Source organism: Vicugna pacos, chromosome 9, assembly GCF_048564905.1.
Source record: "Vicugna pacos chromosome 9, VicPac4, whole genome shotgun sequence".
Classification (NCBI taxonomy): Eukaryota; Metazoa; Chordata; class Mammalia; order Artiodactyla; family Camelidae; genus Vicugna; species Vicugna pacos.
The window spans coordinates 47,331,365-47,403,453 of NC_132995.1; the positions used below are offsets into that span (position 1 = coordinate 47,331,365).

Below are 72,089 nucleotides of genomic sequence, written 5' to 3' on the forward strand. Positions count from 1 at the left end.
GGACACCGAAGGGAATTCACTTGCCCCTTCCAGTGACTTCATGTGAACCAGACTGCATCATGTATCTCTGTGTTTATCTTTCCCTGATTTTCCCACTTAAGTTTCTTATCATTTTAATTTCCTTATACCCTATATTTTGAAAGTTGCCCTACATATATTTTGAGAAGAAACTCAGACATTATTAACTTTTAAAATATCACGAAAGAAATATATGTGTATATAAATTATGTCAATGTTTTTAAAATATGTAAATGTGTACATTTATAATATGAATGTAGAATTCATCTTATAAATTTATATATATACTGATATATACATATCTTTAAAATAAAATATATACATATATTTTAGATATTTATTTTTTAAGCTTTGGACATAGCAGCTAAGATTTTTAGGAAGTGGTCCTAGAGACAAAGTTATAAAGAGTTCTAAACGAGGTATTTATACATGTCTTTCTGCTTCTACCCCTGTGTTTTCCTGTTAACTCTGAATACAACAAGGATAAATATTATTGAAGATAATTATTTGCCTTGGGAAATATTGTGGGTGCTTTTCCCCCTCAAATACAAACAATAGCCTGTTCTATTCATCACACGATTTCTAAAATCAGTCTTGTGAGGAGATAACACGTCTTCAGCAGCAAGTTTAGGATGCAGGACCCTGACTTTAAATTGAGCCTCAAGATACGTGAAAGAAAGGATTCCTGGGAGTGTAAACCTAGAAGGTCAATCCTCTGCAAACTCATAAAATAGAAAACTAGCTCCTAAAAGGGAAAAAAAAGAGACTCATTTCCTCAACGACAAAGAAAAATAGTAGATGGGATTTTCAGATAAACCTTTTCCTCCTGGATAAATGCATCTCTTGTAATCATGGTTGTTTCTATGATAACTTCCGTCACCTTTCAGAACAAGATACTGCCTAAATGCGAATTTTAAAAAGGAAAGCTGCAGCACTTTCCTGTGGACGAGAGAAACCAAATGCTTATAAATATTGTAATGCAAAGGTAAATTATTTTTTACCATGATGTTGCAGAATTATCTTTGTACTTTTCAAGCTAGTTCACATATGAATTGATCTGTGGTTTGCCTTTTCTGAAATGGAGGACACGGAGAATCAAGTCATTTGAGTTATGATCTGTAGACATGAGACCTTGTATAGGTGTGAATAACAATACTGTTGTAATGTGCAATATATACATATATATGTGCATTTCTTTAAAGTGGTATGAAATTTTAAAGACACCTGCGAAATCAACAGTGCAAAATTCTTGATACTTTAGATTTTTTTAATTATTTTTAGTTCATTGGTTTGTTTTGTAAAATAGATTTGATAATATAGACACATGAAACATGAAGAGATTCATGTGATCATTGGAGTTGTCCTTCATGCCAGGATTACAGCAGAGTATCCAATGGCATTTAGACACTTTGGATATTACTTTAGTCTTTGAGATACAAAGCTGAGAGAAAAGAGGAAAGGATTAGAGGATAGAGCCAGGTATCACCCATTCTCACTAAAGAATTACAACGTGGTCTTTTTTGTAATGCAGGAAAGAGGTGCTTGAATGACAGCCAAAAAAGAAAGAAAAGAAATTAAGCAATAAAAAGTATTTTGACCTCAGAATTTCCCAGTATCAGAAGTCAGCACTGTGAGATGGAGATGTGTAAAAGCTGAATTGTGTGGTTAAACTTTTAATATAATACCTGAATTTCATGACAAAAAGAAAACTTCTGAGAGCAAGAAGATTTTAATGAATTGAAATTAAGAATATTTTTTAATAAGAATGACTGCTTTCCTGAAGTCTCTTTAACAAATAGTGCTGGGAAAACTGGATATCCACGGGCAAAAGAGTAAAATCTGACCCTTATTTTATACTGTATAGGAGAATCAACTAAAAGTAGATGAAAGATTTTAAAACTCCTAGAAGGAAATGTAGGGGAAAAGCTTCACGACATTGGTTTTCGCAGTGATTTCGTAGGTGTGATACCAAAGGCCCAGGCAACAAAAGCAAAAATAGACAAGTAGGACTGTTAAACTAAAACACAAAACAAAACAAAACACAAACAAAAAACGTTTGCACATCAAAAGAAATAATCATCGGAGAAAAGGCAACCTCTGGAATGGGAGAAAATATTTGCAAACCATATATCTGACAAGGCGTTAATCTCCAAAACATACAAGAAACTTCTATAACTCAATAGGAAAAAAAGTTTAATTAAAACCCCTAAATAATCCACTTAAAAATGGGCAAAGGACTTGAGATAGTTCGTCAAGGAAGAAGAACAAATGGCCAATAGGAATATTTAAAGATGCTCAACATCACTAATCATCAGGAAAGTGCAGATGAAAACCACAACATGATTTCACCTCGCTCCTGCTGGGATGGCTAGTATCGAAAGAAAAAAAAAAAGTGTTGGCAAGGATGAGAAGAAAAGGGAAACCTTGTGCACTGTTGGTGGGAATGCAGAATGGTGCAATGCTATAGAAAACATTATGGAAGTTCCTCCAGAAATTAAAAATAGAACTTTCATATGATCTAGCAATTCCACCTGGGATATTTATCCAAAATAATTAAAATTACGATCTTGAAGAGATACACTCCGTTGTTAATAGTAGCATTACTCACAATAGCCAAGATGTGGAAACAACCTCAACATCCATCAACAGATGAATGGATAAAGGAAATGTGGTAATTGCATACAATGGAATACTACTCAGCCATAAAAAAGAGGGAAGCCGCATGCTCTGTGACAACATGGATAAACCTGGAGGACTAAGTGAAATAAGCAAGTCACAGAGGGGCAAATACTGCATGGTTTCACTTATGTGAGAAATCTAAAATAATAACACACAGAAACAGAGAATACACAGTCAACCCTGGTGGTTGCCAGGGGCTGGGAGCAGGGCCAAATGGGGAGTTGCCGTTCAATGGGTGTAACATTTCATACAAGATGAGTAAGTTCTAGAGCTCTGCTGTGCAATGTTAGTCTATATTTAACAGTACTGTATTGTGCACTTGAAAACTTGTCAGTAGGGTTGATCTCATGTTAAGAATTCTTACCTCAATTAAAAAGACATGTTTCTAGGGACTGATAAAATATAACATCGTTCTTATTCAAACAAAAATTCTGAGAGATTTTTGAGGAAGAATTCGTGTTTTTTGAGTAAATGAGAAATCACAAGTAAAGTGACTCAGAAAGTCAGTTAAAAATTAATTATTGCTAATGAGAGCTAACATGCATATTTGGAGCTGGACAAAATAATTAGCTATTCACTTGGAAGACAATGCGAAGAAGAAGAAAAAGATAATATGTTATCAGGAGGAAAGACTTCTACACTCTGACCTGTTAATTGCTTGTCAGTGAACTAGACCAATATCTTATCTGACTTAAAGGAAAGCTAAGGCTACATGAGCAGAATAACACCAAGGATGAAATTTCTTCAGACGTGTACTATTGTCAGAAGATGATTTATTCCATCTTATTTCACAAAATTGATCTGATTCCTTAGACTTGATCTGATCGACATTTAGTGATTCAAACAATATCCTGAAATAGCCAGGTGGCTAGATCTGCCATAGCCGTCATTTTAGGGATGTAGAGATAACATGACCCCTTTCCCTTATTAGTGGCACTCATGACACAGACGTCTGTGGCGCTGGCCTGTGCCCAGGCATGGTGTGGGATAAAAGCTTGAAGAACTGGTCCATTCACATACAGTGGTAACACATGAAGAGGCTGACCCTTCAGAATCACTTTATGATGCACTCTGGGGAGTGAAGGAATGTTGACATCATCTTTTGTGGTGGAGAGTCTCCAAAGATGACCACCTGCCACTTCCTCCCTCCCTATGCCCACATGCTGCTTCTCACATTGAGAGATGGCATACGGTGGCCAGCCTTCTTGACTTGGGACCGTCCTTAGTGACTTGTTGGACAAATAAAATGCAGTGGAATTGGTGTTGTGGGATTTGGGAGGCTAGTCACAAGAAGCTGGCAGATTCCATCTTAGTCTTGTGGTGGGAAAACCATACCACGTAAGGATTTCTGACCATCCCTCAAATGTCTCAAACGTCCTTATTGAGATACTTGACATGGGAATCTCCAGTTCCAGCCACCGTCTAATGGCAATTATGAGACCCCAAGTGTGAATTGTCTAGCTGAGCAGTGTCAACCTACATGACTCTAGCAAATAATAATAAATTGTGTTAAGCCCCTAAGCATTTGGAAGCAGTTTATGCAGCAATATGTAACCAAACATCTTGACTTCAAATGAGAAGTTTTAGCATTTGATTCTATCCGTTCAGCATTTTAAAAATCTCCCAAAGTACCTTCTTGGCACATTTCTTGTTGTTGTTCATCTAATTAGCATCCTGTTCAATGATACGCCAAGAGTGTCTTTACTCCAGGCTACATTTCTTGTGTAGGTGTGTGTTTTCTGCAGGGCTGTCAGCGCAATGATGCTACAAGCTTCTCAATTCCTTGAAGACTGCTGTACACATTATTTTCTGGCATGCTTTGATTATATCCCCTTTGCTGTCTGTCCCTGAACTATTTATAGTAAAAATTGCTGGAGTGAAGGAAGCCCCAAAAAGAGCTGCACATAATATCAAAGCAGAATATGTATTTCTTGCTCCCCTTGTCATATTAGCCATTAATAACACAATCTGGTAATTCTCTCCTAAGATCAATTTCCTCAGATTATACTACAATTTCTTCTGTGTTAAGGCTGAAATATTGGCTTCCATTTGCATTTTTCCTGATTACCAGTGAGACTGAACATTTTCTTTCGGTGTGTTTATTGCTTTTTAGGTGAATTGTGCATACATATTTTGTACATTATTGATTTTTAGGATTCCTTTATATTGGCTGCTTGAATAAGCTATAAAGACACTCCTCGTCTGTCTTGTGTTTTGAATCTGTTGGTAATTTATTTTATGCCACAGATGTAGCGGATTTCCTTTATGATTATGCTGCTTTGAGAAAATCATCCTTACCCCGCTATCTGAAGGATAATAATCTATATATTTTCTAGACATTTTAGATTAGATTTACTCATTGAGGTGTTTAGAATATTTGGGCTTGACTTTAGTACATGAGATGAACAATGGATATATTCTTTTCCTATAGGTGTTCAATTTTCCCATTAGCATTTAATAAAAAGCCATCATTTCCCAGTGATTTATCATATCGCCTCTTTCGTAAACCAGGTCACCACACACACCCCTGAGATGTCTGAGCACAGTGTTCTCTTACTTTGTCTCTTTGTCTATTAATACCATGCTCCTTAAAAAGGTAATATTTTAAAACTCTTTCTAGGTGCCTCACAGAATGTTTTCTTTTGCTATTGCAAATGGAAATCTTTGGGTTTTTTAATTACGTTTTATGGATGAGTGATTAATCATTGCTCTTGACTTGAGTGTATCAAAGGAAAGAGCACATATAACCGAAAGCAATGATACTGATGCCGGCTGGCCTGATTTTTTAACCCCAGCACTACCATTATTGAGTGACTTAGAATTCTGCCAATTTTTGCCTTATGCAGTCTGAGGCTACAATAATAAAAACAATAATGTTTAGGGTGACACTGCTCAGTGACTCTAAAAATCTCTTTTAATTGCATCATTTTCTAATTCTCTGTGTGGTAGACATGGCAAATTTGAGACAGCACATTTTTCAGTGAAATGAATGGAAAGTGTTATGATTAATCTTGATAGGTGAGAGGGAGTTTTGCTAGGTGACATAAGGTATTATTATATTTTGATTGCTTCAGCAGAGGGACTAGGAAAAATAGTATATCTAAATTGAAAGTGAAATATATTTTTCCAGTGTATTGTCACTTCAGTTTCAGCCCGTTCAGTATAACATTATTCTCACACTGTGTACACCTGCACACGTTTTTGCTTGACACTCTGCTTTAATACCAAAAAAAGCTTTTTCAGTTTAACCATTAATTCTGAAATCCTTTTGACATTTTATGGGTATAAATACCGCACCCTCATAAATTAATAAATTCCCCTTCAGTACTGGGTCTTGATCTTCAGAGCACATGTAAGGATTGCATTTCTAAAAACCCTTGTGGTTGACTGAAGTTTTGTGACTTGTGATGCCCTATAAGTGGAAGTGACCCACGTCTCTGAGTCAGAGAATTTAATTGTTGGTTTGAGACCCTCTAGAAATTCGTTACCCACTTTGGTAATATTTGAAAAGCTGGCTGTCACATTGGCCTACATCCCTGAGTGACCAAGACGTGCAGTCACCTGCTGCCTGTGATGGCAAAAGCCGAAACTAAGCCACTGAGATTTGGGGTTATTTATTGCCACACCTGGCCCATTCTGACTGTTATAAATAATGATATTTAAAAGAAAGTTCTGACTTAATGAAAACTAATGTACGTGGCATTGGTGTAAAAGTTAGTAGGCAGACTGGAAGTAAACTGGTATCGAAGGCTCAAATAATGGCTATTCATCTTATTCTGTGATGAAAATTTTCATAATTGTGGTCTGAATAATTTGGGACACAGAGAAGCACAGAGACCATTTAGGACAGGTTAAGTTGGAAGAGGCATCATCAAGTGGTGAAAGATAAATTTCAGAAGGTCTTTATTCAATAAAGGATGACTGAGCTTATGTAACAGGACCAAACCAAGGGTACAGCTCTTACCTGTTGTTAAAACTCATGTGTAATGACATGTATCCGTCATTATAGTATCAGATGGAGTATTTTCACCAGCCTGAAATCCCCAGTGCTTGCCTGCTCAGCTCCCCCGCCCCAAGTCCCTGGCAGCCACAGATCTTTTCATTGTCTGTGTGTTTTTGCCTTTTCTAGGATGTCACACAGTTGGAATCATACAGTATGTAGCCTTGTCAGATTGGTTTCTTTCACTTAGTAGGCATTCGAGCTGCTTCTATGTCTTTTCATGGCTTGATGGCTCATTTGTTTTTAGCCCTAAGTATTATTCTGTAGTCTAGCTGTACCACAGTTTGCTTATCCATTACCTGCTGAAGAGCATCTTGGTTGCATCCAAGATTTGGTTATTCTGGATAAAGCTGCTACAAACATCCACACTGTGGTTTTTGTGAGGATGTTTAAGTTTTCAACTCCTTTGGGTAAATGCCGAGGAGTGTAGCTGCTGGATCATACTGTGAGTGAGTGTTGAGTTTTTTAAGAAGCTGCCAAACTGTCTTCCCCAGTTGCCCTACCATCTTGCATCCCCATCAGCAGTGAATGAGAGGCACTATACAGCTCCACATGCTCACCAGGATTTGCGTTGTCAGTGTCCTGGATTGGGGGTGTTCTAATAGGTTTGTTTGCATTTCCCTGATGACAGCCGATGTGGAACGTCTTTTGATATGCTTATTTGCCATCTGTATATCTTCTTTGGTGAAATGTCTGTTAATGACTTTGGCCTATTTTTTAATCAGGTGTTTTTGTTGTACTGTTGAGTTTTAAGAGCTCTGTGTATATTGGGGGTAACAGTCCTTTATCAGATGTGTCTTTTGCAAATATTTTTTCCCAGTGTGAAGCTTCCTTCTCATTCTCTTGACATTAGCTTTTCTCTAGCGAATTTTAAAATTTCAGTTGTTATACTTTTTAACTCCAAAGTTTCCATTTCTTTTTTTAAAAATAAGTTCTGTCTTCTCATTGTTATTTTCTCAATGAGACATTCTCATATTTTCCTTTAAAATTTTAAACATGATTTTTTGGTTATTGTAACAGTTATAATGTCTAATATTATATCTATAATATCTAATGTCTGTGCTCAGATCTTAAAAAAATTATTTTAGTCTGAAAGGTACTGGATTTTGTCAAATGCTACCTAAGTGTTACCCCTGAATCAGCATAAGCTACATTTTGCTAAGGGGTCGTCCTTAAGTCCTCTTGGCTAGCTAGATTGTGGCCTCTACTGTGTTATGTGTGTAGAGCTCCCATCCTAAGTAGGAGAAGGGGAGCCTGGTCCTTTCAGCCACACCTTCCAGAAAAGAGCTTCTGCAACCAAGGGCTAAAAGAAATTAGAAATGCTGGTGACTCACCCTTTCTGCGATGAGCTATAGTTGTAGCCTGTGAGCTGGGGGGAGAGGGAACCCTGTATTTTCAGCTGCACAGAATAGTGTCCTCTGGGGGATGTGGTAGGGAGTGGGTTTTGGCTCAAATGCCATAGATTTTCACTGTTCTTATCAAGCACCCAGATATTGGTTTCTGTATACCAGGTCCCCCTAAAGATCAGGGATGCTTGTAGAAATGGCTGATTTCAGGGTTAGAGCAGGGAAAGTGCAAGATCAGCCTGGAACATCTTACTGCGCCAAAAAGTAAATCAGTGTTTAAAATATTATGGGGACATGTCAAGAGCCAGTTAAAGGGACTCCATGTGGCAAAATCGGGAACAATCTGAGCACTAAAATAATGATAGTAGCAGAATTCAGAGACCAAAATATGTAAATATGAGCCCACGTTGATAAATAAATGAGGGAAAAAAAGAAAGCTCTTGTGTCTAGAGGACTAACTCATACATACAGAAATGATGCTTTATTATAAAATCACCTTTCTGCCACCAACATACGAATAATTGATTCAGGCAAGATCATTAATAGGTGCTAAAAACAGTGAGTGAAATTTTAATGATGAACAGAATATTTAGATAATCTCAAAGTACCTCCTTTGAATCACTGATGAGTCACAAAGGAAAAAAGAGGAACTTTATAGGGAAGAAACCTGACAGACACCACCTAATGAAGTGATGAACTTAGCATCACTCACAAATGGACAGACTGGCATCTTGTGTGTTCTAAAATAACGCCTTGGGAAGAACACAGCATCACTGATGCCTGTCGTGCTCCTGCTAAGAACACACGACATGGATCTAGCCATGAGGAAACAGCAGGCCAACAGAAGTTGAAGGCCACTCTATAAAATAACTGCCCTGTGTTCTTCAAAAATCGTAAGATCATGAAAGAAAAGAAAGGCTGAAAATTGTTCCATACTAAAGGAGAACGAAGGTGCAAATCAAGTAAATGTGATTCTGGATTGCACTTGGACCAAGAAAAAACGATTAGGAAGGACATGATTAGGAGAGATGGTACGATTTGTATATGAACTGTGGCATACATAATAGTATCAAGTCAGTATTAAGTATCCTGATTTTGATAAATATACTGTGATTGCATAAGAGAAAATCCGTATCTTAGGAAGTAGTCACTGAATTTATTTGTGGAAAAAGAGACATGATGTCTGTAAATTATACTCAGATCATTCCGAAATAGAAATGCCCAGGAATGAGACTGCTGGATCACGTGGTGACTCTATTTGTAGTTTTTGAGGAATCTCCTTACAGTTTTCCATAATGGCTGCACCAACCAAATGATCCAGCAATCCCACTCCTGGGCATATATCCAGAGGGCACTCTAATTTGAAAAGATATATGCACCCCAGTGTTCATAGCAGCACTATTTACAATAGCCAAGACATGGAAGCAACCTAAATGTCCATCGACAGATGACTGGATAAAGAAGCTGTGGTATATTTATACAATGGAATACTACCCAGCCATAAACAAGACTAAAATAATACCATTTGCAGCAACATTTATAGACCTAGAGGTCATCATTCTAAGTGAAGTAAGCCAGAAAGAGAAAAATATACCATATAATATCACTTATATGTGGAATCTAAAAAAAGGAAAAAAAGAGGACACTAATAAACTCAACCACAAAAGAAACAGACTCACAGACATAGTAAACAATCTTATGGTTACCGGGGGGAGGGGTGGGAAGAGATAAATTTGGGCATTTGAAATTTGCAAATGTGAGCCACTATATATAAAAATTGATAAAAGATAAATTTCTTCTATATGGCACAGGGAACAATATTCAATATCTTGTAATAACCTTTAATGAAAAAGAATATGAAAACGAATATATGTATATAAATGCATGATGGGACATTGTGCTGTACACCAGAAATTAATACATTGTAAGACTGTACTTCAAATTTTTTAAGCAGTATATTCAATAAATAAAATTATTCCCAGAAAAAAATAGATATGTAACCAGAATATGTTCATAACATGAGTCATTAGAAAAGTAAATAGAATTTGACCCAGAAGTGACACCATATGACATTTATTTGTCCTAAAACAGATAGAGAAAAATCTATTTGCATCACTATTCAACTACAGGTTAAATTTAATAATTTGTTTTAAATAGGAACAACTTAAATCTGCACTTACCCAGAATGAAAGAATGGTTAGGAAACTGCTCCATTGACTCGATGTAATATTATGAGTTCATTCAATATCATTACAAAATATATGGTAATGGCAAAAATGCTTATGTTAACATAATCATATAAAAGCGATAAGGACAGCTGTATAAAATTAGTATGTAAGCCTGGAGTTGAAAGAAATTTGAAAATAATTTAATTTGTGATGGAATTCTGAACATCTTTCTTTACCTTCTTTATTCCTGTGTTAATGTCCTTTAATAAAATGTGAATTTAGAAAGTGAAGAGAGCCGTCTTACAGTCCAGCACAAATATACTGCAAATGTTCTGAGCCTACAGCCATTGAATTCAAGTGAATTCATTTTTATGGGCATTAAATGAAATGGAAACAATGATGGTTGTAGCGTGCAACCAATTCAGATGGAGGATGGATTACTGGTTTATTAAGAAAATACAACCACATTCTCACACAGCCCCACAGAGCTCACAGTAAGTCCATGAAAAGACTACTCCAATTTATTTCCTTTCTTGGAGAGACAGGTGTAGATTAAAAAAAAAAAGCACTTCCCAAGTTCTCTTGGCTTTGTTTAACATAACTGAGCTCAGCTGGATACATTCTTGATGGGCACACTCTGCAGCAGAGGACGAAACAAGGTTTGGTAAGGAATTTTTTAAGAAGCTCAGACTACAACAACCAACCAACCAGCAAACCACATCTGCAAACCACTAATGTGACAGTCCTGAGAACACAAAGCAAAAGGAGGAAAAATAAAAGGAAAAAAATGCAGTTTCTGCCTTTGTAGTGACACAAAAATATCAGAGATGGGACAGTTGTTCTAAGAAATTATAAAAAAAGATAATGTCTTCAGAAGAGTTAATATCGGGTAAAATACTGACTAAGCTTCAGCTTCGCTCTCACAAGCCTATTTTCAGATCATAAATTAAATCAGTATTCTGAACCTAGGTTTCAGAAAAGCTGCAAAAATCAGCTGGAGTCAGTAACAGCACAAGACAGTTTTGAAGTTGGGTTTGTGTGTTTGTCTGTCTCAAGAACAAACAAGGGGAAAGTCATGGGTTTCGAAGGTCTGGAAGCGGGTTTCATGGTGGGCGTCCGATTAAGGACTGAAATCGATCCCTCCAGATCGGCAGATGCGTCCATGGGTCTGTTCATGATTAGTTAAAGCAAATCGCAGTGCTTCTTGGTCAGGAAAGAGTTGCCAGTCAGGTCCGACGCCAGGCTAGCATGCCTGGGGTCACTCAAAGTTAACGATTCTTTAACAGTGCTAGTGGGTTTTCGTGGAAGAGTTTTCATTTTGCTATCTCCTAGGCAAGTGCTGCTGTAAGGGAAAAAAATCTTTCCTTTCACACAATTCTAATTTAAAGAAAGGTTTCTAGTAGATTGATCTTGGAGAAGTAGTATGATACAATATTGTCAAAAGTGTTTATTCCCAACTAAATGAGGCTGGAGAAAGTCTATTTCAAAAGCAATTAAATCCATGAGTTACACAAACAATGACTAAAAATGACTAAAGATAATCTCAAAAGAGAGTGGTAGCCCACGTGCAGCCTCAATCAGAAGTCCGCATCCCAAGTGGGTGTCCTTACAAATTTTATATATACAGAGAGGAGGTCATATGAATATACACATATATAAATCTACAAAACATACATATGTATAAATACGGCGAATGACTGGAAGTAGAACAGTAATAATAAAAGAAAAACCTAGGGACTTCTTACTCAGTTCAAAAAAAAAAAAGTCACACAGCATTGGTACCTTTGAGTCAACTGTCTCCACTGACCTCTATTTAGTAACATTTCAGGGAAAAAATATACTATTGATAGGGTTTTAGAATCTAGGAAATAATGGCAAACTAGGCATTTTTATAAACTCAAGAAATCAAGTATTTAGCATTCTAAGTGGGTGCAGGGAGAAGAACGTAATGTTTGTAACAGCGGGCTTTATTATTGCAGGGGAAGAAGACCTTTTTCCCCCTGCCCTCCTAGGTTCTCTGGCTGAGGCCTTGCAAAGACACATCAATGGGAGGAAAACACAATGTTATTAACATGTGTGTCTCCCATACGCAAGGGAACACTCAGTGATGGTAATTCAAAGGGGTGGTTAGAACTTGGGCTTACATGGCATCTTAACAAAAGAATGATAAATTTTTAGAGAAGAGACAAGAGAAAGGAGAAGGACTTTGAGTTTCCAGGGGAGCAAATTGTGGGATGGTAAATACGAGGGGCTGGTGCAAGACAAGGGTGATTGGTCACGTCTGTCGTGTAGATTTCTCTGGTCCCATCTCTGGGCTGAGTAGGGTGTAGAGGTTAGAGTTGTTACAGGTGATTAATTTCTGTGCTTCCTGGTGGAAGGGAGATGGGGCACCTTCACAAATTTATGTCCTGCTTTTAGGCAAATGGAGGGAACACAGAAAGCTTTTCTTGTATGTGCTTCTTCTCAGTTGCCTTCAGCTCAAAATCATTCATATGCCAACAGGCCAATTTCAGCTGGCATATTCTGCTACTCTTCAGTCTTAAATAAGAATTAAAACATAGGAAGGATGCAGAATAGGAAAAATGGGGTACGGACTCTGAAAACTAGAGTAATAATTCATAGTTATCATGCACATCTTTGATCTCTGACAAGTGAGTAAATAGCCAGCAAGTATGTTTCCACGAATCTGGGTCGTAGATCAGTTTAATTTCCTTTTTGTTAAAAGTCGCGCTGTTCATTATTAGAATCTTAAAAGCTGAATAGTAGAGGATGATAAAGACTCCAAGAGAAGGAGGAAGCTGTGGGAATAGATTAAAATAACTTTACCTTTACATAGAACTTTGGAAGTTGAAAAACAGGGCCCTGGGTAAAAAACCAATATTATCTTCAGTCCTCTGAAGGGAGAAAAAAGTTGCCAGTATCTAGAAAGGGGCAATTTGCATTTTAAGGTGTATCCAATGATCTGAGAGAGAGCAACACATCAGGTGAATAATAACTTCATCTGTTGCAAGCTCTTCTTTACATCTCTATTTAGTGCTTGAATGCATCTCCCCATTTGATTCTCCTATCTCCTCCTCTCCCAGAGTACCGAGCACTACACGGCATCTAAACTTACCATTTCTAAGGCTCACTTCATCTCATTCTTATCGTGGGTTGTAGGTGTGTAGACTAACTCTAAGAAAAGCTGTATTCCCACATCTCATTTTTTTTTGGCCATATCACAGTGAAAATGTAAAGTGCCAATCTCTTTACTTCTGAGATTGTGTGCTGGGTCCCCTGCAGCTGGAGAAATAATATAGTCTTATCAGCAGAAGGTCAGAGCCTTCTTACCTGTAAGGCCACGGAAAGCACAGTTCTTGCTTCCCAAATTGGATCCTTTCCTTACAAAGTGGTATCTTCTTTGCCTCAGGGCACTCCTCCCGATATTCATATATTTCAAAGGCAGCTTCATTATCCAGAAAAGAAAAAATTAGGATTGTCGCTGCTTCTTTGAAACTATAAAAATTCACAAAAACCTAGTTGATGTCAACTTATGTGAAATTTCCCCCATTAGGTAACTGATTTATTCAATAAAAGTAGTAGAGGAATGTTTCTCGGAGACACTTACTCTTCAGAAAGACATGATGAGAATTCCATGTAGCTAGCCCCTGAGAGGGTTTTTGTGTATACCAGGCTCACCGCCTCGCAGTGAGGATGGATGTTCTGTGCCAGCTTGGCTAGGTCATGGCACCCAGCTTAAACATCAGTTTGGATGCTGCTCTGAAGATCGTTTTCAGATGAGATTAACATTTAAATCAGTAGAATGGGAGTAAAGTAGGTTATTGTCCATGATGTGAGGGGGCCTCAACCAGTTAAAAGCCTTAAGAGGCAAAGGCTAAGGTCTTTACCCTTAAGCTCCCCATTTGTTCTTACCTGCGTCTCTAGCCTGCCTGGCAAGTTTCAGACTTGCTACCCTTCAAGAGCCAATTCCTTTAAATTAATTAGTCTCTCTCTCTGAACACACTCACACACACACATACACACAATCGATCCTGTTCATCTGCACAACTCTCACTAATACATTGCTCTCTCTATGACTGCTTTAGTACTTTTTAAGAAACTTAAAAATATGGACCAAGATGGCCTTAACGTCACCCTCTGTTTGTCCAAACTTTATACAAGATTCTTCTTGACTCTAGGCACCTGCCCTCACTTTTCTAGAACATGTATGTTAGAGAACTTGGGCGATTTTTTTTCTACCTCTTTGAGATAAAAAATCTCTTAGTGTCTTGACAGATTCACACCCCATCTCTTAGAGTGTAGACATCAAGGCAGAGAGCACCTCTACACTCCCCAGGTTTTGTGAAGCAGTAAGAGAGCCTGATTTTGATGTGCACTTTGTTATAAAACAACCTCCTGTCCCAAAGATATGAGCTTGCTTTTCCTTTGGGTAAATCCAACCAGCAAACACAGATCACCTATGTTCTTTCTCTCACTCCCTCCCTAACAACCCTCCTGCCCTTTGTTTCAGTGCAGTTGGGCTCAGACTCAGTTCTGGACTCTCTCTCCTGTTGCAATAGTCTGGAATAAAGTCATCCATGCCTGTCCAACTTTGGTGCAGGTTTTGCTTTGGCAATATGAAGAGGCTCCTCTTTATTTATTTATTTTCATTGAAGTATAGTCAGTTACAATGTGTCAATTTCTGGTGTACAGCACACCGTCCCAGTCATGCATATAGGTACATACATTCATTTTCATTAAAGGTTATTACAGGATATTCAATATAGCTCCTCGTGCTATACAGAAGAATCTTTTTTAAAATCTGTTTTTATGTATAGTAGCTAACATTTGTGAACCTCAAACTCCCAAATTTATCCCTTCTACCCACCTTCCCCCAGTAACCATAAGACGTACTTATTCTTTAGTAAAGAGCATTGGGATCTAACATCAGAATCACATTCTATAGTATTTATAATTTTTGGAATAAATTTGTTGTATATATTTTATGTGTAAATTAATTGATTAGTCACCTAAAAAAACCAAACCAAAAAAAAGGGAAAGTGGTGGAAAAGTGTGACATTTCCAAGAACAAAGAAAAGCTAGAGTAGAGGAAAAAAGCAAGGAGGAAAATAGTGGACATTAAGGAAGGATCTTCACTAAGATCATAAATTGCGTAAGACCCCTGCCCCATTTCCTCCTAGTAATCAGACCCTCCTCTCATTGGCTTCTGTGATCCCAAGTTTTTCTTTTAATAAGTTTATTGAGATATATAATTCAGTGTCACACAATTCACTTATTTAAAATATACAGTGCAAGGACTTTTTTGTTGTTGCTATTCAGATTTGTGCAACCACCACCACTATCAATTTTAGAACATTTTTTATTTTCCCAGAAGGAAACCCCATCCTCGTGAGCAGTCAAGCCCTATTCTCCCCCAGGACCCCTAGGCAACAGCTAACTATGGGATCCAGATTTTTAAAGTTGCTGGTTTGAATTCCCTGCTGCCTTCTGCTTCACACCATTTGATTGATCACACAGGTGCAATCAAAAAACTGTATTCTCTTCATTGATACAAGTCTTGTAAATCAAAGAGAGTCACATATAGCTGCATTCTTAGATATATCTAATTACAGATAGCTTCTTCAACATGATTCTCAAGTGGCTGTTTTTATCAGAGATACAACCCCTCTGATTCTGATCCTTAACTTAAAGATTGAGAAAATTGATTTTGTCTGAGTCCCAGAATTTTTGGACTAAGAGACCCTGGCTCATTCTGTTAGCACTCACAAGATACTCATGTATAAATCAGGAAACAAATGATTGAATATAATGTAAAATGTGTTGGCACAGGGCACGGGACATGGTTTCCCCTGAACAGCCTACTCTCTTTCTGTAAGCAAGCTTTAGGGCAAGCTAAAGTGTTGTGAGTTACGTGGTTCAAACATTGCACCACCCTCTCATAGGCAGACAGTGGTAGGCAGAATAATATCCCCCCAACCCCCATAGGTCCTTCTGTCCTAATCCTCACAACCTATTACCTTACATAGCAAAGAGGACTTTGCAGATGTGATTAACTTAAGTTGAATTCCTTGAGATGGGGAGATTATGGTGGATTATCTCAGTGTGTACAGCCTCACTGCATGTTTATCATTGAAGAACCTTTCTGAGGTGAACAGGTGATGAGATTATGGAAGAACAATAGAGACAGCAGTATGGGAAGAGCTCAACCCATCATTGCTGGCTTTGAAGATGGTGGCAAGAGACCATGTGCCAAGGAATGCTGGTGGCCTCTAGCAGCTGGAAAAGGCAAAGGAAGTAGGTTCTTCTGTAGAGTTTTCAGAGGAATACAGCCCTGCTGACACCTTGATCTTAGACCAGTGAGACTCTTAATCAGACTTCTGACCTATAAACCTGTCCAGTAATAAATTTGTGCTGTTTAAAGCCACTAAATTTGTGGCAATGGGTTACTGCAGCATTAAAAAACTAATACACAGACCTCTAGACTTCTTACACTATGGATCTAGTCAGTGAGCCTTGGGCAAGGACAGCCTCTCCCGGAACAGTGCGTAGGTGGGCCTTGCCCGTGTTTGCCTCAGTGGCTCTTCTTTCTTTGTACCTGAGATGCCTTCCTCAGAGCCCTTTCTTGAGTGACTTACTTATTAAAATGCATTTAATAAGGACTTAGACTTGAGAGTTAGATGGACCTGGGTTGATTTCTGGCTCTGCCATTTTACTGGCTGGGTAACCTTGGGCAGGTGACTTAATATTCTAAGCCTTGCCTTTTATGAACAAAGTGGGGATAATAATGACTACCCTTCTGGGATGTTTGGAGGATAAAATGAGATAGTATTTATAATATGGCACAAGGCTTGATACATAGTGAGCCTCTAGTAAATAACAGGTGTTGTTATCATCTCTTAAAGACTAGGAGGAATTTGTCAATAGTGTGCATTCTAACACTTGCTCAGATACAAATTTTGGTCTTTATTTTCTGTGCCTTGCCAATTACAGTAGTTTTTGAATGGCTCTTTCTGCTCCGTGTCTTGACTTGGTCTTCCACAGTAACATCAAACTAGGCAACAACCATTGTACAGTGTATCTGATTTTTTTTTTCATTTTTTGGTTTTTCCCAATTTTGCCTTTATTATTTTTATTGAAGTATATTTGATTTACAATGTTGTATCTTTTAAAAATTTATATTCTTATTGAAGTACAGTCCGTTTACAACGTGGTGTCAGCTTCTGGTGTACAGCACAATGCTTCAGTCACATAGGAGCCTATGTACATTCGTTCGCATATTCTTCTTCACCATAGGTTACAAGATACTGAATATGGTTCCCTGTGCTGCACAGTATAAACTTGTTTTTCTGTTTTATGCATAGAAGTTAGTATCTGCAAATCTCAAACTCCCAATTTATCCCTTCCCACCCACTTCCCGCCCTGGTAACCATAAGTTTTTCTATGACTGTGCGTCTGTTTCTGTTTTGTAAATAAGTGCGTTTTTTATTTTTTAAGATTCCACATTTAAGTGATATGTGGCATTTTTCTTTCTCTTTCTGGCTTACTTCACTTAGAATGACATTCCCCAGGTTCATCAAAGTTGCTGCAAATGGCATTTTATTCTTTTTTATGGCTTAGTATTCCATTGTATAAATACACCACAACTTCTTTATCATGTGTTGATGGACATTTAGGTTATTTCTGCGTCCTGGCTATTGTAAATAGTGCTGCTATGAACATTGGAGTGCAGGTATCTTTTCAAATTAAGGTTCCTTCCGTACATATGTCCAGGAGTGGGACTGCTGGATCATTTGGTAAGTCTATTTTTAGTTTTTTGCAGAATCTCCATACTGTTTTCCATAATGGCTACAGAATGTTGTGTTAATTTCTGGTGTACAGCATAGTGATTCATTTCTACATGTATATATTTATTTTCATATTCTTTTTCATTATCGGCCATTACAAGGTATTGAATATAGTTCCCTGTGCTACAGTACGACCCTGTTGTTTATTTTATCTATAGTAGCTAGTATCTACAAATCCCGGATCTACAATCTCCTCTTTTATTTAGTCTTCTTTATCTCTGTCTCATTACCTGTGGCGTAATAGCCATTTTTTTAATTCATTGTTTCCTAACTTTTTATGGCATGGTCCACTTAGAAAATGATGACATTTGTATGATACACCGGGGTAGTAAGCAATCCATCTTACGGCCAGAGGTTTTGGATTCTAAGGGCTGAATCACCCTCTCAGTACAGCTGACACCTATTTGGGGAACAACAGTGTGTGCCCTGGTACACTTATGGGAAGCTCTGCTTAATCTAGCATTTTAGACTGGCTGCGCTTGGAATTCATTCTGTCTTTTACATAGATATTTAATGAGCACCTTTAGTGAGCATGCTGAGCTCTGGGGGAAAGGAAATGAGAGCATCGTGTCACATGTTCTCCTACACGAACCCTCAGTTCCAGGCAGACTCACATCTGGTTACTGGCCTCCAAACGGGCCGTTGCTATTCCTCTCATACCTTTGCTCACGTCTTTTACTGTTTCAAATAGCTTGTATTTCTTTCGTCATCGCTCTGAATCTTCCCACTGTCTTCTCCGCGATGCTGTCCCTCATACAGTTAAAATATGGCAGTTTTATGTGTTGTGTTCTTTTCCATTTCATTCCATCGTTAACTCATTCCAGTTTGGTGCTCTCTGTAAAGGCTGGATTCTTTCTTTATAGTGATTCTTATTCACTTACTTTCTTGTATTGGTCAGTATTTTTCCTTTATACATGTTCCTGTTGGCCTTATCATGATATTTATCCCACTCCCTCTCTCCATAACTTTATATCCTATAAATTCTGAGAAATATTTACTACTATTACCATAAATATAAAATAATATTCATTGTGCATATGCATTTATCAGGTAATAGCAAATGTTTTTTGAGCTCATCTTGGACCAGGCATTATTCTAATAGCTCTACGTATATTTAACATATTTAATTTTACAGCAACCATATATATATATATGTATATTTCTATATCTCCATTTTATAAATGAGAAACTTGAAAACACAGGTAAGTTAAGTAACGTGCCAAAAGTTGTATGCTATGAAACAGTACCAACACCAGGACTGAAATGTAACCAGTGAGAGCAGGCAGCGTGGACACCAGGGCCCCCACTGACAACCGTTCTGTAATACTGTGCTGCGGGGAAACCGACCAAGTTCTGTATGCCTGAGAGAGCTGTAGAGACTTTTGATACTGAACATTCCCACTGAGCTGAGTTAGCCTTTATTACAGATGAAAAAAATACACAATCTAGAGAGTATGATGACATACAAGATCAGCAAGTGGTCAGTGTTACAAAGATCAAAAGTTCGTGTTGTTTACGGACAGCCAAATGTATGCGCCGACAAATGAAATGGGCACTTAAGGTACATTGTCTCACTGAGGCCTGAGGCCTTACCATAACCCTGCTGAGGAGTTGCTCTCATCCCTATTTTAGAGATGAGGAAAAAGAGCCTCAAGTAGGTAACTCGTCCAAAAGTTACTGAGCTTGGAAGTGGCGGAGCTGAGGCTGAACAGGGGCACATCTGCCCTCTTTCTCATCACTGTGCTGCCCCGCCGCTCTGACGGCAGGGCCGTGGCAGAAGGGCCGGGGACAGGTAAGCAGGCTATTGCTGGAAGGTAGCCAGAGCTGTGCTTAATACTGGAAAACAGTGCTGTGATAATGGGGCACTTTCTCCTTCAAATTAGAATTTGAGGAAGGTATGTAACCAATGTTCTGGAATCAACCCAGGAAAGCACTGTTTGCTTTTGCTGGACCCTCACCTGTGCGCCTGGCCAAGCAAGCTGCTTTCCCTTTATGTGCTTCTGCTCTAACTTGAAAAACATGTGTGTGGTTAAAGGCGTCTCTTTATATCCAAAGAGTTTTTTTGTTGTTGTTGTTTTTGCTTTGGTAGAACAAAGATGTTTTATGATGTTAGGAGTAGTGTTCAGACTCTGGAAGTAAGTACTAAAGAAAAACTGTTTTTCAGTTCTTAGTGTGAATATTGACGTTTGATACCACGATGTTTTTCCTTGATAGCATCACACTTTTACTTCACTGTTTCTTTTTCTTCTCCTCCTGGCCCTGACATAGAGATTTGTTCACAGAGAACTGACACTGACGATGACAACTCTTCACTGTACCTCAGTGACTTAGGCTCCACATGCTGTTTCTTCTCTGTCTTTAATTAAACTTGTTTTTTTCAGTGCTGTAGCTGGGAGCACTGTGTTGACACAACTCATTCTTGTACAGAACAGGTCGGAAGGCCAGTGCTCTAATGTTCTCATCTGTAGGAAAAAGAAAATATTTCGGGTGTTTTATTTATAATTTTTAAAAGACTCCCCTGTGGAGAACGATTACTTGTAGGCTGGAAAGCCACTTGACAGTTAAAGGGACAGAACTCTATTTAATATTAGACTAACACAAAGGAGGGGAAAAGTGTAAAAGCTTACTGAAACTCTTTTCTGGGGATTAGAACACATCTTTCGATTTCCTTTTTTTTTTCACATTTTTTTCTCTGTGATTTATCATAACATTTTGTGTATATTTCCCTGTGCTATACAGTGTAATCTTGTTTATCTATTCTACAATTTTGAAACCCCCGTCTACCCCTTCCCACCCTCTACCCTGCCCCCCACCCCCGTTACCACAAATCTGTATTCTCTGTCCATGAGTCTATTTCTGTCCTGTATTTATGCTTTGTTTAATTTTCACGTAATTGTATCTTTTAATTCCCTAGTGTTCTGCTTAATCCTTCCAGATGCTGCATGTGCAGAGTATTGACAGCTTCCGCAAAAGGCAGACAGTCAGTCATTGCAGTAGACACATACGTGATGTTGAAGAGGGCTGCTAAGCAAGGGAAACGGAGTGGGTGTACTGAGCCTGGAACCTTCACATCGTAAGCCTGAATGTATCTATTTTTACGATGGAGTCATTGATATTTGCTAGCTATTGACTGGTGAGTAGGCCGGCAAATCCACCACGCCACAGCTTGAGACTTGCTGCCTCTCAGGCATTCCCAGGGTATAAGCTGCATCAGTTAGCACTGGGTGCCATGCAGAGGTTAGGAATCATAGTAAAGAGATAGGCTTGCTGCAGATTGATAAGGTAAGGACTTAGTACGTCGATGCATATATTTATACATAGTCCAGATACATGCAAGTGTTCGAGGAGTCCTAGCACCTCTTACTGACTGTCTAATCCGCACAGCTCAACGAATAGGTGATATTATCTCCACTTTACAGATGGGAAACGGAGGCCTGTAAGTGTAAATCACTTGCCTGAGGCAACACAGGAAATGAAGAAGCTGGATTTGAATCCAGGGAGTCTGGCTGTGTAGCCTGTTCTAGGAGAGAGTTTCTGAAAGTTCATTAACTTTTGATATTTGTACAGTTTGGGAGCTTTTACTCTCTGGTGACACTGCCCGAGCGGCCTCCTCATGAGCAGGTGCTTGCTATGACTCCTCTCTTTCCCTGTTCTCCTCCGTGGCTTGCTGTGTCTCATTCATTCTCGACTGTTAATATCTCCTACATTTGTCCCATCTCCCGTGTCACACCTACTACTGCCTCAGTGCAGGCATCTTTGGAACATAACAGCAGTCTCCCAGTGTCTTCCCTTTCTCCATTTTCAGTATTATCCCTACTCCCCCCCCCCCAAGTTATCCACATTGACAGTAAAGGAAATCTTTTTTTTTAATTGAAGTACAGTCAGTTGCAATGTGTCAATTTCTGGTGTACAGCACACTGTCCCAGTCATGCATATACGTACATATATTCATTTTCATATTCTTTCATTAAAGGTTATCACAATAGATTGAATATAGTTCCCTGTGCTGTACAGAAGAAAATTTTTATTGTCTATTTCTATATATAGTGGCTAACATTTGCAAATCTCAAACTACCAAATTTATCCCTTCCCACCCCCTTTTCCCCTGTAGCCATAAGATTGTTTACTATATGAAACCAGTCTGATCATGTCCTTCACAGGATTAAACGTAAAATAATACCTATCATACGCATATATCACGTTTTACTTACCCATTCATCCGCTGATAGACATTTGGGTCACTTCTACTTTCTGGCTGTTAGGAATAGTGTTGTTAAGGACATTCATGTGGACACATGTTTTCATTTCTCTTGGATACATACCTAGGAATGGAGTTGCTAGGTCATATGTTTTTTGAGGAACTTACGAACTATTTTCCAATGCAGCTGTCCCATTTTACATTTCCCAGCAGCAATGTATAAGGGTTCAAATTACCCCACGTTCTTGCCAACACATTTTTCTCTTCTTTTTTTTTTTTGATACTAGTCAATGATACTAAACTAACACCCATAGATGTAAAGTTTTGTAAAGATTTGCATTTCCATGATGGCTAAGGATGTTGAGTCTCTTTTTCTGTGCTTTTTGGCCATTTGTATATCTTCTTTGGAGAAATGTCTATTCAGATTTCATTTTTTAAACTGAGTTAGTTTTTAATTTGAGTTATGAGTTCTTTATATATTTTAGATACAAGTCCGCTATCAGATGTAGGATTTGCAAATACTCCTTCTCCTTGTGTAGAACTGTCTTTTCACTTTCTTGGTAGTATCTTTTGAAGCATAAAATTATGTAATTTTGATGACTCTTTCTTTTGTCCCATAAGCTTTTGATGTCGTATTTTAAACTGCTCAACCAAAGGTTGTAAAGATTTACTCCTAAATATTATTCTAAGAACTCTAGTTTTAAATAAGGACATTTGTTTAACCCTGTGATCTATCTGGAGTTACTGTTTGGTGAAGGCTGTGAGGAAGGGGTCCAGCTTCCCTCTGCTGCTGCAGCAGCTGTCCAGCTGTTCCAGCAGTTCCAGCACTGCTTGTTGAAAAGACTCATTTTCCCCAGGGAACTGTCTTGGTACCTTATCATTTTTACTAGAGCTTTGTAGTAAGGTGTGACTCTTCCAATGTTGTTCTTCTTTTGAAAGGTAGTTTTGGGTATTCTGGGTCCTTTGCATTTCCACGTGAATTTTAGGATCTGAAAAACTTCTGAGAAAAATGCAACTGTTATTTTGATGCAGATTGAATTAAATATGTAGCTCTATTTGGGAATATTGCCATCATCTTAATATTAAGCCATCTAACCCATAAATGTGGGATATCTTTTATTTTAAAAATTTATTTATATATTTTATAATACCATATTTTTAAAATTCAAGTATAGTTGAAGTACAATAGTACATGTTACAGGTATACAACATAGTAAGTCACAATTTTTAAAGGCTACACTCCACTTACAGTTATTATAAAATATTGGCTATATTCCCCATGTTGTACAATAAATCCTTGTAGCTTACTTTATATCTGATGGTTTGTACCTCTTAATCCCCACCTCCATCTCGCCCCACCTCCTTCCCTCTCCCCCCTGGTAACCACTGGTTCCTTCTCTACATCCGGGAGTCTGTTTCTTTTCTGTTATATTCACTAGTTGCTGCTTTTTTTTTTTTCAGACTCCACATGTAAGTGGTATTTCACAGTATTTGTCTTTCTCTGTCTGACTTACGTCACTTAGCCTAATGCCCTCCAAGTCCATCCCCTCTGTACACCAGAAACTAATACAACTGTATTAGTTTTAAATCAACTATACTTCAGTTCTTCTGCCCATATATTAAATGGGTGGATTGGTTGGTTGGTTGCTTTTTAACTGAACAGACATTTTTCCAAAAGAGGAAATGCAGATGGCTAACAGGAACATGAAAAGTTGCTCAACATCACTAATATCAGGGAAATGCAAATCAAAATCACAATGAGATAACATCTCTCACCTGTCAAAATGGCAGTCATCAAAAAGAACACAAATAATGAATGCTGGCAAGGATGTGGAGAAAAGGGAACCCCTGAACACTGTTGGTGGGAATGTAAATTGGTGCAATCACCATGGAAAATAATATGAAGGCTTCTCAAAAAACTAAAACTAGAACCACCATATGGCCCAGCAGTTCCACTCTTGGGCATATATCTGAGAAAAACAAAAACATTAATTCAAAAAGATACATACACCCTGCTATTAACAGCAACATTATTTATAATTGCCAAGATATGGAAGCATCCATGGATAAAGAAGATGCAGAACATATATGTAATGGAATACAACTCACCCATAAGGAGGAGGAATATCTTGCCATTTGCAGCCCTTCATTCACTTTTTTTTTTTCCACTTCAAAAACCAGAATTTTGTAACTGGCATAAACATTTCCACTGCATCAAAAACAACAAAATACCTAGAAAAAAACTTAACTGAGGAAGTTACCTATACTCTGAAAACTGTAAAACATTGATGAAAGAAATTGAAGATGATACAAAGAAATGGAAAGAAGTCTTGTGCTCTTGGATTGGAAGAATTGACATTAGCAAAATGGCCACATTACCCAAAGCAATCTACAGATCCAGTGCAACCTCTGTCAAAATACTTATGACATTTTTCACAGAAGTAGAACAAACAATTCCAAAATTTATATGGAACCATAAAAGACCCCAGACTGCCAAAGCAATCTTTTGTAGGTCTTTATTTTTTCTCTTTCTTCTTTTTGTTCTTTTTTGTCTTATGGTTTGATGACTAGAGAAGTTCCTTTAATGTTTGGTGGTGCTGAATTCTTTTAGCTTTTGTTTATCTGTGAAGCTTTTGATTTCTCCATCAAATCTGAGAGCCTTGCTGGATAGAGTATTCTTGGTTGTACATTTCCACATTCCTATGAAATCACTGCCTCTGCCCCTGGACCTGGTGCACGTCAGATTCTATGTATGCTTCCCAAGCGAGTGAAGTCTCTGTCTCCCCCAGTCCTGTGGGGCCCCTGGAGCCCCACAGGCCTTCAAAACCAGGTGTCCTGGGGTCTCCTCCTCCTCCCAATGCCGGAAACCGGGGCTGCGGAGCCTGACGTGGGGCTCAGAACTCTCACTTCTGTGGGAGGGCCTCCGTGACTTAATCATTCTTCAGCTTGTGGGTTGCCCACCCTGGGGGGTATGGGGCCTGATTATATTGGGAACATGCTCCTCTTACCATCCTGCTGTGGTTCCCTCTTTATGTTTCCAGTTGAAGAAGACCTTTTTTGCTAGGTTCCAGTCTTTTATTTTTTGATGGTTGTTTAGCAGTCAGTTATGGTTCTGTTGTAGTTGTGAGGAGAGGCGAGCTTGTGGTCCTGCCGCTCCGCCATCTTGACTGGAAATTGGGATATCTTTCCATTTATGTAAGTATTCTCTAGTTTTTCAACCATGTTTTGTGGTGTTCATTGTGCAGGGAAACACGTTTTCTTTCTAAATTACACACCTGAGCATCATATATTATTTATACAATAAGAAGTTATGCCACAAGCAGAACATTGTTAATATTACTATAGGTTGATAAATAGTAAATTAGGATATATAATAAGGTTCCCATTTTTTAATTCCTGATTTTGGGTAGTTACACTTTTGTTAGAGAACCAGATTCTCTCCCATAAGGACCCACCACTCCAAGATCCCTTGTCACTCTGATTCACACTCCAACGAGGCCTCTCTCCCAGATGGTGAGACAGAAGGTGCTTCTGAGGAGGGGGGTGGCCTTGGGGCCTTGACACACTCACCCGTGGTCTGGCAGTGGATCACCAGGAGGCTGGCCATCTCAGCAAACTTAACACTGGAGGGGTTCTTCTTAATTTCTTTCAAGAATTCTCCAAGGACCACCTGACACCTACCAATGAGCAGAGAAGAAGGGAGACAGCACACGCCAGCCAGGGCTGGAGGAGCCTCCACCAGTGCCACTTCTGCTCTGGGTCACCCACCCAGAGGAGGACCACACTTGATGGGATACACTTGTCAGATGAGTGCTCCTCAGAGGCTGGGGTGGATGAGCTCTTAGCTCCTCAAAGCGGGAAGCACACGGATCTGGAGGAAGAGAGCAATTTCTTGTTTTCCCAGCGCTGCCTGTCTGTTGGATGTCGGATATGTATATGCACTGAGGGCTTTGGCAGCCTGCCTCTTCCCTGTCACTCAGTTTCCAAATCTCTTTGCCGTCATCACCCAGGATCTGGAAGAGTCCATCCAGGATCTCTGGCAAATAATCCAGCAGGTTAATGTCTGGCACGGACTCCAGAACCAGGATTTGGGCTGGGAAAGAAACCAGCAGGGCAAGTCACCAGCCTAAGAACTTGCGTCTCCTCACCCATCCTCTGGGACTGGCCAGTGAGAAGGGGCCCTGCTGAGGCAGCTTTTCAGGGAACTGAGGGGCCCACAGGGGAGGGGGTGCAAGCGGCTGTTGTTCCTGTTTATTTGAAGGAGGCATCTGGGTGATTCTGAGGACAAGGAAAGAACTGTATCCTTTTCAGGGGCAAACGTGATGGGCTTTGGGGTCAAAGCCGACTAAGTTATGTTTTTGGTTTATCTGGTGTCACTGGGTCCTAGAGGGATAATAAAGAGGTGTCTCTGTGGTCACAGGAGGCACCCAGGGGGTGCCAAAGAGCAGACTGTATTCAGCTAGAGGCTAATTATAGCCAAAGGAGGAGTGTCAAGGGACCGGATCTTACCCAGGAGATGATGAACTGCCGGGCATACTGCCTGTTGGAATAAATCCTCTCCTACAACAAAGGGATGAAGCTCAGTGGGTTGAACCATTGCTTTCTGTCTCGACATCCTGTGGGTCAAAGGCACATGAGCTGCTTGGGGCCAGGGGCTGTGGGGGAAGATGGTAGAGCCTGAGCCAGGCAGGAGAGGTCCCCAGAGCATCCATGCTGTCACAGCCTGAAGGACAAGCAAGAAGGGTGGATTAAAAGCAGGAAACAAGGTCAAAAGAACAAATCAAAAGGCAAGACCCTACCTACATCTCTGTGGTCTGGATTGAACGCTCTGGTGAGCTTAGCACGAATGGCCCGTTTCATTCCCCCTGCTGGCTGCAGGGTGGGGCTAGCACGACGGGAGTTTGGGGGTGATAGAACAGTCCTGCATTTTGATCCTTCTGGTGACATAACTCTATACGCTTGGCACAGAACATACACTGTTTCACTTACTGTATGTAAATGAAAAACATTTAAGTTAGGCAGAGCACGCCAGTGATAGAATTTATAAGATGAAGGAAAGAGATTCTAAAAATAAAGGCGGAGACCAAGTACAAATACCTTTAAGAGGCGGTCTAGGAGCTCAGATCCGCTTTTCACATTGGGGTCTGGGTCAGCAGCCAACTACGATAGGCACAGAGGTGGAGAGAGGGTCACAGTCAGTATGTAAGACAAGGAATCCACTGAAATCCCACCGCCAAGGCCTTGGTGTGGCTGGAACGTCGCAGGGCACCTCTTTCGGTGCACCGGGAAGAAAGTACGGGAGGCAGGGAGGCAAAACGGAACCTGGCAAAGGCGCCAAGATGCAGTGGACCCCTGACCTGGTCAGGTACCTCTGGACGGGACCCGCTGCCACCGGTCAGGTGGCTGCTTCCCGGTGGGCTCCCTCAGGGGTTTTCAACCTAACAAGGCTGGGTCCCCTCTCCACTCCCGGAGAGGACGGAGCAGCTGTGAGGCGGATCCTCTAGAAACAACTGGGGCGTCAGCAGGGCAGTAGAGCTTCAGGGAGGGAACCCCAAGAAGCTGAGGGTGAAGCTGAGGCTGTTAGGGACCCCGAAGCCTTTCTAATAGAGCTTTTCCTAGAGCCTGTGCTCTCCTCACAGGGGAAATGCAGTCTGCACTACGCATTCACCATCTTCACCTTCGATAAGGGAAGTTAGTGCTTTTGTTTTCTTTTTCTTTTTTGTTTTTGTGGGGAGAGGTAATTAGCTTTATTCATTTATAATGGCAGTACTGGGGATTGAACCCAGAACCTCATGCATGCTAAGCACGCACTCTACCACTGAGCTGTACCCTCCCCCAATAGTGCTTTTCTTTTTCTTTTAAAAAACTTTTTCCTTGAAGTATAGTCAGTTACAATGTGTCAGTTTCTGGTGTGCAGCATCCATAGTGCTTTTCAAATGATTGGTTTTTGACTCCAGTCCTTGATAAAATGAAATGCAATAAAAAATAAGCTAACAGAGATATGGGGGGGAAACAAATACAAGCCCATTTAAAACATGTATCATTAGATTCAACAGACAACAAGTCTCCCTGGCAGCAGGTGCTGATCTGCTCCGCTTGCCTCTGGGAAAAAGGTGGGTGGGACGAGCTCAGCCCAGCTAGAGTGAGGAGCGGTCACCTTGCTCAGCCCGTCAAAGAGCACGTTGAAGTGGGGCAGCACGGCGCCGCGGGCCACCTTCACGATGTTGTAGAGGGCCTCGCAGGCGTAGTAGCGCAGCCTGCTGTCAGCGTCATTGAAGCAGGTCAGCACCGGCTCGATCAGCTCTTTCAGGTAGAGCCCCGAGTCCTGCAGTGGAACAGGAGGAGAAGCAGCTCAGACTGGATCAGAACCCAGGCCCCAGGCCCCAGGCCCCAGCCCCCAGCTCCCACGGAGATGCTCAAGCCTCTGTGTGAGGGCAGGGCTAAAAGACCCTCCGCAAGTCAGCCTCCCAGCATCGGGGCCGTGCCCGAGAACCAGGCGGCAAGGCCAGAGAGCCAGCCTTGCTGGCCTGAGGTGTGGAGAGGATGGCGAAAAATGACAGGTCTGTAAAACCCTGCTGGGTCAGAGTCAAGGCCATGGCTGGTGTGTCTGTTCCTCCAGGAGAAAGGCCCACCTTGCCCAGTGCGATGGAGCAGGCGGCCAGGCCGATGAGGCCCCCTTTCCTGCTGTGGGGGTGCTGAGACAGGGCAAACTCCTGAGACAGGGTCTGGATCACATGTTTGATTTGCATGGTGGTGTTCTGGGCCACGAACTCCCGGACCAGCCTGGAGAGAGAGAAGAGAGGAGCTCAGGACCAGCAGAAGCAGGCTGCTCCTGTGGCTGCAAGCTCGAGGGCCAAGGCTGAGGCAGAGAGATGGCCTGTTATGACGATGAATCGAGAGTCTCGGGGCAGGCCTTCCCCAGTTCTGCTGCTGACTGGGAGGCGCTAGGGGGGTGATGGTGGTTTCTCTTCTTTGGGCCTCCGTTTCCCTTGTCTACAATAGAACGAGGAACAGTGGAATCTGAAAGACTCTAGAATCTGAGAGAATGCAAGTGAATGTCTTGCTGAAGACTAAAAGGTGCAGTGTTCCATCTCTTTCATTCAGCACTTGCTTAGCCCTGCATTCGCGCACCCAAAAGGTTCTCTGTGTCTGACATTATTTCCGGGAACGGTGGTGAACTAGGCCTGGGTCGATAGGCAAGATGCACACAAAAACAAGTCCAGGTAGCAACACAGCACAAGCGACGCCGCAGAGGCAAGTGTCTCCGGGCTGAGTGGGAGGTGCTGTATGAGTCAGATCGTAGAATCATTAACAAGCGTTTTCCCAGAAAACAGAGAAGGCAGGGGATCTCAGAACAGGGAGCAACGTGGCTAAAGGCACGGGTCCGTGAAGAAACCTGATGTATTTAGGGGAGGGCGTCAGGAGTTTCGTGTGTGGAAGGTGTGGCTGGAGACAAGGGAAGAGGTGAGGTGAGCCAGAGAAGGGTTTCCAGCAGTAGGGGTGACACGCTCAGGTCTGTGCTTTGATTTGGTGCCTCTGATGGGAGCCTGGAGAGGCTGCGCTGGGGGAGGCAGGCTAGTTGGACAGAAGGAAACTACAGTATTCCCATGAGAGAACACTGCAGCTACAGGGTCAGGAAGGGGGCCTCAAGTACGACAGAGGCGGTGGGAAGGAGACACAGAAAAGGACACAGAAAAGCATGAGGAGGCCATGTAATACGGAAAGACGGCAGGAAGACAGAGCGTGCCTCTCCCACCTCTCCTGCCAGTTATCGAACCCAGGCAGGACCTCCTGGATGCTAGGCCTACACTCTACCACTGAGCTATCGCCTCTCTCTAGCTACCTTAGTTTCCCCACACTTACCTTTATCTCCCCAACTCAGGGAGTGAGCTGGGTTCTTAGTTCCTCAACCTGTGTTGTAGCCTGGAAACTAGTTGTTTCAGCTGGGCAAGTTACACCTGATCTTTATCATTCCATCTCAGCTGGAAGGAGAAATCAAATTCCTTCCTCCCTTCCTCCCTACCCCCACCCCCTTCTTTCCTTCCTGTCAGAACAGCCATCATTCAAAAGTCCACAAACGATACATGCTGTGGGGAAAATGGTCTGAATATAGTTTGGTGCAGCCGTTATGGAAAACAGTATAGACATTCCTCAAAAGACTGAAAATAGACTTACCATATGATTCAGCAACCGCACTCCTGGGCATATATCCAGAGTGAACCTTAAATTCAAACAGACACATGCACCCCAATGATCACAGCAGCACTATTTACAGTAGCCAAGACATGGAAACAGCTTAAGTGTCCATCAATAGATGACTGGATAAAGAAGTTGTAGTATATTTGTATAATGGAATATTACTCAGCCATAAAAAAGAATAAAATGATGCCATTTGCAGCAACATGGATGGACTTGGAGAATGTCATTTAAGTGAAGTAAGAAAGAAACAGAAAAATACCATATGATATCACTCATATGTGGAACCAAAAAGAAAAAAAAGAACTTATTTACAAAACGGAAACAGACTCACAGACATAGGAAAACTCATGGTTCTCGGGGGTGGGGAAGGGAATGGGAAGGAATAAATTGGGAGTTCAAGACCTACAGATGTTGACTAATATATACAAAATAGATGGACAACAAGTTTATACTGTACAGCACAGAGAACTGTATTCAGTATCTTGTAGTAACTTACGGTAAAAAAGAATATGAAAACAAATATATGTATGTTCATGTATGACTAAAGCATTGTGCTGAACACCAGAAATTGACACAACGTTGTAAACTGGCTATACTTCAATAAATATATATATATACACACACACAAAAGATATCTATTATGTGTATATATATATATATATATATACAAAAACATAAATATATATACACAAAAGTATATATTTACAAGAAACGTACTAAATGTTAACAGTGGCTGTCCCCAGGTGGTGATTTTCTCTAACATTTCTTTTATATTATGTATTATCCACGCATCATAATTTATAATTAAGGAAAAGGAACTGAATTTTATTTTTACTGAGTTTTTTTCACCCAAGTAAAAAGTTTATTTTTCACCTGCTTTCCTCTTAGGGATTGAGCCCAGAGCCTCCTGAATGCTAGGCCGGCACTACCACTGAGCTATTCCCTCTCGCTAGCTACCTTGATTTCCACACACTCACCTTTATCTCCCCAACTCAGGGAGCAGAGTGGGTTCCTTGTTTCTCAAACTGGTCAGAAGGGTCCCAGGATGGCAGGAACACCCATTCCCCAAGAGGCACAATCCCCAAAGGGGCCAACTCCAAGCTCCTGACACTCTACTCAGCTTCACAAAGTGCCACATCCACGACCTTGTCCCTAATTGGACAGACAGGCCAGAATCATCTTCCACCCAAGGAGTCCCACACGGGACCCTAGGCCTCTGGTACACAGCCCGGGGACAACCATAGTCCACACGAGGACCGAGGAGCTGACCCCTTCCTAAACACACACTCTAAATATTTCAGGGGTCAGTTATTCCTCACAACAACCTTCTCTGGCTGTTACTAACTCATCTTCCAGATCTGAAACAGAGCCACAGGGGAACCCAGTGCCTTTCTCAAGGCTAGAGCAGCTGAACCTTGACACCTGCAAAGCCCATCCTTTCAGCTGCATACCAGTTCCTCCTCCCATCTTCTTACACCGAGTCAGCTGCAAAAGGCACACACCCAATCACAGAGGGTACTTCCCTTCTGCAGAACTCAGGCCCCGACGGGAATGCAGCTTTCTCCACTCACTGTCCCCACTGTCCAGCGTTCACACATCTCTGAAGCGTTCCTCCCCAACACACGGGGTGTACAGATGAGGGGCGTTGTTGAGATGTTGCAGTGAAGGTCGAGGGCTGGTCTTCTGTGAAGGCAGGAAATGAGTAACCATTTGCTGAGCACTTAGGACACACCACATAGGGTGCTGGGTGCTGTACACGTGTTATCTCATTTCAACATGAAAATGGGCCACGGAACTAGGTTCTACAATACCCATTTTACAAATGAGGAGAACTGAGGCTCAAAGATGTTAAGAAACATGCACAAGGTCACATGGTAGGTGCAGAAATCAAACCTAGGTTTTCCTGACACTGGGTCTGATAGCCACCATGTTGTCCTGTCCTCCACTGCAAACATCATGGCTCCTGTCTGTGGGTGCCTCCTGGGTGCCAGGCACTTCACATGCATGATGTTGTTTATCCCAACCCCATTTCATTTGAGGGATGTCCAGTGGTCCAGCCAGCATGTGGCAGAGGTTGCAGGCACTCCACACACATTCCTAGGTCTTCAGAGGGGTGAGCTTCCCTTGGAAGGTGGGACTAGTCATTTCAGTGGCTTTGCATTGTTTTTAGAGAATTAAATAATAAAAGAACACATGTAATGTGTTCTGCCTGCCTGTGCTCGTGAAACAGAACAAAATCAGAAACAGAGACACAGACTGATCTCATACACACTATACGAGATCATGTCTGTTCACTAACTGTTGACTGAGAACCTGCTTTGCTCTTGGCTCAAGGATAGAAAGATAAACCCAGAGCTGCGTTTATTCCTGTGCTGGAAAACTCTGAGCCTGGACATTAGGCTGCCTTTTCCTTCCTGGTGAGTCCAATGGTCCATCCCAGTTCTCTAGGTAACGTGCTGTACTCAGGAGACACATCCGGGCAGTGATTTCCCAAAGAGAATCTGGGTGAATGTCTTCTCCATCTACTTTGCTGAGTATTTAAGTAATTTGGTTTCCACCTGCTCACTAGTCTCCAATATCTGAACAGGAAAAGCAGAACATCTGACTCTGAGGAACGGCTTCTGAGGAGGCCTAAGACTTGGTTAAGTAACAAAGTATACCGAGCACCTGCTGGACATAATCAGTGGAAAAACTGTAAAGGAGAAAGGAGTCAGAGACAGCAGGAGGCATGTTTGGATCTCAGGTGACAATCACTGGGACCACTTAATGAGTGCTTCCCTCACACTGCCACCAAACCTACAGGTGCTCTTAGTTTTTTCAAATTGAGATATAATTCACACGCTGTAAATTCACGCTTTTAAAGTGTACGATTTGTGTGTTCACAAAGCTGTGTAACTGTCACCACAATCAATTTCAGGAATTTTTTTTATCACCCCCAGAAGAAACCCTGTGCCCATCTGCAGTCACCCCCCATGTCCCCTCACCCCCAGGCAAGCACTAATCTACGATCTGTCTCTAAGGATCTGTGTAGTCTAGGTATTTCACATAAATGAAATCATACACTTCATGGCCTTTTGTGACTGGCTTCTTTCACTTTTAGCATACTATTTTCAAGGCACATTTTTTTTTTCCTTTTAAGATGAGATACCTGAGGCAGAGAGAGGTTAAACTCCAGGTCACAAACTCAAATGCTTACAGGGGCCAGGCAGGCGACACAAGTGAGAACAAGGGAGGTAAGAGGGGTTGTGGCGAACCTGCCAACACAGGAGGCAAACTGGGGAGCCATGTCCTGGTCAGGGGAGGAGGGTGGACCCCCAGGTCCCCTGATGTGCTGTGTGGGAACTTGGGCCCCACAGAGACACATCTTCTATTCCTTAAGAGGAGCCAGAAATCCTGTGAAATTTCTCAATATACCCTGAGATCTGGGCCAAACTAGACAGGTCTGCCTGCAGGACACAGCCCCTGGCTGCTGGTCTGTGACACCTGATGAAGCAACTTGCTGAGGTCCCACTGCTAACAGAGTAGTGCTGGGTGGAATTTTGACCCACACTCCAAAGACTTCCTTAAGCCACTTGGTAATAAAGAGTGTCTCCTTAACAGAGGTGGTAGGCTCCAAGGAGGTAGGTCAGACTCAGCAGTTCAACCATGATCCGATCACAGAGCCCTAGGGACCCCCTCCTCACCCACCTTCCTGGCAGGCAGGGACACGTCATTTAGGAGCTCTAATCCCAGAGTCCCCTCTTGGGCCTCAGGGTTCTCAGGGAGTGTGGCCTGGGCACCTGTATTTGCTGGCTTTGGGAACTCAAAGATCAGGAAAACCAGAGACTTGGTTGTGAGCCCATCCTGGTTACCGTGAAGCCTTAGCTTCAGCCAATAAAACCACGGACTCGAAGACCCGTCTATACATCAGCTCTAGGTCTCCTCCTCAGTGCAGCAATACTCATCATTACATTTTGCTGGCACTGATGAGAGCCAGCAGTGAGAAAAGAGAGCACTCACGAGAGCACTGATTGATGAGCGAAGCAGCTAGGTGGTTCTGGAAATACTGAAAGTTGGAGCTGATGGGAGGGTCCTCTTAGCAAAATTCAAACCCTGAATTAAGGAGGAAACTGAAACCCAAAGCAGTTAAGGCAATGCTCTCAACCGGCGGTGATCCTGCACCCCTAGGGACATTTGGCAATGTCTGGAGACATTTTTGGTTGTACAACTGATGGAGTGCTCCAGGTATCTAGTGGGTAGAGACCAGGGATGCTGCTAAAAATCCTCTAATGCACGAGGCAGCCCATCACAACCAAGAATTATCTGTCCCAAAATGTCAGTACTGCTGAGGTTAAGAAACCCTGAGTTGAGGATTTTGCCAGAGGTCAAAGAACGGGTGACATCACACAGACTAGATTAGAGCACTCTGCAGTGATGGAAATGTTCTAAAATGTGCACTGTCCATTATGGTAGCCAACAGTCACACGTGGCTATTGAACATACGGGTGATACAGCTCAGGAACTGGATTTAAAATTTTTATTTCTCTTTCATAATTTAAATGTAAATAGCCACGGGTGGTCAGTGGCTACCCTACTGGACAGGGCAGAACTACAATCCATATTTCCTCACGCCCAGACTGCTATCAGTTCTATCAGTTTCACTGCCTGATTCTTTCTACCCTTCTGAAATCACCCACCCACCTGACTTTATCACAAAGATATGACTGGAAAAAATGCAAATGCGAAATCACAGCAGAAAATTCTTAATAAAATGTTCCCAGTGAAACACCTTGTTTTGTACATTGGGAAATAAAGCAAAATGTCAGCTCACGGTTATATATACAATAGTCCTCCATTCTCTGCAGTTTCAGTAACCAGTGGTCCACTGTCGGTCTGAAAATATTAAATGGAAAATTCCAGAAATTAACAACTTGTAAGTTTAAACCATGTGCCATTTGAGTGGTGAGATGAAATCTCGCGCTGTCCCACCGGGACGCAAATCATCCCTTCCTCCAGCATATCCATGCTGTATATGCTACTGCCCCACTTAGAAGCTGTCTGGGTTATCAGATCGACTGTCCGGTATCCCAGGGCTTGTGCTCAAGTAATCCTTGTTTTACTTAATAACCACCCTGAAGTGCAAGAGTGGTGATGCTGGCCATTCGGTTATTCTCTTACTGTGCCTAATTTATAAATTCATCACAGGTATGTAGGTATAGGGGAAAAAAAAAACATAGTATACATAGGGTTCGGTAGGATCCAAGGTTTCTGGCACCCCCCGGCTGTCTTGGAGTATCCCCCACGGATAACCAGGTACTACTGTACATGTAATAAGACTGCAGAAACAGGTCAAATTCCTTCCACTTTCACTTGCAGAGAAGGGCGATATGACAGAGATAAAACAAAGAGCCCTCCCAGCCTTGAGATCTTGAGGTTCTGAACCTGGTGTCTCCACTTGGCCAACTAACTGTCCCTCTCCCTTCTCAGAAGCTGGGTAAGAAATGAGGCGGGTCAACATCACTACCAAAGTCTCACGCTTCCCACCTCCCTCCTGTTACAGAGGCTACACGGAGGACGCACCATGTGCCAGGCCCTGTGCTAAACACCACGCATACATTATGTGCCTTCATTCTCAGGGTCGCCCTGAGGCCAGGGGCCTCTGCGGCTCTGCGCTGCCGCTGGCGCGGGCTCATGGACCACGCACGCCTTTCCGGCCGCCTGTCTGGCTCTCCCGCTGCGCGCTGCCTCAGAACCCCGGGCCGGGGCTTTATTCCCGCAGATCTGCCCCCCCGGCGGCCCAAAGGCTCAGCAGTCCTCAGGCTCGCATCGGCATGGGCAGCGTTTAATGGACAGCCGCCAGATTACTGGTTACTGGGGGCAGGTGACTGCGCCGCAGCCTCCGCCTTCCGCCTGGAGGACCCGCCTCTAGCCCCGGCTCACAGGCCCCTGGGGTGTTGGCCACGCCCCCCACAAGGCTCCGCCTTCTCCCCTAGCGCCCCCGCCGTCAGCTGCCAACCGTTCAGAGTCTGGTTCCACCTGCGCTTTATGGGGCGTGCAGCCCATGCACTCAACCACCCGCACGTGTTAGGCTTGGTCCACCGTGGGTTTCTGTAGATTTTGGTGAGAACAAAGGGGCTTTTGGAGCCTGATTCGCTTAGCATTATTTATTTCAATACTTACTAAATCCACTAATCCCTTCACGACTTAAGACACCAATTTCCCATATGCCCATGTTTCCCAAATTGGAGTAACAGAATCTTAATTTTCACCATATCATAGTCACTTATACTATTATTTTAAAAATATTTTCTCAAACTAACTCACAATAAATCTTCAATTCCTACTTAGTTATGCCCTAAAATCGTGGGTTTGGGTAGCGATTTATTTTTCTAAAACACATAAATTGCAGTTAAAAATAGAGCTATCTGGGGGGGAGGGTATAGCTCAGTGGCAGAGCACATGCTTAGCATGGTCAAGATCATGAGTTCATTCCCCAGTACCACCACTTATAAATAAATAAATAAACCCTGCCCCCCCCCTTTTTTTTTAAATGGAGCTATCTGCCTACCACCTAAAATCTCATGTACCAACAGTGGCTATCACCCCACCATTTTAGACTCAGGATCTGTTAACCGTGCTCCAATATCTTGGAGGGCTGGATTACAGACAGCAGAAACCCCAACTGTATGGAATGCAGGCCTTCAGACTGATCCACTATAAAGCAGCCCTTTCAGATGCTTTGGGGTGTTGCACTAAATGGTGAAGAAAAACAAGTTATGTGATAAAATTTTACAAATCAATTTATGGATACAGAGGTGGCCAAGATGCTGGAGTAGAAGGATGCTCATAGCTCACCCTCTCCCACAAATACATCAAAACTCATATCCAAGGACCCACCCAGCCAACCAGAGCACCTGCGGAACTCCAACAGAACATCGCCCTCTTCAAAAGAAAAAGACGCCACGAAAAAGCAAAACAGTGCAGGACCAGTCCCGTGGGGAGGGAGCGGCAAAGGAGGACTAGCGCTCATTTGCTGGGTCTCCCCTCTCCAACGGAGAGGCCAGGGGGACAGAGGGGAAGCCTCTGAGGCTCAGATCTGCATGGAGAACCCCTTGACCAACAGAACTAAGTTAAACAGGCACAAAGTGTCCCTGCGACACCCAGCTGGAGACACAAGCCAGTAGCTGGGGGCCGGGACAGGCTGCCCGAGCTGGGTGGAGGAGCTGCACTGAGGCAGCCCCAGGGGAATGCAGGGGACTGTTCACCGTGGCTGGGAAGGGATACAGAGCAGAACAACCTGGATCGCCCATCAATTACGGAAAAAAAAAGCAAAGCAATATGGCTTGTGTGCCCTTGTGGGGAGGGGTGCCGTAGCCTTTTTCTCCTCAGACCTGTGGCGCCATTACTGGTGCTTCTCGGGAGAAGAGAGGCGGGGTGCAGCCACAGCCACCATATCCTCCTGTGCACAGCGCTCAGGCAGGGGCAGGGCTGAGACCTGAATCCACACCCAGGGGATCCCCTACCTCCTAGGCAGGACTGAGCTCTGTTTACAGCCCAAGGCAGATAGGATCTGTCTGCCCTGGATCCTCAGAGAACTTGTGCCGCCAAGACAAACAAGGACTTGAGTTTTAGCACTTGGGAAGGGGCATGGCAGTTCCACTGTCTTCTCTAAGCCCGCCTATGGAACGTCGACCTGGGGCGGAGTGGGCAGCTGCACAGAGCAGGGGAGCGACCAGCGTCGGGAGAGGGTGGGCGGCCACCCGCCTTCCTGACAGGAATGCAGCACCTGACCACAGTGCTGGGAGTGGGCACGATACGCCTGCCTGCCTTGCCCGAGCACAGCATCTGACTGCAGCATCGAGAGGGGGGTGACACGCCCACCCATGGGGTAAGAGCTCAGCACCTAACCCAGTATTGGGAGGGGGCGCGATCTGCTTGCCGACAGGCACTAGGAATCAGCACAGATGAGGGCGCCAACAGAGGGCCCCGGAAACAGCAAGCTGAGTTCGCTAAACAGGGCAAAGACAGACTTCTCAATAAAACCATTAAGAGTGCACATTCTCCAGGAGAACACATCCCTTTTTGTTTTTTAATCTTTTTTATATCTGTTCTATTTTCTATTACCTTTTTAATCGTTACTTTTTAAACAAGTGTATATGTCTCCAGTTTTAATCCCTTAAAATTTTCTTTTAAAATATTTTTATTATTTTTAAAAATCCACCTCATTTTCATTTCTCTTCATTTTGTTCTCCTGTTATTGATTATACACAGGTTTCAAATATTGTTCTCTGATCTTTTCTCCTTTTTTTTTCAAGGTTTTTAAAAGACATCTCAACTCAATTGCTATTCTGCTTCAACCTGCTCTTCTATTATTGATTATACACTGTTTTCAAACCTTTTCTTCCTCCATTCTTTTAAAATTTTTTCTCTATCTTTTTTAAAAGTTTTATTCCTGTATAGGCTTTAGATAGATAAATAAATAAACTCCTTAAGGACCACAACAGATAACTGACACTCCTTAAGCCATAATGCCAGAGAGATATGAATATGAAGAAGCAGAGGAACCACTCCCAATTAAAAGATCAAGAGAAATCCCCTGAAAGCACGATCAAGGAAATAGACATTGATGGCCTACTAGATCAAGATTTCAAAAAAGGAGTGATCCAAGTACTGAAGGAACTAAAAGAGATAGTATTTTAGAGATATAAAATATGTCAAAAGTGAAATTGAAGCTATAAACAAGAGCCAAGTAGAATTGGTAAACTCATTTGCTGAGATGAGAGCTGATCTAAAGGCTGTACAAAGCAGGCTAGATAATGCAGAGGAACGAATAAGTGACCTAGAAGACAGGACAACAGAAAGCACCCAATCAGAACAGCTGAGAGAAAAACAAACAAAAAACAATGAAAACAATATAAGGGACCTATGGGATAATATAAAGCGTGCCAATCTACACATAATAGGGGTCCCAGAAGGGGAAGAAAGAACAAAGGGGACTGAAAAGGTATTTGAAGAAATCATCACTGAAACCTTCCCAAACTTAAAGAATCAGATATCCAAGTACAGGAGGCTCAGAGGGTCCTAAACAGGAAGAACACAAACAGACCCATACCAAGACATATCATAATCAAGATGGCCAGAGTCAAGGATAAAGAAATGATCCTAAAGGCAGCAAGAGAAAAACAAAGAGTGAGTTACAAGGGAAACCCCATAAGCTGGTTTCTCTACACAACACTACAGGCCAGAAGGGAGTGGCAAGATATATTCAGTCCTGAATGAAAAAAAGATGCAGCCTACGATACTCTATCCAACAAGACTATCCTTTAGAATAGAAGGAGAGATAAAGAATTTCACAGACAAGCAAAAGCTAGAAAAGTTTAGCAACACTAAACCCATGCTAAAAGAAATATTGACAGGTCTACTTCACATAGAAAAGAAGCAGGATGCTACAAAAATGAGAAACTTATAATTGGAAAGGTGATAACTATCATGAATTACAAATAGAATAAACACAAATTGTAAAAGAAGACATCTAAATCACTAAGAGTGGGAGAGGGAAGGAAGGAAATTTAGAGGGTTTTTTTGTTTTTTTTTTTTAAATTTTTGTTCTCAGTAGGATGGATTTGAGTTATATTACTATCTGTTTAATACAAACAGTTATAATAATGGGTTAATAGACTTGCAAAAAAGGGTAACCACAATCCAAATCTTACAAGTGAGTCACAAAAACTAAATAAAATCCAAGATAATAAAAGGAAAATTACCAAATGACAAAAAGAAGAAAGGAACAAAGAGGAAATACCAAATAAACTGCAAAAATAAATTCAAAATGGCAATAAACACACATCTATCATTAATTACTGTAAATTTTAATGGACTAAATCCTCCAGTCAAAAAACATAGAGTGGCAGACTGGATAAAAAAGCAAGAACCTTCGATATGCTGCATACAAGAGACCCACTTTAGGGAGAAGGACACATATAGATTGAGAATGAAAGGATGGAAAAGGATATTTCATGTAAATGGAAAAACCAAAAAAGCAGCTGTAGCAGTACTGATTTCAGACAAAATAGACTTTAAAACAAAGGCCATAAAGAAAGATATAGAAGGACATTTTATAATTATTAAACGAGTAATACAAGATGAGGATATTACACTCATTACTATATATGCACCTAATATAGGAGCACCTAAGTACATAAAACAATTACTAACAGAGATAAAGGGGGAAACTGATGGGAATACAATCATTGTCAGAGATTTTAACACTGCTTCAACAACACTAGACAGATCTTCCAGACAGAAAATAAATAAGGCAACAAAGAAATTAAATGATAGAATAGAAAAATTAGATTTCATGGATATTTTCAGAGCATTACACCCCCCAAAAATAGGATATACATTCTTTTCAAGTACACATGGAACATTTTCTAGGCTTGATCACATACTTGGGCACAAAAGAAGCCTCAACAATTTTAAGAAGATAGAAATTATCTCAAGCATCTTTACTGACCACAATGCCATGAAACTAGAAATCAGCTACAGAGAAACAAAGGAGAAAAAAAGGAAAGCATGGAGATTAAACAACATGCTATTAAAAAACCAATCGGTCAATGGTGAAATCAAAGTTGGAATTAAAAAATACCTTGAGACAAATGAAAATGAAAACACAACCACACAAAATTTATGGGACATAGCAAAGGCAGTGCTAAGAGGGAAGTTTACAGCGATACAGGCCTTCCTCAAAAAAGAACAACCTCAAATAAACAATCTAGCCTACCAGCTAAAAGAATTAGAAAAAGAAGAGCAAAAAAACCCAAAAGTCAGCAGAAGGAAGGAAATAACAAAAATCAGGGAGGATATAAATAAAATAGAGATGAAAAAAAACCATAGAAAAAAATTAATCAAACCAAAAGCTGGTTTTTTGAAAGAGTAAATTAAAGCGACAAACCTCTGGCCAAACTCACAAGAAAAAAAAGAGAGCACAAATAAGCAAAATAAGAAAGGAAAATGGAGAAATTATAACAAATAACACAGAAATACAGAATATCATATGAGAACATTATGAAAAACTATATGGAACCAAAATGGATAACCTAGAGGAGATGGACAAGTTTCTGGAAACATACAGTCCACCAAGACTGAATCAAGAAGAAACTGACCACTTGAACAAATAGATCACTAGAAATGAAATCGAATTAGCAATAAAAAAAAACCTCCCTACAAATAAAAGTCCAGGACTGGACGGCTTCACCGGGGAATTCTACCAAACATACAAAGAAGAGCTCATACCATAAGACTCTTCCATAAGATTGAAAAGGAGGGACTGCTCCCAAACTCATTCTATGAAGCCACCATCACCCTGATACCAAAACCAGGCAAAGACACCACCAAAAAAGAGAATTATAGGCCAATATCACTGATGAACATAGATGCAAAAATCCTTACCAAAATATTAGCAAATAGAATCCAACAACACATAAAAAAGATTATACATCATGATCAAGTGGGGTTCATCCCAGGGACACAAGGGTGGTTCAACATAAGTAAAACAATCAATGTAATACATCACATCAACAAGAGAAAAGACAAAAACCACATTATCATCTCAATAGATGTAGAAAAAGCTTTTGACAAAATTCAACACCCATTTATGATAAAAATTCTCACCAAAGTGGGTATAGAGGGCTCATATCTCAATAAAAGCTATATATGACAAACCTACAGCCAGCATACTGCTCAATGGTGAAAAATTCAAAAGCTTCCCACTAAAATCTGGGACAAGACAAGGCTGCCCAGTATCACCACCTATTCAACATAATCTTGGAAGTCCTAGCCACAGCAATCAGGCAAGAGAGAGAAATAAAAGGGATCCAAATTGGAAAAGAAGAGGTAAAAGTGTCACTAGATACAGATGACATGATACTATATATAGAAACCCCTAAAAGGTCCAGAAATAATTGAAGAATTCAGCAAGGTAGCAGGTTACAAGATTAATGTTCAAAACTCAGTTGCATTTCTTTACACTAATGATGAATCAACAGAAAAAGAAAGTAAAGAAACAAGCCCCTTTAAAATAGCACCCAAAGTAATAAAATACCTAGGAATAAATCTAACCAAGGAGGTGAAATATTTATACTCAGAAAACCATAAAACACTGATGAAGGAAATTAAAGAAGACTTAAAAAAATGGAAAGATATTTGATGCTCCTGGATTGGAAGAATAAATATCATTAAAATGGTCACACTGCCCAAGGCAATCTACAGATTTAATGCAATCCCCATCAAATTACCCAGGACATATTTCACAGAACTAGAACAAATCATAATAAAATTTATAAGGAACCACAAAAGATAGAATTTTCAAAACATTACTGAAGAAAAAGAAAGAGGCTGGAGGAATAAATCGCCCAGACTTCAGACCATACTACAAAGCTACAGTCATCAACACAGCAAAAACAGACATATGGACCAATGGAACGGAACAGAGACCCCATAAATGAACCCACAAACTTTTGGTCACTTAATCTTCAACAAAGGAGGTAAGAATATACAATGGAATAAAGACAGTCTCTTCAGCAAATGGTGTTGGGAAAACTGGACAGCAGCATGTAAACCAGTGAAGCTAGTACACACCCTTACACCGTACATAAAAATAAACTCAAAATGGATCAAAGACTTAAACATACGACAAGATACAATAAACCTCCTAGAAGAAAATATAGGCAAAACTATCTGACATACATCTCAAAAATGTTCTCCTAGGGCAGTCTACCCAAGCAATAGAAATAAAAGCAAGAGTAAACAAATGGGACCTAATTAACTTACAAGCTTCTGCACAGCAAAGAAAACCATAAGTAAAACAACCTATAGAATCGGAGAAAATTTTTGCAAATGAAACCGACAAAAGCTTGATCTCCAGAATATATAAGCAGCTCATATGACTTAATAAGAAAAAAACAAACAACCCAATCCAAAAATGGGCAAAAGACCTAAACAAGCAATTCTCCAAAGAAGAAATACAAATGATCAATAAACACATGAAAAAATACTCAATATCACTAATTATCAGAGAAATGCAAATCAAAACTACAATGAGGTACCACTTCACACCAGCCAGAATGGCCATCATTCAAAAATCTACAAATGACAAATGCTGGAGAGGCTGTGGAGAAAAGGGAACCCTCCTACACTGCTGGTGGGAATGCACTTTGGTGCAGCCACTGTAGAAAACACTATGGAGATTCCTCAAAAGACTAAGAATAGACTTACCATATGACACCGGAATCCCGCTCCTGGGCATATATCCAGAAGGAACCCTACTTCAGGATGACACCAGCACCCCAATGTTCATAGCAGCACTATTTACAATAGCCAAGACATGGAAACAGCTTAAATGTCCATCAACAGATGACTGGATAAAGAAGAAGTGGTATATTTGTACAATGGAATACTATACAGCCATAAAAACCGACAACATAACGCCATTTGCAGCAACATGGATGCTCCTGGATCATGTCATTCTAAGTGAAGTAAGCCAGAAAGAGAATGAAAAATACCATATGAGATCACTCATATGTGGAATCTAAAAAACAGAACAAAACAAAAACAAAAACAAACAAAGCACAAATACAAAACAGAAACAGACTCACAGTCATAGAATACAAACTTGTGGTTGCCAAGGGGGCGGAGGGTGGGAAAGGACAGATGGGATTTCAAAATTGTAGAATAGATAAACAAGGTTATACTGTATAGCACAGGGAAATATACACAAGATCTCATGGTAGCTCACAGCAAAAAAAATGTGACAATAAATACATGTATGTTCATGTATAACTGAAAAATTGTGCTCTACACTGGAATTTGACACAACATTGTAAAATGACTGTAACTCAATAAAAAAAAGTTAAAAAAAAAAGGATGCATCAACAGGGAGATGTATCACATTTTCTTACCATAAGCTTCCACAGAGGACAGGGACTTAGGACCAGGGCTAGACCACAGTGACACCCAATGAGGATGAAATATTGTTAAAAAACAAAATTTGGCTGAGTAAATTTGAGGATCTAGTTGGCTTTATTCAACTATTCATGACTCTGGCATTATCCCATCTAGCAGGCAGAAAGGAGCTCCAGGGAGCTGAATAAAATGATAGGCTTTTATAGGCAGAAAAGGGAGGGTCCAGGAAGGAAGTGGATTGTTTCAGGCATGTGAAGGGAAGGTGTCTGTCACACAAATTACCTCACCAGAGCTGATCAGGTAATCCCAGATTAACTAGTTAATGGTCACAGTATTGGAAGAAGCTAAAACTACAATTAGGATAGATATTAATCTTGGTTTGTTGACACAGGTTTAGCATAAATGACTCAGTTTGGGGCCTGTTGTTTCATTTTGTTTGTTGTTTTTTTTTTTTTACTATATGAACGTAACACTGGTAGTACTTCTTTTTAATGAGTGAAAAGTACACATATAAAGCTCATAACTATCTTGAAAATGGAGTATTATACTCAACCCATTGATCAGAATTATCAGACACAACTGAGGGGTTATGGTAGCAGAATTCTAAGTTGGCCCCTTAGAGTCCCACCCTTTGGGGTATATGCCCTGTACAATCCCCTCCCTCTTGACCATGAACAAATCTTGTAAATATGATGTGCGGTCACTCTAACAATTATTACATTACACTATAAACCAGAAAAGATTTTGCAGATGTAATGAAGGTCCCTAATCAATTGACTCTGAGTTAATAAAAAAGGAGATTATTCTGGGTGGGTATGACCTAATCAGGTGAGGCCTTAAAAGAAGTTAGAAGAGATTTTTAAGAGGGGAGACTTTCTCCTGCTGGCCTCAAACAGCTAATAGTAACAACAGTGAAGTGTGTATGATGGGCCACTTGGAAAGGATATGAGGATGGTCTCTAGCTGACAAAGCTGGTCCCCTGTGGTAAATTGCCAAGAAAATGGGACATCAGTCAAATGGCTGCAAAGAAATGAATTCTGTCCACACACTGAGGAGCTTGGAAGAGGATCTTCTTCCAGTTGAGTCTTCAGATGAGGATGCAGTTGGCTGAGGCTCCCTCAGAGCCTGGGGGACTCTGAGCCAAGAGCCCAATTAATCCACTCTGGACTCCGGACCCATGGGAACTGAGATAAGAAATTTGTGTCTTTCAAGCTGCTAGGCGTGTGATAATTTGTTGTGCAGACATAGAAAACATGTACAGGAGCTAACCTCAAACTCAGCAAGCCACGGAAGAATTGTGTCTAAAAAATCTATGAAAAATATGCTTTTCTTTACTGGTGGGGTTTTCACAGCTTTTAAAACTTCTGCCAACACAATCTGACAAGTGAAGGTGGGTGCACCAACAATCTGAAAGCTGCCCCAAATATAGATTCATCTTCAGAAGAAAACGTAGTGTTTAATAGCTTCCTCCTCATACCCTGATACCAAGTAGCGCTGATAAGGGCATTTCTAAATGTCTTCTGATGTTTATGTCATTAGAATTTTGATGATGGTTGATGCTAAATAATGAAAAACATTAAAAAAAATGGGGATGATTTGGATCTATTTTTCCAGTTTGTATTCATTTCCACTAGATCCACATCTAATACTGTTTCACGTATTTCTTTTACTGTTTCGCTTGACTTTTTCTTAAAGGTGAAATGAATTTCCCAAAGGTCATGATGTGATATAGTTTTTAACAATTGAAACAATAAGGAAATTTTTTTTTTAACTGGAAGGAACTCTTTTCTTCTGAAATCACTTTCTGACTAGGTTGCTAAGAAATCAGTTTTTCACTTAAGACCCAAACCTCTGTGTTGTCCTGGAGGCGCCATCTTGCCAGAGGTGACACTGGGAGGTGGCCTATTTCTGTAGCATGGAGGGTTCAGGTGGTGGCTGAGAGCCCTGCAGCCTCAAGGGAACATATTAGAGTACTGACCATCACAGTTAGAGGAGTCTCCAGTGTCACTTCGCTCTGCCCGCGGTGCTGGAGCCAACTTCCACATGGCTTCCTCCATCTTTTCTTCTGTCTTAAGGACTGTTTATCATTCTAAGTTAAAAATGTTGAAAAGGTGCCTGTTTGGAAGAAGGTGGTGGTGGGCCAACTGTTCCCCTCCCCCAGCCATGCCTGTGGGGAGTGGGCAGGAGGAGGGACACTGGGGGCGGTGAGGTGGGGTGCATTTCACCCAGTAGGCCGTAAGCAGAGGTGGTGAGACTCCTCTCCAGGGCTCTAATGAAGATGATTAGGGCTGTGAATTCATCAAAGGCTCATGTCCTGCTGGCCGCCTTCAAAGCAGCGCTCTCCATTGCTCCGTGCTCACATGTCCCCTGGGGATGCCATTAAAATGCAGGTTCTGATTCAGCAGACCTGGGGCTGGCCAGAGAGACTGAGTTCCCACCGAGTGCCCACATGATGCGGACGCGAGATGCTGAGGCTTCAAAGCCCAGCTGACCACAGTGGGGTCCTTGGATCAGTAGTGACGGCATCACCCAGAACTGGGCGGAAATGCAGATTCTCGGGCCACCCAGCCCTACTAAATCGGGCCCTGTGAGGGGGCGCCCAGCAGTCTGTGGGTTAGCAGGTCCTCCGGGTGATTCTGATGCGAAATTTGAGAACCACTGGCTTCTTTAGACTCTGCTCGTCAGAGGACCTGCTGTCTGAGCTCTGCACCCTCTCAGTTTGTTTCTTAGTGTGTTTCTTTGCTTTTAACCACTGGGAGTATCTGTCGTCTAGCTTTTTTGTCTTTAGTCCCATCAGCAGTGTCTTTGGTGGTGACAAAAATGGATTGTCTATTAAGGGTGCATCTGTAGAAATTTTAGGAAAAGTTTTTGACACAGTGCTTGGGCTTTGGAGCTATCTTAAGATGCTAAATTTTGAGACTTGCCTTTACAAAGTAAAACATAGCTCTGTTTTGTGTAGTTACCATGTTTAATATGGAATATCTGTATTTCATGTAGATACTTGGAGTTCATATAATACAGAAATAAGTGCCCTTCTCATTGAATTGGAGGCTAAGACCTTTAGACTTGGGGCTGTTTTCTCTTTGCTTCGCCAGGCTGGGGCAACACACAGGTATCAAGGCTGAGAAGACAGCTTTCCGATGATGCAGCCGACCCTGCTTCCGACTAGGGGGTGATCCCCTTCAGGTAATAAACCCACTTGAGGCCGGTTTCGCCACTGCCTTCACCGGGAGGGCAGGCCACAATCAACTTGCTGGTGATGGGAGTTTTGCTTCCCGATGGGGTTTCCTTTGAAGTAGACTGTGATGTTGTTGATCTTCTTGGGCCTCACAGAGTCCATGGCGCGGACGGAGAAGGCCGGGTTCTCCACGATGAAGGAGAAGGTGACCGGGTGGTAGAAGACGTTCTTGAAGGGGATGACTATGCTGTACCCGGCTCGGATCAGGAAGGGGCCTTGCGGCTTGGGTGGCAGAGCCACTCCGAAGAGGGGGATGATGTACTCCCTGCCTGCAAGCGATGACAGGCTCAGGATGCCCTTGCTCTCGCCCAGGCGGCTGGGCTCAAAGTAGACCTCCACACTGACCTCCGTGCCACCCTGAGCCCCTGGGGCTGCAAAAATGACCTTTTCCATGTGAAAGTCCAGACAGTCGGTCCAAAAGGGGAACAAGTGCACTCGGCTCACACATGACCCTGAAGAGTAAACCAGCAGCTCAAGTCCATTCACAGCCCCTCCACCCTCCAACATCACACAACCTAGTTCTGTGTGAGGTTATAAAAAAGCCGTACCCTTATAACTCCCTGGAAAAGTAGGTATTTCTAAGTTTATCCTTATTTTACTACAAAGAAACCGAGACCAAGACATATTAAATACACACGCAGAGGGATGATGTTGGGTGGTGGTCCTTGGTGCTGGTCCCCTAAATCTGCTCTTTTTTCCTTCCATGCAGATGGAAGAGCAGACATGCTGGCTCCTCCTGGATGGGTGGCACTAGTTATGAACAATAAGTTGTGAGTAGAAGTGCAAGGTGTCCCTTCTACACTAGGGCATTTATTTGCTGGTGAAGTCTCTTTGGGGTCTTTTGACCCCTCTGGGTGCTATGTCTGGAAACATCTGAGATGGTGGTTGTCCTTCAGCCTGGGTCCCCAAGTGGCTGTGATGAGAAGAATCCCCTGATGACCCTCCCTGGACAGAAAGCACTGAGGAGAGATGAACTTTTGTTGTTTTAACCCACTGAGATGGGTTTAACAACCCAGGGCTGTTTGTTACTGTAGCATAACCTTGCTTCTCCTGACAGATGTGAATGATCAAGAGCCTTAGCCTCTTTAGAAACTGTGAATCACTATGTTGTACACCTGAAACTTATATAATATTGTAAGTCAACTATACCTCAGTTAAAAAGAAAGAGCCTATGCCTCTTGACCATGGCCATGGGACTCTGACATTAACTGGGCACACAGCCACCCAGGCACACCTCCTAGCTTCCCTTGTTGCTAGTGTGCTCATATGTAGTTTCGGTCAATGGAATGTGAGTGGAAGTGATGTACGCAGCTCCCTCATTTCCCTCCTGTGGCTGGCTGGAGTGTAGACATCACAGTCAGCCATCTTGGTCCATGTGGACCAAAGCAACTTTATACAGAGAGGGAAGAGCATCAGGACAGAGGGTCTGGGTGTCTGATGTCACGGAGTTGCCATTCAGCCCCAAAAAGCTTCTTCCCACAGTTATTTGAGAGAGGAATAAACTTCTATTTTGTTGTTTTTTGGGATTTCTGTTTTAGTAGTTAATCCTACGTTCAAACTGATTTAATAGGGAACATGTATGGAACATTTACTATGGCCCAGGCTCAGTTTTATATACGTATTTAAAAATCCTGGAGCTATCCTACGAGGTCGCGGTATTATTGCCATTTATAGATAAGGTTAGAGAGTGTTAGTAAATTATTCATACAAAGAATAAATAGTGAAGCAAGGATTCAAATCCAGGTCTGCTGGATTTCACAGCCTGTAACACATGACCACTAAGCTCTAATGTCTCTTTTTATTGACCACTGAGCATGTTGCGGGGAGCTAACTCCCCCCACCCCAACTCCAGCTTGTTAAACTAGAAAATCTGTAAGGAAAAACCCAGGCCTGGCGCTATTTGTGTCTAGCTGGGAGCTTCCAACTAGATAGGACACCTGACTCTGAGTTTCACATCTCTGCATCCCCTGTGTCCCCCTCCCATGATTTCTGAACCCAGACTGCTGGAAAGGGAAAGGCAGAGGGTGGGGCAGGGGCTGCTCACCCTGCAGTAGTATTCTGTCTTCTGTCGGGTGTAATTGGTGAACTTGGCAAAGATGCTCTGGCCGCTGCCAAGAACAGCCTGGAAGTGCACGGGCTTTTCTGGCAGTGCTGGTGTGGCCTTCACATTGACATCACATGGGAGTAACCTAAATTACTGTTGTGCATGATAATCTTCTGAAGGTTTCTCCAGCTTTCAGGGGCTGGAATTCAAATGAGACTGTGCCCTGCAAGAGAAGACAGAGGCTCCTGTGATACTGAAGGTCTGACCCATCCCTTCTCCCCCAGGGGCCTCAGAGCAGCGTGGTGATAGATGCTCATACTGATTTTGACCCTGGGGAACCTCTGTCCAAACCAGCCGACTTTTCCTCCCCTGGGCCCCTTCCAGCTTCCCCTAGTCCAGATTTTTCTATATCTGGAATCTCTTTGAATCTAAAAATAGGTACTGGATCCCCTCTTGAGAAGCATAATTATGGAGACGGGGGTGGGTGGGCTGGAGGGGCAGGAGGACCAAAGGTCAGGCATCTCCTTCTTTGCTCATAGCCAGTCTCTGAACAGCTTCCTGGGTTCCACTATCATTTGGGAAGGCCTTCTTTCTCTGTTATCATCCACAGCAAAGCAAAACAAGAACCAGAGAATACTGCTTATAGTAGCAAAACAAAGGAAACAGTTCAAATGCATCAGCAGTAAGAGACTGGGTAGAGAAATTATACTTTACCCACTTCAGCAGAATGTTATGTAGCCACTAAAAAGGAAAAGGCAGAGCTCTAAGCATTGAAATAAACAGTGTTGATGGTAGAAGAAAGAAGGTTCTGGAAATGTATATAAAGCATGAGCTTTTTGGTGTGGAGAAGAGTATGTCTATGTATGTATAGAAAAGAGACAGCAAGGATACACCGTATTGTTGCCAATTGTGGGGGCTTTTACTTTCTATTTCATGCACTTTTGTAGAGTTAAAATTTTGTTTTTATCATAAGTAGATATTGTTTCTTTTTTAAAAAACTAGATCTTATTCAAAAATAAAATAAAGAGGGTATCATTAAAGTTATTGTGGCTATTTATAACAGAAATAATACAGTATAAACATTTACATGATTTTACTACAATTGAAAAAATTTAGATGAAAACAGACAAATGTATAAACAAATATAACTTAGAAAAACAGGCTCAAAAAGATAAAGAAAACCAATATAGTCTGGTAACCATTAAAGAAATTTAGTCAATAGTAATAAAATTCCCCTTAACAAAATTCCAGGATTACAAGGCTTTATGTGTAAGTTCTACCTAGTATTCTACAAATTCTTCCAGAAAAAAGAAGAGGAAACCTACCTCAACAAACATAATCTTGGTAACAGAATCCAACAAGGCTAATAAGAGAAAGGGAAACTGGATGCCAGGTTCCCTCCTGAACATATATACGAAACATCTAATAAAAATGTCATCCAACTGATCCAGTAACATCTAACTAAGTTGGGTTTATTCCATGAATGAAAAGTTGGTTTAACATTGGAAAAACTAATCAGTTGTCGCATTGACAAATTCAAAGGAAAACAATTAAATGAACATCTCAATAGATGCAGTAAAAGCATTTGATAAAACTCAATATTCAATCGTAGTGTTTTTTTTAAAAAAAAAAAAGCTCTTAGCAAACCAGGAATAGAAGGGGACATCCTTAATCTGATAAAGGTTACTGATAAGAAACATAAAACAAATGTCAAAATAAATGGGAAATTTTGAAAGTTTTCCCTTTAAGATCAGGAATAAGACAAGGATGCCTTCTATTGTCTTCCTCATCAGCATTGTTCTGGACGTCCTAGATAGCCCGATAAGGTGTGAAAAATAAATTAAAGGAAAAGGTTTAGAAAGGAAGAAACAACAAATTTATACTGTATAGCACAGGCAACCATATTTAATATCTTGTAGTATCCTGTGGTGAAAAAGAATATGAAAACCAATATATGTATGTCTCATGTATGACTGAAGCATTATGCTGTACACCAGACAGAAATTGACACAACACTGTAAACTGACTATACTTTAATTAAATATATATATATAAATATAAGATATTGAATATAGTTTCCTGTGCTAAACAGTAGGACCTTGTTATTTATCTATTTTATAATAGTAGTTAGTATCTGCTAATCCCAAACTCCTAATTTATCCCTCCCCACCAGTTGTATTTTATGACTGAAGACAATAGAAGACTTTGTATGAATGGCATTCTTGATGTAGTTGAAGAAAAATCAATGTTTAATGGCATGAAAGCATACTGAAGGACAGGGTTTTAAAAGGCAACTTTTTTCTTAGATAATTCAAATTTAATGTTATAAAAATACTATTTATGCAGGTAAGAAATTTCCAATTTTACCTATTTGGTAATTTAACATCAGTTGTCTGCTGGTTTCAATCTCCCACTTCTTTGAAGAGGGGAAAGAAAACACAGTATCTGTAATCACACCATAATCATTAAAACATCCTGAAGGGGGTGGAGGAGTGCATTCTGACTTCTTCTAGTCTTGACATTTTCCGCCCTACAGAGAGGGAGTAGAGGAATAATCTAATCTAATTTAATCTAATCTAATCTAACTTTCGAAGTTTACCTAACAGCTATAAAAACCTGAACAGTTTCAGCTGAAAAAGAGAAGTGACTTAAACACTCCACTATGTGTACTACCCTGAAGGCTAACACAACAGCCTATCCAAATCCACATCTTTGGCTAAGGCTGTGTCCACCTAGCCAAGAAATCAGTTTCATGCCAAAGGGAAACTGATTCCTATATGATTGTTCATATTTAATTTGAAATTTGGGCCTCTTGATGGAAATAATTTATTAAAATAGTACAAATATTAAGCAAGAGATGTAGAAAGCTCCTTTAAATTCACTTACACTGATACTGTCTCTGAATATACAGAATTTACTAACATATATATAAAAAGAAAACACTGGAAAGTCTAAACAGCAGGGACCTGAGTAAATCTGTAGGATGTAGTCAAATTCCATATTAACTCAGATTGTCTTCCACTCTTTCAGAGCAGCATAAAACATGGTCTTTAACTCTCTGTGGTAACTGAAAATATAGACTAATGGACAAGTAATTCCTGACACTCAAGTAGCCAGTGGCTTACTTGCTGTTTCGTAAACTTTCACAGAGATGAAGCCAAAGTACCAAGCTGCCTTAGATAACTTCTACCTGCCTTTCTGCCCATCATTCTTTGATTTGAAAAACAAAGTTCAATGTGATGGCTTACAGGAAACGTGCATAAACAAATATTCTGCATAATAACAATACAGAAAAATCAGTCTCCGTATAACACAAAGGCAGCTTGCTATTTCCACAATTATCACAGAAATATGCTGTCAGGAAGAGACCACCCACTGAAAGCTTTTCTTAGTTGCAAGCTGATCAACAGAATTTCAAACCTGAAGCAACATGTAAGCAGTGATTTGTAAACTGCCACCCACGGACGGAGACATCGTACATCATCATTTGGGGTGCTGTTCATGGGACCCATGAGACTGCACTGGAGACACTTGAGAAGGCTAGCACATTTCTTTTCATCCAAAGATGACAGCAGGTCCTGACCATATAAAACAGCCTCTACTACGTTTGGATCTCAGTGAAGGTGCTCCCAGGGCACTCAGTTTCCCACGACCATCATCAATGTCTCAAGTGTAAGGGCACATCACGTTTACGCAAGCACAGTGCTATTTATGCAGTACCACTGAGGTGTCTTACAGACCTTAGTAAGTAATGAATATAAAGGTAGCTATATTCCAAGAAGTTTACAAATAGTTCCTCTCCAAGAGAGAACAATTTTGTGCTTGTCAAATGGAAAGCAATAATACTGATTCAATTCTTTCGGCTCCTTGTGTAACGCTAGCTAGTAAAGGTTTATTTTCCACCCCCCGGGTGATATTTCTAGATGAACTGAAATGCCTGATAATTTTTTTAAAATATATTTGCAAAGCTGAATTCAGCCCTATGATTCATTGTAACTGCTTCAGAATACCACATGAGAATTTAAAAAATGAATAAAAACTCAGTAGAAAGGAAAAGTCAAAGAACGCCATTTGTTAGAATCAATTTTTTGCTTTTGCAAGCAGAGCACTTCAATCTCAACAGTGTTCAAAGCGTCCAAAACTTATAATGATAGTGATACACGTATTTTTCTCTCTAGAAAACAGGCCAAGAGATAATGAAACCATAACTTCAAAACACTGCAACTGATATCAAATGGCCACATGGTTCTGAAACACTTTATATGAATACTTTCTGCAAAAGAATCATATATTAAACTCAAGGAGTAAGAAAAAAGAAATTTTAAAAAGTGAAGGAGAAGCAGGGAAATACTAAACATCACAGGATAACACTCTAGTGAAATCAGTGTTTCATTAATCCAACTTGAATAAACGTAATTCCTTCCTACATCTTAATCAAGACAGCCTTGAAATGACAGAAACATAGAGATGGAGTTTAGAAGTCACTGAATCTAGCAAAGCCAATCTGTTCCTTTATATAAATAATTACATCAGCATCAAAGGACTTTTCTGACTGTCACACAGGTGTGCAATTTAAAACATTTTAAAAAGTCATTAGATGTTTAATGGGAAAACTGTACCTACCAATTTACACACGCATGCCCATAAAGCCCACTTCCAAGTACACGGACTTGCAGTTGGCTCAGACTGGGTGCAAGAAGGAAATCTAACACTTTGTTTTTATTTTTCAGCTGTCGGAGCCAATCTGAGTTTCTAGTGACAGGTATGGCTGAATGCAAAGCTTATTTCTGGCTTCAAAGACCTTTCTGGTGTTTTTCTAAGCTCCAGAGAGTCTTCCAAATATTGCCTGGGAACCAGTTAAGATAGTCCTACTCTCCTGTTTTATCAGTGGGAAAATTAAGGATCAGAGAGGTTGCGATTTACTGAATACCATGTAATTAGTAGGTTCAGAGGTCCAGAGTCACAATCCTTCTACTGTGCCACTAAAAACCTGTATTTTGACCTTTATTCTTGTAGCATTTCACTATTTGTATTTCTCCTTTTTTAGGATATTTATCTACATTAAGATTTGTATTGACAAATGTCCAATAGGCACATAAAATGTTCAATATACCACTAATTATCAGAGAAATGCAAGTCAAAACTATAGTGAGTTATCACAACAGTCAGAATGGCCATCATTCAAAAGTCCAGAAATGATACATCCTGGAGGCTGTGGAGAAAACAGAACCCTCCTACACGGTGGGTGGGAATGCAGTTTGGTTCAGCCATTATGGAAAACAGTATGGAGATTCTTCAAAAAACTAAAAATAGGCTTACCATATGATCCAGCAATCCTACTCCTGGGCATATATCCAGAGGGAAACTTAATTCAAAAAGATACATACACCCCAATGTTCATAGCAGCACTATTCACAATAGCCAAGACATGGAAACAACCTAAATGTCCATCGACAAATGACTGGATAAAGAAGTTGTGGTATGCTTATACAATGGAATACTACTCAGCCATAAAAAAGAATAAAATAATGCAATTTGCAGCAACATGGATGGATCTGGAGATCATCATTCTAAGTGAAGTAAGCCAGAAAGAGAACGAAAAATACCATATAATATCAATCATATGTGGAATCAAAAAAGAAAAAAGAAGAAAGAGGGCACTAATGAACTCACCTACAAATGAAACAGTCACACTTGCAGACAAGTAAACAATCCTATGGTTACTGGGGAAGAGGAGTGTGAAGGGATACATTTGGGAGTTTGAGATTTGCAAATGTTAACTACTATATATAAAAAGAGATTAAAAAACAAATTTCTTCTGAATAGCACAGGAAATATTCAATATCTCATAATAACCTTTAATGAAAAAGAATATGAATACAAATATATGTATGTATATGCATGACTGGGACATTAAGCTGTACACCAGAAATTGATACATTATAACTAACTATACTTCAATTTTAAAAAATCTGTATTGAATTCCAATAGACTTTAATTGCTATGCACTGATACAAAACAAAAATGAGAATTTGTAATTTAAAAAATTAATATCCCCATGGAGCAGGGGCTTTTTTTGTCTCCTCTTAAATATTTATCTAGAATCATTTCAGAGTGGGATATTTCAAACTATTAAAAAAAAATTTACTATTACACAGTTTACAAATTTAGACTTGTTCCAAAGTGTAAAATCTTAGAGAATGTATTAAATGTCATACTTAGGAGAAAATCAATAAACTTATACAAAATATTAAAAAAATCTAAATCCACGTATACTTTTTTTTTACACACATATATTAAGTGTCAAATGACAAACTAGAAAAAGTTAAGTGATAAATAATAAATCTTTTGTCACCTGTGTTGCAAATATTCCCCCAGTTTATCTCCTTGATTTGCAAAGAGCTTAAATAAAGCAAAAAGAAAAATAAAATTTCATATTATTTATATATATATATATGTGCAGGAATATATGTATTATATATATATACATATATGCAGAAATAAATATATGCAGGAAAAAATAAAGGCAAAAATATAATGAAAAGATGTGATAACACAGATTCTCTAATTTGAGTGGGTCTACATTATAGACAAAACAATAATTTGATACCACCTGGTATCAAAGTATCCATAATATATACTACATAATTAAGAATATAAAAGTATACACTAGTGGCTAGTAAATCAGGGTTGGAAATTACCCACCAGATTCAACTGAGAGCTACTAGTAGGTTTGGAAATACTAAATGGATGATATATATTTAAGACATCACAAAAAATGGCTTTTCATAGATTTATAACAATATGCAATGGCTTCTCCTGGAAACTGCTCTAAAAGGTTTAAGCCATTAAAAAGGAAAATTGAGATGTCTAAAGATCACATGGATTTAGAGGAATAATTTGAGTGATTCTAAAAATTGAGTGCTTTTACCAGGTAGTGTATTGCCCTCTCTCAGAATGCATCACCTTTGCAGTAAGTCCTACTCTGTCCAAAATATTTAGAATTGTAATAGACTTTCACCGGCTATGCATATTCCCTAAACACCTGATTCTGATTTACTATTCTCATTATTCATATATTTATCAACATCTAATATCCTGAATATTTATTTGCTACTATCTGTCTTGCTCTTTAATAATACACATTATCATGGCATAAGGAATCACTGAGATATCCTCAGCACTTAAACAGTGTCAGGCATATGGTATATGCTCAAGAGATACTTGAATAAATGAATCTAAATGACTTCATCTTACTCAATATCCATAGGAAATCCTAGTATTTACAATATGCTAGACTTCACCATGATAAGAACCAGGAAAGTAAAATGCCTTTGAGTATTAAGTAGAAAAATCTTAATCTTTCTCAAGTGAACTTTGATAGAGTAATTATTAAATACCAACTGCAATATTAAGGGCATATGAAAGCTTAAGATCACTTATACAATGACCAGTACTTTTCATACCCTGCAGGGGCTCCGACTCTAATAAAAAGAGAAGAAAAAGCTCATCAAATTGAAATAGAAATAGTAATTATGAGGTTCTCACAAAGACATGGACATGGCCACAGGAGAATTTTTAGAGCTCTGGATCAACCTTTCAATTAATGTAGAAATTTGTTTACTTAACATTTCTAGAATAACTGTTAATTTGTAAAACAATAATTGTGATTTTTTTCAGGCATGGCTTGGGCTTGTGGAAAGGTACAAAATGATAATCCTACAGATCTTCATAAATTGATGAGATATAAAACATAAGTGTACTTAGGTACAAAACAGACACACTCACAGACACAGAAAACAAACTTATGATTACCAGCAGGGAAACTGGGTGAGGAGGGATAAATTGGGAGTTTGAGAGCTGCAGAAACTAACTACTGTGTATAAAATAGATAAACAACAATGTCTTACTGTCTAGCACAGGGAACTATATTCAATACCTTGTAATGACCTATAATGAAAAAGAATATGAAAAGGAATATATACTTACATATAACTGAATCACTATGCTGTACACCAGAAATTAACACAACATTTTAATTTGACTATACTTCAATAAAACAAAACAAAACAAAATGAGTGTACTTAGGAAGAAAATGGTTAGCTTTTGATAACGCTTTTTTTGCCAGGACCAGCAGATTTTCCTTGATGTGTTTGAAAACCATGAACATGTAATGTTGACACAGTTACTAAGTAAAGTAGCTGAAAATAATGCTAATTCTGAAGTATAATTATACTGTAATTTTTGGGCAAACATTTCTGAACCATAGCGATATTAATGAGTAAAAATACCATAACTGTAGGAATAAATGAACAGACTGAATTTTTTGATACACCTGAGTTAAAATACTTTCAGAATAAATAATTCCATTTGCATAACATTTATTGTAACAATAAAGTTAAAATTACATGCATGTTGATGAGTAAACAAGTATTTATATTTGAGATTTATTTAAATTGGTTGCATATCATCTTATATTAGAGACAAGTCTAATCCCTAAATAAAATGCTTTTAGATGAAAGTGAAATCATTATCCTGCTTGCAATTCTGAAAATTAGTTCAGCTTAGAGGAAAAACGGATGTCATTGACAGAGATGAGGAATGATCTAATAGCTGTGCAAAGCCGACTAGTTAATGCAGAGGAATGAATTAGTGATCTAGAAGACAGGGCAACAGAAAGCACCCATTCAGAAGAACCACAAGATAAGCAAATAAAAAATAATGATAATAGCATAAGGGACCTATGGGATAATATAATGCATCCCAATCTTCGCATAATAGGGGTCCCAGAAGGGGAAGAAGGATCAAAGGGGATTGAAAAGGTTTTTGAAGAAATCATGACTGAAAACTTCCCAAACTTAAAGAAGGAATCAGATATCCAAGTACAGGAAGCTCAGAGGGTCCCAAACAGGAAGAACCCAAATAGACCCACACCAAGACATATCATAATCAAGATGGCCAGAGTCAAGGATAAAGAAATGATTCTAAAGGCAGCAAGAGAAAAGCAAAGAGTGAATTACAAGGGAACCCCCATAAGGCTCTCAGCTGATTTCTCTACACAAACACTACAGGCCAGAAGGGAGTGGCAAGATATATTCAAAGCCCTGAATGAAAAAAAGATGCAGCCTAGGATACTTTATCCAGCAAGGCTATCCTTTAGGATAGAAGGAGAAATAAAGAGTTTCACAGACAAAAAAAAGCTGCAGGAGTTTAGCAACACTAAACCCATGCTAAAAGAAATATTGAAAGGGCTATTCTAAATAGAAAAGCAGCAGGATGCTACAGAAATGAGAAACTCACAACTGGAAAGGTGATAACTCATGAATTACAAATAAAGAAAACACGAAATTATAAAAGAAGACATACAAATCACTGAGAGTGGGAGAGGGAGGCAGGGAAATAGAATTTATTTTTCTTTCTTTTTTAAATTTTTTTAACAGTAGGATGGGTTTGAGATCATGTTATTATCAGTTTAATAAAAACAGGTATAGGTTAATAGATTTACAAAAAAGGGTAACCACAAGTCAAAAATTTACAAGGGAGTCACAAAAATTAAATAAAATCCATGATAATACAAAGGAAAATTACCAAACCACAAAAGGAAGAAGAAAGGAACAAAGAGGATATACCAATTCAACTGCAAAGATAAGTTCAAAATGGCAATAAACACACATCTATCATTAATTACTGTAAATGTTAATGGACTAAATGCTCCAGTCAAAAGACATAGAGTGGCAGAGTGGATAATAAAGCAAGAACCTTCAATATGCTGCATACAAGAGACCCACTTTAGGGAGAAGGACACATATAGATTGAGAGTGAAAGGATGGAAAAGGATATTCCATGCAAATGGAAAAGCCAAAAAAGCAGGTGTTGCAGTACTGATTTCAGACAAAATAGACTTTAAAACAAAGGCCATAAAGAAAGATAAAGAGGGACATTTTATAATGATTAAAGGAGAGATACAAGATGAAGACATTACACTCGTTAATATATATGCACCCAATATAGGAGCACCTAAGTACATACAAGAATTACTAACAGAGATAAAGGGCGATATTGATGGGAATACAATCATAGTTGGAGATTTTAACACTGCATTAACATCACTAGACAGATCTTCCAGACAGAAAATAAACAAGGCAACAGAGAAATTAAATACTACAATAGAAAAACTAAATTTGGTGGATATTTTCAGAGCATTATACCCCCCAAAAATAGAATATACATTCTTTTCAAGTGCACATGGAACATTTTCCAGGATCGATCACGTACTTGGACACAAAAGAAACCTCAACGAATTTAAGAAGATAGAAATTATCTCAAGCATCTTTACTGACCACAATGCCATGAAACTGGAAATCTTTCAACAACAGAGAAACAAAGGAGAAAAAAAGAAAAGCATGGAGATTAAACAATATGTTATTGAAAAAACAATGGATCAATGAGGAAATCAAAGCTGAAATTAAAAAATACCTTGAGACAAATGATAATGAAAGCACAACCACTCAAAACCTATGGGAAACAGCAAAGGCAGTGCTAAGAGGGAAGTTTATAGCAATACAGGCCTTCCTCAAAAAAGAAGAACAATCTCAAATAAACAAGTTAACCCACCACCTGAATCAATTAGAAAAAGAACAACAAAAAGCCCCAAAAAGCAGCAGAAGGAAGGAAATAATAAAGATCAGAGAGGAATTAAATACAATAGAGATTAACAAGACCATAGAAAAAAATCAACCAAACCAAAAGCTGGTTTTTTGAAAAAGTAAATAAAATCGACAAACCTCTGGCCAAACTCCCAAAGAATAAAAAAGAGAGAGCACAAATTAGCAAAATAAGAAAGGAAAATGGAGAAATTACAACAAACAAAATAGAAATACAGAATATCATACAAGAATATTATGAAAAACTATATGGAACCAAACTGGATAACCTAGAGGAGATGGACAAGTTTCTGGAAACATACTGTCCACCAAAATTGAATCAAGAAGAAACTGAACACTTGAACAATCCGATCACTAGAAAGGAAATAGAAATAGCAATTAAAAACTTCCCTACAAATAAAAGTCCAGGACCGGACGGCTTCACCGGGGAATTCTACCAAACATACAAAAAAGAACTCATACCAGTCTTTCTCAAACTCTTCCAGACGATTGAAAAGGAGGGAATACTCCCAAACTCATTCTATGAAGCCACCATCACCCTGATACCAAAACCAGGCAAAGACACTACAAAAAAAGAGAATTATAGGCCAATATCACTGATGAACATAGACGCCAAAATCCTCACCAAAATTTTAGCAAATAGAATCCAACAACACATAAAAAAGATTATACATCATGACCAAGTGGGGTTCATCCCAGGGACACAAGGCTTGTTCAACATACGCAAATCAATCAATGTAATACATCACATCAACAAGAGAAAGGACAAAAACCACATGATCATCTCAATCGATGCAGAAAAAGCATTTGATAAAATTCAACACCCATTTATGATAAAAACTCTCGCCAAAGTGGGTATAGAGGGAACATATCTCAACATAATAAAAGCTTATATGACAGACCTACAGCCAGCATAGTTCTCAACGGTGGAAAACTCAAAAGCTTCCCACTAAAATCTGGGACAAGACAAGGATGCCCACTATCACCCCTCCTATTCAACATAGTCCTGGAAGTCCTAGCCACAGCAATCAGGCAAGAGAAAGAAATAAAAGGGATCCAAATTGGAAAAGAAGAGGTAAAAGTGTCATTATATGCTGATGACATGTTACTATATATAGAAAACCCTAAAAGGTCCACACAAAAGCTACTAGAGCTGATTGAAGAATTCAGCAAGGTAGCAGGTTACAAAATTAATGTTCAAAAATCAGTTGCATTTCTTTACACTAATGATAAATCAACAGAAAAAGAAAGTAAAGAAACAATCCCCTTTAAAATAGCACCCAAAGTAATAAAATATCTGGGAATAAATCTAACCAAGGAGGTGAAAGAATTATACACAGAAAACTATAAACCATTGATGAAGGAAATTAAAGAAGACTTTAAAAAATGGAAAGATATTCCATGCTCTTGGATTGGAAGAATCAATATTGTTAAAATGGTCACACTGCCCAAGGCAATCTACAGATTTAATGCAATCCCTATCCAATTACCCAGGACATATTTCACAGAACTAGAACAAATCATAATAAAATTTATATGGAACCATCAAAGACCTAGAATTGCTAAAGCATTACTGAAGAGAAAGAAAGAGGCTGGAGGAATAACTCTCCCAGACTTCAGACAATACTATAGAGCTACAGTCATCAAGACAGCATGGTATTGGTACCAAAACAGACATATGGACCAATGGAACAGAACAGAGAGCCCAGAAATGAACCCACAAACCTTTGGTCAACTAATCTTCGACAAAGGAGGAAAGAATATACAATGGAATAAAGACAGTCTCTTCAGCAAATGGTGTTGGGAAAACTGGACAGCAGCATGTAAAACAAGCTAGAACACACCCTTACACCATATACAAAAATCAACTCAAAATGGATTAAAGACTTAAACATAAGACAAGATACAATAAACCTCCTAGAGGAAAACATAGGCAAAACATTATCTGACATACATTTCAAAAATTTTCTCCTAGAAGAAATAAAAGCAAGAATAAACAAATGGGACCTAATGAAACTTACAAGCTTCTGCAGAGCAAAGGAAACCAGAGATAAAACAAGAAGAAAACCTACGGAATGGGAGAAAATTTTTGCAAGTGAAACCGACAAAGGCTTGATCTCCAAAATATATAAGCAGCTCATACGACTCAATAAGAAAAAAATAAACAACCCAATCCAAAAATGGGCAGAAGACCTAAACAAGCAATTCTCCAAGGAAGACATATAAATGATCAAAAAGCACATTAAAAAATGCTCAATATCACTAATTATCAGAGAAAATGCAAATCAAAACTACAATGAGGTATCACCTCACACCAGTCAGAATGGCCGTCATTCAAAAATCCACAAATGACAAATGCTGGAGAGGCTGTGGAGAAAGGGGAACCCTCCTACACTGCTGGTGGGAATGCAGTTTGGTGCAGCCACTATGGAAAACAGTGTGGAGATTCCTCAAAAGACTAGGAATAGACTTACCATATGACCCAGGAATCCCACTCCTGGGCTTGTATCCAGAAGGAAATCTACTTCAGGATGACACCTGCACCCCAATGTTCATAGCAGCACTATTTACAATAGCCAAAACATGGAAACAGCCTAAATGTCCATCAACAGGTGACTGGATAAAGAAGAGGTGGTATATTTATACAATGGAATACTACTCAGCCATAAAAACCGACAACATAATGCCATTTGCAGCAACATGGATGCTTCTAGAGAATGTCATTCTAAGTGAAGTAAGCCAGAAAGAGAAAGAAAAATACCATATGAGATCGCTCATATGTGGAATCTAAAGACTCATGGACAGAGAATACAAACTTGTGGTTACCAGAGGGGTAGAGGGTGGGAAGGGATAGACTGGGAGTTCAAAATTGTAGAATAGATAAACAAGATTACACTGTATAGCACAGGGAAATATACACAAAATGTTATGATAAATCACAGAGAAAAAAATGTGACAATCAGTGTGTATATGTCCATGAATGACTGAAAAATTGTGCTGAACACTGGAATTTGACACAACATTGTAAAATGATTATAAATCAATAAAAAATGTTAAAAAAAAAAACATCTAGACACTAGGTACTTACTGCCCGTGAGAGAAAAGTTAATCAGTATATTTACTATTCATACAGCATGTGTGGCTTGACAGTAGCCTCTGTGATATAAAGTCTTTTTCTTTACAGTATTAGACATAGTAAACAATTGTATGGTTACTGGGGGAAAAGGGGTGGGAAGGGATAAATTTGGGAATTTGAGATTTGCAAAGTGACCACTATATATATAAATAGATTAAAAAAAACAAATTTCTTCTGTATAGCACAGGGACCTACATTCAATATCTTGTAATAACCTTTAATAAAAAAGAATATGAAAATGAATATTTGTATTATATGTATTATATGCATGACTGGGACATCATGCTGTACACCAGAAACTGACACACTATAACCGACTATACTTCAATTAAAAAAAGAAATTACTCAAAAAAAAAAAAAAGTAAAGCACTACATCTCCTTCTAGACACAAAGTAGGATAGTTACATTCAGGAGAAGTAATCAGTTCTATTGAGCACAAATTTCCTAGAGATAAAACCCTGTATTAAAACTTTCATCATTAATGACTGGCCTATTTCTAGAGAGGTTATCAAACATTAAGATGACGTAACGCAAAGTAGACAGATTGTCTAATGGAATTCTGACTGTAGTCCTGGTTGTCATCTCTTTACTTTATGGTTCGTTTTGGTTAGTTTCCTCTTTTGCTTTTGAGGGATTTAAAAGGCATTTAAAATTAGCCATCAATAGAAGCCAGAAGTACATGGGGTAGCAATGCTCAATCTATTGGTGGATAGTCAATGAAAGTTTTTAATTTTTTTTGTTTCCAAGAATAAGATCAGCATATTTGGAAGGGGCAGGGGAGGGTAGAAGTCACAGCTAAACAATATTCCAGGCATTTTTCTCAAATGAGTACCTGATCTTGAGCCTTTTTAGGTAAGTTCTGGTAGCAGTGCTGTTACAAAGTCATGGCTCAGGCCTGCTTTCTGTGAATAGTTTGGCTTGGATTTCTGAACTGTATTCAGTGGTAATACAATTACTTTAAAAAACTAAAGTTCAGCCTTGGGACCTAGTATTTGTGCAATTCTTTATTTACTCTCCTATAACTTACTTGGAAAAAAAAACTTTGCTATGCTTTATTCTCGTCCCACAAACCTCTAGTCCAGTGTTGTTCCTATATTCATGACTAAAACCCACATGACTATTTACTGTAAGGACTCACTTTTCTTCAGTTAGTAAGGAGGAGTTTTAATTAGACATGATTCTTCCAAAACCAGTTCATCTCAAGGAAGGGGCATGAGGAGTAAGAGGAAGGTAGGCAAATCACTAAAAATTGATCCCATGACTCTGGACATCTGTTTTTTGCAGGCCATGTTGCACTTGTTCTGTCTTTAGATGTAAAGATTAATTTTAATGTAGTAGAACATTAATCTATTAATTATATATTTATTAGTATATGTATCTCTTTTTTTTAATCTCTCAGTAGTTTTGCCCTGATGGCCAATTTTTAAAAATTTCAATGTAATATTTCTCCTACACACAACTTCACATGTCTGTCCTTTCAAGTTTTGATGTATTCTATAGCCTCCCTAATTATATATGATAATATAATATGTCAGCAAGTAATCACCACTTACTATAACTATTTTAATTGTCATATCATCCTTTTCAATTAAGTGCTATATTCTGATATGAATACAGAGGTTCACAGAAGTTAAGTGCTGTGCCCAAAATAATCATAGAGGTGATAGTAGCAGATATAGAATGCAAACTCAGGTTAGTTGAATACCAAGTTAGTGATGGAGTCAGGAGGGAGAACTGATGGGACTGAGCTGGAGATGAGAGGATCTTCGTAGGGGACTTATCAGCACAGGGAGCAAGACTGCAGCAGGAGACTGTGACATTACAGTCCAATGAAGGACAAGCTGAGCTCCTCATTTCAAGGAAAACTACCACTCTGAGAGTAAGTCTTTGGACAGGTGAACATGAGTGGTCACAGGGAGTTAAGAGATGGCTTTATTTCTTGTCAAAGAGAACTTTCAGAGCAGATGAGAACAGACTAGAAACTCACGGCCCTAGTGAAATGGTCTCTAGAGAAAAGTCCTCTTTTCTCGCATTGCAGGATCCTACTGGGTCTTCTAGTGGGGACTGGCTATAGGGAATACATATTGGACTGAGTCAGGGAAAGGTGCAGGTTTAATTCATAAAATTTGACAGCAAATTAATTCAGTGTTTCCCAATAACAGGCCAGTTCTAATATGTGAGACCCAATCAATTACCCTTCTCCAACGTGAAACTTAGTAAAGGGAAGCGTCATTAAAATGAGGTCAGGAGGCCAAAAAGGGTGCTCCCATGTGGTGCTACTTGATGTACGTCAATTACAGGAAGAGTCATCAGTTATCGGTCCCAACAAGAAAAGACGTCAGTTGCATCTCCTACAAGAAATTGACCACCCAGCAACTCAGCCAATGAGAAAACATCATCAGCCTGAACTCTTTTCTTCAGTGGATTTTCATTCAGAACAACCCTTCCCAAATTCCTCCTTTTTCTTTATAAAGTAACATTCCTCTCCTTTGTTTGATGGACTGGCCTATATAGTTTGTGCTGTATCATGCTTGTCTACAATCACAATTCTCTGCTATTCCCAAATAAACACATTTTTGCTGGTAAAATAACTGACTTATTATTTTTAAGGTCAACACCAGTTTAGATAAACATTACTGCCCTTTGTGGAGAATGGTAATAAAAACTACATTAGCCTGTGTTAGATGATATTTACCTTGTATTTGCAAACCTTCCTTAAAGCCTCAACTGTTATATATTTTCCATGTGCTTCTCAGGAGAGTATTTTAAATATGTATGCAGATAATAAAAGTAAACCAAAACACATACTTCAAACTTCTCCTTTGAAATGTGTTTTTAGAAAATCCAACAGCTATGTTCAGTGGCACTTAGGAAATGATGTGTGCATTTTATTATACTGGTGTACCTGAAAATTCAACAGAACTCCAAATATAAGATGGATCCAAATAGGAAAAATCAGAACCAAACAAAATACAATCCATTTATGGTCAATGTCAGGATGTATTAATGGTCACGTGTTATATGTTTAGCATTAGCAAGTTTGGGTGTAGACTCTTTCAATATTAAGAGATACAGGTTAATCTACCATTCAGTTAATGACGGGGATACACCATCAGATTTTGCTGCCTGTATCAATTCACTTTTTAAAGCAGTAAGCCTCTAGATACAGAAGAAGCTCAGTGTAATAACCTGATGTTGGAAAGCAAAAATAATGAATCCCACTGGACAACTAGATAAAAAATCTGATCATTCCTGGAAATCATGAAATGTAACAACATTACCTGATTGTAGGTGTAACAAATAATGACAAATAAAATCCTGCCTAGGATAGTAATGGTTAGTTGGGTGGTGGAGGATGTATAATGTCTACCATGGGAACTTATCTCCTTTTATTTTAGTTTATTTTCCTTTAAATAATGGCAATAATGATACATTTGATAGGGTTAAGGAAAAGATTAAATGAGATGATACATACAAAACACCTAAATGGTGCCAAGCAGAGTGTATGATCAATAAAGATCATCATGTAACTCTCTTAAGAAGTGCCTGCTTTTAGAGACATTTTCCAAGACACATTCTAGCTATTTGTGGAAATTTAGTACCAATATTAATGTGAACATGTTAAAGTATACATAGTATTTTCCTTTTCTCCCCACTTGCTCATGAAGCATTTATTAATTTTATTTACAGGATGTGGCTAATTTTAAAAAACCGCAGGTCTATTATTACTTATACCGGGTATCGTAGGTACAGAGGTTCCCATAAGTAAGTGTGGAAGAACTGATCTGGAATACTAATCATTATATATGCTGTAATAGCCCCACTCATACTTGCAGGTCATCATCTATCTCACAGTGTATCTGGACAATTTTTTTTTACAGCTGCTGGCCATTCATCTCATCACAACCTACTATGTAGACAGTTACGATGAATCTATTATATCCCTTCGACTGCGTGATTAGAAAGAAATCAGACAGCCTAGAGATACTGAGACCACAATGATACAGAATAAAAATCATGTCTTATTTCTAATGTAATTGGAAAGGATGAGATGACAATTCATGTGAATTATTATATCTCACTAATAAGAAAATACATACTTACATGTGGTTTTGAAAAACACTATCCTATCTTATTTCCTCTAACCAGAGAGAGAAATATCATCTTTTAGTCTTCACACATATTTTTGATCATGATTGACACAAAACCCGATCCTAGTGAAGACACTCCATCAAAGTTTAGTTTCCTGGGAACTAGCAAGACGCAGGGCCTGGGGGGTCTTCTCTCCTTCTGGAAGCCCCCCTTACCTGCACAGACCCCAGAGCAAATTCATCAGCTCCATTTGAGCAACTTCCTTCTCAGTCATCAATGACTGCTCATTTTTCTGTGACACTCTACACTGTGGCTTCTTAGACTATTCAAGAAACAAAAAAAAAACTCTATGAGACTGAAGAAAAATACCTGAAAGCGAGTCTAGATGTAGAGTGCAATCTATAAAAACATTAGAAGAAAATATGAATACAATTTTTATATCTCGAAAGGCCTTGCAAACTTGACACAAATCCAGAGGCCATAAAAATAAAGGTGGATTACACAAAATGTATGCACACACCTAACACCCCCACACACACAAAGGAAATACTCTCTGGCTCCGTAGATTTTGTTTACAATAAAACCCTGCCAACTAAGCGAAGACGATGAACTAGACCCACTAGCAACTGAGAGACCCCAAGACCACCAAGTGACCCGAGTTCGCAGCCTGATTATGAGGATGCTGTCGGTTTCCTGATCTGGGTGCTACACTCTGACTCCTTTATAAAGTAATAATGCCCACCCTCACTCCCTTGGCTCCCATGTCACTGAAATTGCGTACAAGCTATAATTTTGGCCCCTTTTTCCTTCTGAAATGTCTAATCTCTCAACTCTGGTTGGCACAGTTATCCACCTTGGCACTCCGTACCCACACTCCTACGGACTGTGAGATTAAATCACACATTTGGGCAGAATGGTGCCGTCATGCTTTCTGGGAACCCAGCGGCAGCTGGACTCCAGCTCTGCTCTGTAATATCGTTGCACTCCTTGGCCAGTGGCCTGAGACTGCTCACCACGGCAATGATTTTAATTCTTCATTATTCCCGCTCACAAAGCCCACCCTGCGACCAGCCGCTGTTCTCTGCTGATAATCGCCCCTGCTTCTTTCACGGAGAAAATTGAGGCTTTTAACATATATTCAAAACGTCTGCTTTTCTACTGACTTCCATACAGCCCCTAATACCCTCAAATACCTCTTATTAAAGACAGAGATATAGCTTTTTTCTAACCTAATATCCCTCTTGAGCGACTGCTTTATCTTGCTCCTTCCTTTCACAGCCAAGCTGTTTAGAAATAGGGTTTAACTTTACTAATACATTTGGCCTCTCGTCTTAAATTTTAACCTACAGAAAACTCAGGTATACCCTCACCAACTTCACCAAAAATGTTTCAGGTAAGTTCTTCAACTACCTTCTAAATGCCAAAGCCGAGGAAATCTCCCCAGCCCTCATTTTACTTGAAGTCTCTAAAGCACCTGTGTTTATTCTTAGAAATATCGGTGTATTTCTACCATAAAGATCATACCTTTCCATTATAGAAACTTCCAACTATATGAAAAGAAGAGGAAACAGAAAAAAAAAATACATATATGCTGACCACTCATGTTAAAGCAGTGTTTAACATTTTCATATATTTCTTCTCAGGATTTGTTCTGTGTGTATATAGGCATTTTATAAAAGTGAACATATGCTTTTTTTGTTTAACATAATATCATAATTATTCCCCTATGGTATTAACTAATCTTGAGAAACAGTATTTTAAGGCTGTATTATTTTCCATTATGTGGAAAACATAGTTTACTGAATTCTTTCACAGCGTGTGAACGATCTTCCTGTATTATTATATATCCTTGAAAAACTTGATTTGAATGGTAGCAGAGGATTTTGTACTATGGTCGTACAATAACTGAGTTCATCTCTTTTTGCTAGATTTGTAAATTGCTGTCCACCACTTTGTTACTACAAACAGAGCTGCCGTGAATACCACAGAATCCAAGCTCATATTGAATCTTCTGTTTAGGTGTTTGCTACCTCTTATAATATAGACTTACCCCTTTAAAATATTTGTCTTTCATAATTACTATGCAGAATTTCTCCTTACGTCTCAAAAAGAACACACTATTGGAGCTTGTACCTTGCTGACGAGAAGGGAGAGAAAGTACCAGTGGCCAGGGGCACAGCTTAATTTTGGGATCTACTAAGAAGTAAGAGGACTAATGCTGGGAGGAAATCATAAATTCACATACAACCCAAATGTGAAATTATGAAATGATTTATTTTAATAAGAGACAAACCAGTGAGGAAGGTTGTTTGGAGGATAAGAAAACTGAGAAGGATAGAAAATAAGAGATTTCTGGAAGAGGCTTACCTAGGAGACATTTTTCTCTTTGTCTAGACTTCTTTTTTTAGGTAACACAGAGCTTACACATTTGAATGGTTAAATTTACCTGATGCAGTAGTGAGGACCATTTGTGACTGTACTTTAAGATAAATTAGCTTAGATTGAGGAGAACACAGGAAAATGCTGAATAAATAACCAAGCCTTTCCTGGCTTAAGTTATCACAGACAAAACTGGGGTTTTTTTTTTTTTTTTGACTAAATCTTTTAAAGATTCATCAAAGGCTGAAAATGACTGTTTTGTTCAGTGTTATTCATGACTTTTACTAATTAAGTCTGCCTTGTCTACTAAGCAGGAAAGTGCTGTGGAGAAAGCTGATTGCCAAGGGTAAATAGAGACTGCAGATCGTTTAGTTTCAGTTTTGCTCAGAATCTCACCCAGGTAATTAGCAGTCTCCACAGCTGGAACGGAGCGCCGGGAGAAAGAACAGCCTCCGGTGGTGTGTGTGGAGAAGTAAGATGGGAATGAGGGAGACAGCAAGAAGAAAATCCTATTTGGACATAAGTAAAAATTTATACCTCATCTAGCTCCTGAAATTATACTGACTTAAAGTGTGAAAAAGTTACGTAAAAGCTAATCTAGGAAGATAGAGTCTTTGATTCTTTAATGGATTCACTGAATAACCTTAACATCATAACTGTGTTTTCAGCTTCAATACTTGACACAAGCCCAGCTTTGATCTGCTAGAGCTTGTTTTCTGAGATCTTTTCCAACTCCCCAAATGTAATTAAGTTGACTTTCTTAATCTGCTATGTTTAAGGTCCCCTTCCAAAGTAAATGGTATTATATTGAAAGTTTTGATTGAAACACCTGGATATAAAAGACACTGTATAATAAAAGTGTGTTATGAATCAGACCAAGATGTAGATGTCGAAGTGGATGCTAAGAACTGATCCTCTTGGCATGAAGGTAGAAAATGGTTAGGATTTTAGTTAAATGGAAAGGAGCTTTATGAAGATAATTCACTTAGAGAAACCTGTGCCATTTGTACCACCCACCAACACACAAGAGGAAGGGAGTGTGATCTGATGCAAGTTTGTGGGTGAGGAGGTGGGGAAGGACATCATCTCCCTCATTTATCTTGGAGGTTCGAGGGGAAGCTTCCAGGAAAGCTTGATACATGCCTCCTGGAAGGGGAAAAATGGTGGAATGGGATCTAACTCCCGCCATGAAACTTGGAGGGAAGGAGGGAGAAAGACAGGAAGAGAGGAAGCGGGGGAGGAAGGAAAAAACGAAGGAAAGAAGGAAGGAAACCAGAGAACTATTGTAAAGCCAGAGCAAAAAAAAAAAAAAAAAAAAAAAAAAAAGATGGCTACATAGAAATCACCCTGCAGAATCGCCTCCACCTTTCTGTGGAGAAAAGGGAACACTCCTACACTGCTGGTGGGACTGTAGTTTGGTGGAGCCATTATGGAAAACAGCCATTATGGAGAACATGGAGATTCCTCAAAAAATTAAAAGTAGACCTACTATATGATCCAGCAATCCCACTTCAGGGTATATATCTGGCGGGAACTCTAATTCGAAAAGATACATGCACCCCAACGTTCATAATAGCACTATACACAATAGCTAAGACATGGAAGCAACCTAAATGTCCATCAGCAGATGACTGGATAAAGAAGTGGTGATTTATTTATACAATGGAATACTACTCAGCCATAAAAATAGTAAAACAATGCATTTGCAGCAACTGGATGGATCTAGAGATTGTCATTCTAAGTAAAGTAAGCTAGAAAGAGAAAGAAAAATACTATATGATATCACTCATATGTGGAATCTGAAAAAAAAGAAAAGAGAAGAAAAAAAAGGGACACTATGAACTCATTTACAAAACAGAAACAGTAAACAATCGTGTAGTTACCGGGTAAAGGAGATGGGAAGGGATAAATTTTAGAGTTTGAGATTTACAAATGTTAGCCACTATATATAAAAATAAATTTTAAAAGTCTCCTCTGTACAGCATAGGGAACTATGTTCAATATCTTGTAATAACCTTTAATGCAAAAGAATATGAAAACGAATCTATGCATGTATATGTAGGACTGGGACACCAGAAATGTGTTGTACACCAGAAATTGACACATTGTAACTGATGGTACATCAAAAAAAAAAAGAGTCAATTAT

General features: G+C 39.7%; 1 protein-coding gene and 1 pseudogene across 14 annotated transcripts; both read right to left on the reverse strand.

Moving 5' to 3' along the window:
* Window positions 1-19,362: 19,362 nt before the first annotated feature.
* LOC116281958 (protein VAC14 homolog) lies at window positions 19,363-30,713 on the reverse strand. Of its 14 annotated transcripts, none has more exons than XR_012075781.1 (9): window positions 30,429-30,713; window positions 28,886-29,036; window positions 28,411-28,578; window positions 27,351-27,413; window positions 26,763-26,976; window positions 25,824-26,346; window positions 24,363-25,528; window positions 22,267-22,377; window positions 19,363-20,517 (listed from the first exon to the last, which is right to left on the reverse strand). XR_012075781.1 is itself a non-coding variant. In XM_072967757.1 (7 exons), exons 1-7 carry the CDS (start codon window positions 29,000-29,002, stop codon window positions 20,514-20,516), a joined length of 906 nt encoding a protein of 301 aa, XP_072823858.1. In that variant the 5' UTR covers window positions 29,003-29,236; the 3' UTR covers window positions 19,372-20,513. The 14 variants fall into 14 exon arrangements, 3 of the variants coding, with proteins under 3 accessions (XP_072823858.1, XP_072823857.1, XP_072823856.1); XR_012075789.1 differs by lacking the exon at window positions 30,429-30,713 and having other exon boundaries at window positions 25,824-25,923; window positions 26,022-26,346; window positions 28,886-29,236; XR_012075785.1 differs by lacking the exon at window positions 30,429-30,713 and having other exon boundaries at window positions 19,367-20,517; window positions 24,363-24,462; window positions 25,262-25,528; window positions 28,886-29,236.
* A 16,700-nt stretch (window positions 30,714-47,413) lies between these two features.
* Window positions 47,414-53,146, reverse strand: LOC102526293 (hydrocephalus-inducing protein homolog; annotated as a pseudogene).
* Between the last annotated feature and the right edge of the window lie 18,943 nt (window positions 53,147-72,089).

What these genes read in the sequence shown, in the direction of transcription:
- LOC116281958 (XM_072967755.1), bottom strand. Translation starts at nt 29,002, where the DNA reads ATGCAAATCAAACATGTGATCCAGACCCTGTCTCAGGAGTTTGCCCTG. An exon ending in TCTTTGACGGGCTGAGCAAG is followed by an intron (nt 27,414 to 28,410) that starts GTGACCGCTCCT and finishes TGCCTATCGTAG; the next exon opens with TTGGCTGCTGACCCAGACCC. An exon ending in TCCTAGACCGCCTCTTAAAG is followed by an intron (nt 26,977 to 27,350) that starts GTATTTGTACTT and finishes CTTGTCCTTCAG; the next exon opens with GCTGTGACAGCATGGATGCT.